Source organism: Tetrao urogallus (assembly GCF_951394365.1).
Source record: "Tetrao urogallus genome assembly, chromosome: 13".
Taxonomy (NCBI): Eukaryota; Metazoa; Chordata; class Aves; order Galliformes; family Phasianidae; genus Tetrao; species Tetrao urogallus.
The window spans coordinates 15710797-15781712 of record NC_136826.1 but is presented as its reverse complement, the minus strand read 5'-3'; the positions used below and the strand labels follow the sequence as shown (position 1 = coordinate 15781712).

Genomic DNA, 70916 nt, shown 5'->3' with positions numbered 1-70916 from the left:
TGATAGCAGCTTGTCTAATGGGGTCTATAGGAAAGAAGGGTCTGTTGTGACAGAAGAAAGGAAAGTGATTTCAAATTTAAAGAGGAGAGATATAAAGGATATAAAGGAAAAGTTTTTTACTGTCGGGGCATTGAGGCACTGGCACAGGTTGCCCAGAGAGATGGTGGTGGTGATCCATCTCTGGAGACACCAAGGTCAGGTTGGATGGGCTTTGAGCAGCTGATGGAGCTGTGGGTGTCCCTGTTCAGAGCGGGCAGTTGGACCAGATGGCCTTTAAGGGTCTTTTCCAACTCCAACAGGAAAGCTAAAAGTGCCCGAAAGTCCAACAGTCAAAATGGAGGGGGTGGGAAGCGATGGCCCCCCTCTGAGCCTCAGAGAAGTGACGTTTGCAAAAGAAATGGAAGCGTAAAATTGGAGCGTAATCCAACATACCGCTACAAGGCGACCTATGACCAAAGAGCAGGAGGATGTCACAGCAGTTGCGTGCGTTCGTTCATTCGTCGAACCGATGTCAAACTCTCTGCAGAACAGCGCAGGCGGAGCGGCGGGGCTGCCCGTGCAACTGGCACTGCCCGGGGCCGACACTGGGGGGCAGGAGTCTCCTACGAACGGGTCCGCGCTGCTCTGCTCCGTCCGTTCCCAGCGCGGCATCTCCGGGCACTTCGCACTCCCACCCCCAGGAATGCATGCCTTGCCACCCGCTGTGCAAGCCTAGCCTCCACCCCGAGCACGCCCTGGCACCTTGCACGCCTTGCAGCTGCCAAGGCTGGGTGTGCAGGTGTGCTCTCAGACGTGCTGCAGGGCACGGACTGCAGAGGGGCTGGCGCTGAGCTTTGGAGGTGAATGGAGGCTGTACATCTTTGGGGATAAAACGTTAGGGTGTGCATCTTTCCTGTCTGAGAGCAACTAACAGCTCCTCGGAGCGCAGAGACATTCTGTATGGAGATGTCGTTCCATGGCATATTTGCGAGTTCCTCGTGCTCTTTCCCCTTCTGGGCTTCACATCCCCCATCCGAACGACTCGGTGGGGTGTGAAAGGGCTTTGTCAAGGTGCAGAACACAGCCCGGCAGTGAGAGGGGGCAGGACTGGTCCCTCACAGAGTGCAGCTGCTGGGCACTGCTTATAGTGCCCAGCATTGATTTCTATTTTGATTTCTAGCATTGATTCCATTTGATTTCTATTTCAAGTGAGCAAAGTGGCTGCGTTAGCCTGGAGTTATCCAGTGTGGGCAGCACGTCTCGCGTTCCCTTCGGCAGAGAGGGCTCCTGCAGTTGCCTCTCCTGATACTTTAACAGTCTGAAAGCCTGAATTAGTAGAGGTAAAGCACACCTGGGAAACACCTTAGAGGCACAGCAGGGTGCCCAGGCCCTGTTCAAAAGTCTAAGATGACAGGGAACTATTACATTTTATTAATAAGCCACTAATGACAGTTTCTTTGGTGTTTCCTGAAAATGTAATGTGTTGGCTTTGCCTTGCCTTCTGCTCACGGAGAGCTCTGATGTCAGCAGCCAAAAATCCTGCTGAACCGGCCTAACCTGCAAATGAATGAAAGTCAGTGTAATCTGCTCTTATCTCTCCTCCGCCCCCAAATCCATCCACTTCAGGCATCACAGGAGGGCTAATTGACTGCTGAGCTTCCTTTTGGTGCAGACACCTTGGGTGACTTGGCTATTTTCTCTCAATTTTGTTTCCTAAACAAGTCAGCTTCAAAGGCAGTGCTGGTGCAGGTGGCAGTGCTTTGTGATAAGCATCTCTGACATAACTGGGGGAGAAGTCTCGCTTCATCAAGTGCTCACTGTTGGTAGTTGTGCTGCCTCTCCCAGGTAACAACAGTGAGAATTAGCACTGGGAGGGATACTGGCTGCTGCTTTTCTTCCCTATTCCTTTAGCCCTCAAAGCAGAGACAGGTAGGGACTTTTGGGTGGAAAGGACTGGTGTGGAGTGGCTTGTCAGAACATGAGACCTTTGCAGGGACGTGGCACCGTTCCTCAGAGCAGCTTTTGTAATGAGAAGGGCAGACATCTATGGGAATGGTCTCATGGTTGGGGGCTCTGATAGCCACCTTACTCATCCTCCTCCACCCTGCAGAGCATGAGGCCAGATATGCTATATTTTCCATTCCTGGGCTGAAAACACGGTGGAAGCTTAGAGGTGAGGGAGGCTGAGCTCTTTGTCTTGGCATCGGTTGGGGCAAACTGCTCCCTGCCATCCTGCAGGAGTGAGCAAATGGGCAGGCTGCACCAGGTCTGTGCCAGGGGGGGACAGGTCTCAAAAGGCAGCTCTTGGCAAAAAGGACCTACATCAAGGTCTGGGGAACCACACAGGGCACCCCTGTGCCATGACCTATGCTTCAGCACAAAGCATGGGCTGAGAGGCAAAGCTGTAGGGCTGAAGATGTTTACTGAAGGGATGTGGGAAGCAGGGCCCGGGCCATTCACCTAAATATTTGCATATGTGCATGTGAGCCTTGGTTTTTCTTTCGGTAATGCCCTAGCAGCAGTATCCAGCTATCACTAACTGCTCCAAATCATGGCTACAATGGGTGTACCAGCATGGGCACACAGGGACAGAGAGAAGTGAGATGCTAAGAGCTGAGAGAGGAGCACATTAATCAGAATGGGTTAAACTTATTTACTTACTCAGGCAGCTCTGGAACACACCTAAGGGGTATGAGTAGGAAGCAACCAGGAACAGGAATGAGGACTCCCAGCACATCTCCTTGGTGCCATTTGCTGCTGCTGGCCAAGTCCCAGCTTCCTCTGCAGCCCTACATCACAAAGGAGATTTCTACTCCCTTTGTTCATCACTGCAAGGAGAAGTGAAAGAAAAGCACTGCAGATTAAGATGTAGCCCTAGAGTTCTTCCTTCCCAGCACGCTGTTGGTTAAGTTGGTGTTTTCCAAGGGACAAGCCAGCCAGCAGCCACATGCATCCATCAGGGCAGCCATAAACCACCACACCGCAGCAGGAGGAAACGTGCTGGAGAAGACATATGGGTATGTTGGACCTACATCACCCAAGTGTGTCCTTGCAGACCTCGATGCTGTCACCAAACGGTTCACAGCTACAGTAGGGTTGTGGCCAGCAGTTGAAGCACAAACCTTCAGGCACTGGGTAAGGCTAGATATGGGACTTGTCCTTTCTGACCTTACACTGCAGATTGGTGACCTGTCTCCTCCTGGGGAGCTGGCAGGGGAGGAAATCAGCCTGCAGGGTTTCCCCTTTTGTGGCAGCAGGATGCGGAGCAGGATGTGGAGGACATGTGAGGGCACCTGCTTGCCCTGCCTGCCAGCACCCACACCCATCCCTTGTCCCCAGGCATCCCAAGCCAGAGGCACAGGAGCACACAAGATGGGCAGCCAGCAGTGTCAGAGATGACAATATTTCCAAAGGCTGGCACTGTGTTTCATCCTCCCGGCTTGTGCACAACCTTTCAGGAGACTGGCTTGTTCCTTTTATCTGTAAGCTGATGTTTAACCAAGTTAAGCATATTTAGCTTTCATCTTTCTTCATTGGCACTGTTGACTTCAAGCCTTCTTTCTTCTCCTCCCCTGAATTTCACAGTCTGTAAGCATCATGCTTGATTTGCCTTTCTGTGAACACAGGCTTGTCAATGTGATGCTGTATTTCATGTTCATTCTGTTTGGTTTGCACAAACTCCTGGATTATTTCTGGTTGTCTGTCCACACCATGGTAATGATGGTTGGACCATGGCTTGATGGTTGGGCTAGATGACCCTGGCAATCTTTCCAATCTTAGTGAACCTGTGATTCTACGAATGAACAGAAAGTGGAAAGCTCTGTAGAGAAGTTTCCTAAGCAACTCTATTCTTCATGTAATCCAGCAACTGCCATTGCAACTGCAGAATGGCATAGCTTCCTTTGAGTTCGGAGAGTAGAGGAAAGATGCAGATAAGGGAAAATGAAAAAAGAAGATGCTGTCTGGGAACAATTGGACTGGTACAATGCAAAACTATGGTGTTCCAAATTTTCTTGTTTGAAATTGCAAAACCAGAAGGGTTCTGCAAGATACAGCTCTACTGTGTTTCCTCCCCAGGGTTACAAAATCTGCTTGCAGGTCACCATGCGACAGCCAGAGCTGAAAAGGCAGAGCTGTGCCCTGGTGGACACTCTCCAGGTAGGAGAGCTCCCAGGGAGCAGGCGATAACCTTGCCAAGGGTAGGTGAGTCCATCTGTTCACTGCTTTGCTGTGCACTTTTTCCTATGTGCAATAAATACAATTCTGATACATAAAATTAGTGAGTGAAATAGGGTTAGTCACAGGACTTCCTGACAAAGCTCAAAAACAAGCTTTCCTCACTTCCTTCTTGTGAAACTTTATCTCCTCTGCTGCACTGACTTCTTTGTTTCCCTCTTCTCCCACTTATCTCCTGATTCTGATTGGTATCTGAGTCAGTCTAGTAACCATTTTGCCTTGCAGCAGCCTTTCCAAACACAGCAGGAGGATGAGGCTCTGGAGTGCTCTCTCAACACATCTCCTGGGGATCCTTTTGCACTCTGGCAGATTATTCTGCTGCTTTCCTCATTCACACATTGAGAAAGAGAGAACCAACGTCCCATGTATTCAGCAGCTCGTTAGCAATGAATGCTAATGGGGTCTGCAATGTTTCCTCTTCCCTATCTCACTCACATCCTCTGTGTACTTGAACCTTTGTAGTGGCAGTTTCCTGGACTGAACACACTGTTCATAGGAGAGGGTACTTACCTAAGTCTCACCATTATTTACATTTCATTTAGAAGCATGCCTACTTTTTTGGATGCAAGACCAGCCTGCATGGAGGATGCACCAACTGCTGTGAGATGCAGCTGTCTGTCACCCTCATGCCATTTAGTCTCCCCAGTAACCTTGCTGGCCTTGATCCACATATTTATGCCTGACTTCCTCATCAGCACAACAGGTAAATGTACGTGGTAGTTGGATCAGATTAAGCAGAGCTCCCAAAGCAGCTGGGAGAGAAGTAACTTATGATTAACCTGCTCTTGGTCAGTCCTAGTTGGAAGAAAAATGACTCCCTATGCACAGTGCTGTACTTAAAATTTCCCTTCCCTCCTTCAGTCTCTACCACTGAACCCACTTAGATCAGCTCCCAGTGTTGGTGTCTAGGCTTTATCCATTCACACAGAGAGGCCCTTGCATGGAGTTCTTTGTGTTTTACCTATGAGGCTCTGCCCATACAAGAGTGATTGCAGAACTGAGACAGAACTGTCAGTTCTTCTGTCACCTTGTTTGCTCCTCAGCCCAGTTCTGGGCTGGTTTCAGCATTGCTTGAGACTTCATTTCCTGGTAACAAGAACTGCGAAGGCAGGAAAATTTCCAGATCACCTTACTTACATGCTGAAATGGCAATGAGAAGCCAGCAAGCTTTTTTGGAAGCTCCATTTTTCCTCTCTATTCCTGTTATATTTTATGCTAAAATTAGCAAAACTCTGAACTGTCCTCACCCTCTCAGCTTCTCAGTGGCCTCTCTTTCCCCCTTACTGACCTTGATATTGTCATGAGCATCTCCTGGCTTCCTCTACATAAGCCACCACCTCTGATGTTTAGCAGCATGCCCAAAGCTGGGCACTTGCTGTTCTCATCAATTGACAGCCCAAGCGAAACATAGATGTTGAGCCTCATTTCCCACAACCCAGTGGATTCTGAACATTTTTCCAAAAGATTTGTTCCATACTCTCTTCTTGTTGAAGTCCTCCTTTGACAACCAGCTCAACTTCACATGTCTTTCATGCAAACAAGAATTTTCTTCTGAGGTTCCCAGTGAAGGCCATGTTTGTCTCTTTGTTCTCTGGGAGAAATTTGGGTAAGATGGACCAGAGACAAAAATCTCTCTGTTCCCTCTCCTAGGAAGGTGTCAGCTTCCTGCATACAATGTGCATCTCTGCTCTGGAGAGGAGCTCAGGAACCACAATATTATCAGGCTGTCTCTTCACATCAGTTCCTGGCTCAAACACATTCAATTCATTCATTAAAAAGGCTTGTTGCCATTGTTACCAAGTTCCAGCTGGAGGCTCAGGTGGGTCTGCATGAGCCAAGCTACGGTCCTGTCTCTATTAGGACATTGTCATTAATAGTAAAGGTACACAAGGCAAATACAGCACTGGGGTCTACTAGCTGTGGCAGTAATACAGTCCCAACTATTCAAGCTCACTGTTCCTTTTGGGCTCAGCTTGCAGGTGGGTAACACTTTCCACTGCTGGGAAACAGGAATGCAAAGGCAGACATGGGGAGCAGAGGGCTCTGCAATTGGTGCCCTGCTCTGGCCTTGCAGAATCTGTAGGCAGAGACAAGGGCAGGGGGTCTCTCCCATTTCTGACAGCTCATTGAGGAGTTGCGTGATTCTTTTAACTGAAAGCCACTAAATCCTTGCTGCTCCTCACACAGATGCCAGGGACAAGTGCTCTTCTACAGCCACATCCCAGTGCCTTCTCTCCCTCACTGATTTGGGGCAACAAGAAACTGGCTGTAGTTTGGGGTGATCCCAGCCCTATGCAAGAACTTACAGTGCTGCAGTCTCTTCCTATCTGCCAACATCACTGCAGGGGTAGTGAATTTCTAAGCTGTACTCCTCCAAGGAAACCATGAAGTTATTTCTAGCTTTGACCAAAGTTTTCTCTTCTGAGCATCCCCGTCTGTGCTCCCCACCAGGCTGTGGCCGCTCCGCCAGCCTGTTTTCAGCAGGTACCAATAGCTGTGATGTGCCAGGAGCACTTGGAGGGCTGCCCGTGCATTTTGCGAGCCCCGTTGCCACGATACTGAACGCAGAGCAGATGTTTATTTCAACAGAGATGGCTTTGATTCCTCTTCAACTTTTCTCTTGAGCTGCCACCGTGTGTGAATGCTTCTTCCCAGGAGCCAAGCGCTGTCGGGCCCAACAGGCAGCCCTTGTCACTTCAACCAGCGTGAAGGGAAGCGGGCTTGCAAGGCATGTGGCAGGGCAGCACCAAGCAAACCGATGGCCCTGGCAGGTTTTAAGCCTCCCAGGAGGGATGAGATGGGCTGAAAATGGGTGTGCTTAAGTGTGCATGTGTCTGTATGTGGGCACAGCTGTGTGTGTACATACAAGTGCTCGCTTGGCTCTGGCTGGATGATAACAGCTTGGCAAGGCGAGGGAAAAGCAGTCTCCTGCTCTCAGCTGGTGCTCCTAGCAAATTCATTGTTCTGGTCCTTTCTTCCCAGTTTCCTTCACCATAAAATTGCTGCCTTGCTGCAGGCCTGGACCAGTGTGCATGGGGTGCGTATCTTCTGGATAGTGAGAAGAGCCAGACATCAAAAAGATCAAAGATGCAATAAAAAGGTGAGTAGATTCCTTTTAAAACAAAACAAAACAGTAATTCCAAGTGAGAATTACTGAGACAAGCTGCTACTTCTCTCTGAAGCTGTCTTTCCTATTCTTTTTTCATTCCTCTTCCTATTCCCTTCCTATTTCTTTCCTATTCCTATTCCTTCTTAAAAAGTTCCTCTCTTTCTACTGTCTCTCCCATAACCCATCCCACCTCTCTCTCTCTCTCCACCCTTTGCTGGGTGATGGCAGAAGGCTGCTTGGGGGTATCAACCCATGTGGAGCAATTGCTTTTTCATAAAGAAATCTGGATCTACCAGATCCAGTTTCCTGTTGCTATTTCCTTACATAAAAGTGTTTTTAATTCTATAAATACCTTATGTATTTTACTTATATATATGTCTGAACCAGCTATGCAAACAAGCTGTGCTGATGGGGCTGGCATTCTGCTTGCCCACTGGCAGGGCCTCTCACTCACTTCCTTTACCCCCTCCATTGCTGTGGCCAAAGTATTTTTGGTATTCCAAGTGCGCGAGCTTTGCTGAAATTTTGGTTTCCTGCTATGGGGGGAAATTAGAGCAGAGAAGAGTTATTTAAAAGAATAAAGTATATTTGCAAGCAGGGAGGAGAGTATGTGAGAACATTCCTTCAAGAAGATCTATGTTCTGTGATGTTAAACTACTGAACTGTATATAATTACATATGTGTGTGTATAAACACACTGTTTATTTTACAAATGAAAGCATAGGTGAAGCATATATGTAATGACAGTGCAGAAACACAACATTTAGCACTATCTCACTTCTGCACAGGACTACCCTACAGAGGACTGGCTTCTTTAAGCCAAATACTACACTGAAACATGAAGTTCACTAGGACAAGGATCTTTTTATGACAGAGGTGGAAAATTTGCCCTTGAACCTATGAACAGACCATTTGAGTTGTTGTAATCTTTAGTCACATAGTGACTCACGGCTCACCACACGGGCACAACACGCATTCAGTTAGCTCAGCACCTGCGTAAAGACGACTTACTGATATTTTGATTATGTCCAGGAATAACTCCCAGGAAAAAGATGGTGAAACTGAGCTGCAGGATTATTTAGGACTGTGGATAGGGTGTCTCCCTGTTCTGGCAGAGCAAGCAGCTCTGCCTACAATGGCAGGAGAGCTCTTTCATTCCAGCTGCGTGCCGTTTGGCCAAATGTTAACCCTCCAGGTGAGACTTCAACACAGAAACGGGCAGATTATGCCAGACTGAATTCCTGTCTGCCATGGCAGCTTGTCTGACTGGAGCCAGTGGCAGCGACTTTGGGAAAGAGTGTGAGAATGGAGTTAAGCCTGGCAGTGCTTGCACACGCCTGCAGGGTTTTGCAGCTCGCATACTTCCTCAACCAGAGGTGCTGGTTTTATAAATAGTATTTCCCTATGTTTTTTTCTTTCTTCCATTACATTGTCCAGTCACTTCTGGCCTGTAGCAAAGAGTTCCCCAGTGTAACTATACCCTCTATGAAGAAGTACCTACTTGTGTTTGTTTTGAATTTGGCACCTGCTTGTTTGATTTAATGATTGTTAGTCTTTGCATGGAAGGAGATGGTGAACGAGCATCCCTCACCCACCCTTTCCATTCCAGGTGTTTATCTCAGCCTGATTATTTTCCTTAAAACTGCAGGAAGTGACAATTAAAAAAATAGTTCAGCTATTTCTAAGACTGCAGGAAGATGTGTCATTCTGCCCCTCTAAGGAGAAGAAATGTGTCCCCTTGCTTTTGAGGGAGGATGCAGAATGTGGTAAAGCAATCATTGCTGTGGATGTGCCATTGTTGTCTTCAGGATGAAGTGCACGGTTCAGATACATCATGTGAGAACTGGAATATCTAAACACTTTGCTGACACTGGCAGATGTGGATAGCTGAATTCTCTCAATAATCCATTTGTGCTATAGGAGCTCCAAGCACCTGCTGGCCAGGGAAACCCAGAATTGGAGAAGGCTTTTTGCAGCCAGTTCTTCTGGTGGCATCCTCATCTGCTGTCACTGTGCTTGGAACAAGGGGAACCTCTACTTTGTGTCCTGGCACTCACCTATATACACGTAGACAGTGGGAGGCTGGAAACAATTACACAGATCACAGAGGAAACAGAGAAGGGCGGATGCTACAGGAGCTGGAGAATGAGGGGAGGCAAGGAGTTTGGATGCAGGATGTCAACAGGGAAGGCATGGGAAGAAGTGGATGTTTCTAGACCAATGGCAAGGTTTTACAATTGTAACATATTGACTGGATGTAGAAATATCGAAATTGGGATTGATGAGATCTACATCTATCTACGTGAGAGACTACCAGCGATTCCCAGCAGCAGTACTGGAAATTCTGCAGCTGCTGAATAACTTGCCTCTAAGTCAAAGTGACTCCTAGTGCCCACGAATCAGAGACTGATTTATGTCAAGGAATGGAGAAATTATATCTTTCCAAAAACTTTTTCATTCTTCCCTTTACATCTCTGGTGACCTCATTAATAAAATAAATATGCAGCCTTTTTTTTTTTTTTTTTTTTTTTTCTCACTCAACTTTCAGCTTCCGAAGTGTCTTCAGTGGAGGTTTCCAAATATAAAGACGTGGAAGGCATTGTATTTTACCAGTTTGGGGATGCAGTTTTCTGCTTTTATGGAAGGACCCTTCAGCTATGCTGCTTTTATTGTGAGGAAGGTATGAGGAGTCCCTTGAGACCACAGCTATAAAATGAGATATTCTTCTTCTCACCAGTGTAATGGCATTCATTTAAGTTTGGAAGTGAGAGAGAAATCTCTGCTGTGTTTTATGATAGGTCTAAAGCAGCGAATGTGGTACAGGTAATCCCAAAGAGCCTTGTACTTTTACCAGCTCCCTGCAGCCTTCTGGTGAAGAAATAATTGTGCTTTCACACCAGCAACACCAACACAGCAGCTGAATTCACGATACAACAGAAGGTCTGATTTGGGTGGCACTGCTACTGTGAGGCCCCAGGAGTTGTCTTGTGTGGATTATAGACACAATTTAAGTCTTGGAAAACAGCAGCAACAGGCATTCACATGGCGGGCTGTGACGGGGCAGAAGCCTTTCATACAGCAGTATCAGCAACTGACCATCTGGCTTTCTTAATGAACGAATGAGATCTTGCTAATTACAGAGTGGCACACAGTATTACAACCCTTTTCTTAGATGTTATGGTGCCAGCCTACCTCACTCCTCTGCCTGGCTTGGTGATTCAGTCCTTACGTGCCTGTCTGATTTCTCAAGATTCCCTAGCAGACTTTCCTTCCTGGCTGTGCCCCCTGTATCATCCCATGGTTTTCTGGTGTGTGTGGCATAAACACGTTGTACCATGCATCCCAATAGTCCTGTTCTTATCCTATTAAATACATTTGTTACAGAGCCTTTGTTGTATGTGGTTTTATGCAAGTCTGAAATGCATAAAAGGCTGAAAGTCTCAGTATACGGCCCTAAAACAGAAAGCATGAATTGGCAATTCGTACTCTGATTAAAAGTAAAGAAGTGCCTTCAAGATGGAGAAGAGAATCCAGGCAAGGCTGAGATAACTGGTTAGCAGATTTTAGGAACAAAAATCAAGGTAACTAAAAGAAAAGCAGAGCTTCAGAGCCAGAAGAGGAACAGAGCGAAGCAGAATGGTGATGCATTAGCAGTTGGAACAAAACTGCTCTATTTCCTTTCCAGGATTTTTTCAGGGATCATCTTCTAAAGATCAGTACGAGGTAAGATGAGAAGTGACTTGGGTGTGTTAAAGCAGAATGAATCAGGCACGATTTGGAATTGTTAAGAGTGGATATTTATTCATTTATTTACTGAGCTGCTGTACACAATTAAGAAAGCGATTCATCACTAGAAATCCTCTTTCTGTCCCAAACATTTATTAATCAAAATATTTTAAAATTTAAGTGCACAGTACAAACTTTCTCCACTCGTTAAGCTGATCTCCTTATGGGCTCCTGATTAACCTAGATGTATAACTGTGCTTAGAAGCCTTTTACAGCTATGTATTTTTTAAATAGTGCAGAAGAGTTGAAATATTTTAATAACGGCAAAGGCTGAACAAAGTGGCAAGTCAGAAAATAAAGTAATTCCAGCATGAGCCACAAGTCTGTCCTTAGCTAACTTCACTGTGAGTTGTTTTCTGGTTCAAACCACAGGGAGTTAAGGTTGGAAAGACTGCCGAACACTGAAATTCTTGGCACTAGCATAACCTTACCTTACACAGAGGTGTTTTGTGCTCCTTGGCACGGTGCAGCATTTCTCCATGTTGTAATGGAGAGAGACCTCCTTTGATCACACTCTTTTTGAAGGGAACCACCCTCTAAATGAGGTACGGACAACAGTCCAGTATCTCACCTGACCTTTCAGTCGCATGGCTTTCAGGTCCATGGATTTGTGAATTTGAGCAAAGTCCTCAAAAGTGGTGAGGTGCTGAAACAGGCTGCCCGGGGAGTCTGTGGATACCCCATCCCTAGAGGTGTTCAAGGCCAGATTGGATGGGGCCCTAGGCAGCCTGGTCTAGTATTATGGGCAGTTGGTGGCCCTGCATGTGGCAGGGGGCTGGAGATTCATGATCCTTGAGGTCCCTTCCAACTCTGGCCATTCTGTGATTCTGTGATACTGTGATATTTGCAGTTGAATATGAATGTGACCACCTCTTGTGATTTTTGTGCTCTTGCTCAGAAGGGTGAGGGGAAGGTCATAAAAGATGTCATTTTTAGCTTGAATTACCGGCAAAATTTTAATGTATAGGAACATGAATCATGCAACATGGAGAGGTGACTCACATATGAATGAGAAAAATGTCGCCCTAAAACAATGCAATTTTCTCCTCCCCAGGCTTTGGCAGAACTTGGGGACAGTTGACCCCACAGTGGAAGGAGAAGGTAGGGAGAGGCAAAAAAGAAAAAGAAAAAGAAAAAGAAAAAGAAAAAGAAAAAGAAAAAGAAAAAGAAAAAGAAAAAGAAAAAGAAAAAAAAAGAAAAAAAAAAAAAAAAAGCAAAAAACGACCATAAAACCAAAAAATCCAGCAAATCATTTGCACAGGGGACACCGGGGTAGGGGCACTGTGGCTGTGTTTGATGTTTTTGATGGATGAAAAGCTTACTTAACATGAGCCAGCAGTGTGCTCTTGCAGCTCGAAAAGCAAATGGGATCCTGGGCTCCATCAGAAGAGGGATAGCCAGCAGGGACAGGGAGGTGATTGTCACTATCTACTCTGCTCTTGTAAGACCCCATCTGGAGTACTGTGTCCAGATCTGGAGCCCCCAGTACAACAAAGACAGACAGCTGTTGCAGAGAGTCCAGAGGAGAGCCACGAAGATGATCAGGGGACTGGAGCACCTCCCCTACGAAGTAGACAGGCTGAGGGAGCTGGGCTTGTTCAGCCTGGAGAAAAGAAGGCAGCTGGGTGACTTGACTGCACCCTCCAGTACCTAAAGGGAGCCTACAAACAGGAGGGAATTAAGTCTTACAAAAGGTAAGAGCAGGACAAGGGGAAATGGTTTGAAGTTGAGGGAGGGAAGATTTAGGTTGGATGTCGAGGGGAAGTTCTTTACAGAGAGAGTGGTGAGCTGCTGGAACAGCTGCCCAGAGAGGCTGGGGATGCCCCGTCCCTGGAGGTGTTCAAGGCCAGATTGGATGGGGCCCTGGGCAGCCTGGGCTGGTGTTAAATGTTGAGGTTGGTGGCCCTGCCTGTGGCAGGGGGTTGGAGATTCGTGATCCTTGAGGCTCCTTCCAACCCTGGCCACTCTGTGATTCTGTGTTTGTGAGCACAGCGCTGGGTAGGACAGGGCCTGCAGGGGACAGGGTCCTGCCACAACGCGCCTGGGGGGGGGCAGAGCGCCGTGACAGCTCCGCAGGGCCCCACAGCACGGCGAGCGGCCCCGCCCGTCTCACACCGCGCTCGCGGCCGCGCCGCCGCCGGGCCGCTCCTCCCCGCCCGGCCCGGAGGCGGAGGCAGTGACGCCGAAGCCCGTGCGGCGGCGGCTCCGCCCCACAGGGCCGGAGCTGAGACGGAAGAAGCCGCCGCCGCACAGCAGCCTCCTCCTCCTCCTCCTCCTGCCGCCCGGGGCCCGACATGGCGCTCTGAGCCCGGCCGCGCAGAGAGCCGCGACCCGAGGGGCACCGAACAGCCGCCGTCCCCGCTTCGGGAGCGGGAAGGGGGGGGGCATGGGCAGGGCCGCCGTGAGGAGCCCGGCGGGCATGGCAGAGCGGCGCTAGGAGAGAGCGCTCCCCGCCCGCGTCGCGCAGCTCGGCCCCGCGGCCCCAGCGAGGTGAGTCGGCGGCGGGCGGGGCCGCGCGGGGAGGGAAGGAGGGAGCGCGGCCCGCGCTGAAGCCGCTCCCCGCCGCTTTGTCCTTCCAGGCCCCGCCGCCGCCGCCCAGCAGCAGGGAGGCCGAGAGGAGGGAGCAGCGGGCGGCGCCCGGCCGCCGCAGCCCGCCATGGCCCACTCGCCCGTGGCGGTGCAAGTGCCCGGCATGCAGGTGAGCTCCAAGCGGCGCCGGTCCCAAAATGGAGGCGGCGGGTTCGGCTCCGGCTCCGGAAGCGGCGCCGCGCGGAGGCCGACGTTGGGGCGCTGGGTCCTGGGGAGCGCGGGCGGAGCGGAGCAGGGCGGCCCGGGAACGGGGAGGCCTCGCAGGGCTTGGGGCTGGGAGCGGGCCGGAGCCCCGGCGGTGCGGGAGGGGTCGGTCGGGCCCAGGGAGGAGCCGCGGTGCCTCGAACCTGCGGGTCGAGCGCCCTGCCCGCTTTGTTCGGGATGGGCCGCATCCCGGAGCGCAGAGGGGTTTCTGGTGAAAGGCAAAACGAAGCGAATCGCGGGGTGCGCTGGAAGTGGCGATATCGACCCGGGCCTGCAGAGCGGAGCCCTGCCTGCGGCGAAGGCCTGGTGCTCGGGGAAAGGTGCGAGCCGATGTTTGTGCTGCATGCCGTTGGGAGCCGTCATCTGTCAGAAAATGCCTCCTTTCCTTGGCTGGGAGGGAGGCCCGGTGCTCTTCGTGTGCATGTGGAGCTTGTTTGAACAAACAGACGTGCAATATGTGATTTTTTTCAGAGGAAGGCTCTTCATTCTTATTCTGCTGGACAGCCTCGTGTGAGTTCGGGCAGAGATCTTTATCGCACAGAAAGGAGCTGAGCTCATTTCGGTGCTGTTTTCTGCCTGTCAGAGGCTGGCAGCTCCGTCAGCGTTTTTGGCTTTCTCTCAGCTTTTAGGATAGCTGTACCTGCCCCATAGCTGAAGGATTCTGGGGTTTCCTTAGTTCCAGTAACAGAGAAGCCTTTATGATACATCTGTGTGAGATACAAGGAGTTCAGGAGGTTTCAGAACAGAAGATTAGAATTTCTCCAGGTCAGGTATCTTCCATGGTTTTTTGAGTGTAGAAATGATGCATAAAGACCACTTCTATACTGATTTGCATTGGTTGCAATGCTGAGGTTTAGTTTACCTTTTTCACTTCTAGTAACTTGAAGGCCTTCTGAAATCAGTTAAATTTTGGTCCTCCACTGACTTTCTGTTGATATAAGATGACATAAGCCACACTTTCTATCCTCTGTCTCCTGTTTTTGTATTTGGAAGACTTCTATTTCAAAATCCGAATTTATCAACTCCTTATTGTCATATCTACTTGATCTATTGCTGACCTATTTTCCATGGCTGCCTTGTCACCACCAAAGGACCTTGAGAATTATTTGAGGTCCTGTTTTCTGTTGTTAAACCACTAACATTTATGTAATAGTTTCTCTAGTGCTGTTAGCTTAACCCAAATCTCTTAACATATAGTATGTGTAAAATCCTTTTTCTCTATTTTTTTTTTAACTGTTAGATACGTGCAGCTGTATAGAATTAAGAAATAGCTCCTTTTGATGACTTTTGATGAATGCTATTACCCAAGTCCCAACAATCTTACAATGCAAAGGAGTTAGATTTGGTGAAAAATTACTCACCTTGCTCTTCCTTAAGAGGGACTGTAATATAGTATAAGAAAGCAAACAAAAAATCTTCTGGTTGAGGGTGGTAGTCTAAAGAATGAAGTTTACTTTTTTTTTTTTCTCCTCCTTTTAATACCTATTTGAACTGTTCATTCAAGATCATCCAAGTGATTACGAAAGCATCCCTGCATCTGCTCAGCGTTAAAATGAATGCGTGGTGACTGAAGAAGGAATAAACAGATTTGCCTGTGAAGGAGGAAGATCTAGTAGTTGTATTAAAACTAGCACTGTGCAAAAGTGCATGTAATGTCAAGCTCCTTGTTTGTAGTCTGTGTTGAGGGAAGTGTTTGCACTGAATGTAACAGTTGAAACAGAATTTGCCAGAGAATGTGTTACAGGTATGAATCCTTCAGTTCTACTGTAATCCTATGATTTCCATCCCAAACAAACAAATCAGACTCCAAAAAGACTTTGCCAGTTTATCAGTGAAGCATTACCAAAGCTCTTCTGATTGTTTTAAGATCTCTTAAATGCTTTATATCTGAAAATACTGGAGGCTCCATAGAGCTGTTTTGGTCAACTTGAACTCTGCCTGTGAGTAGTATGACAACAACGGAAGACCCAGAGGTAGTATTATCTGCTGCCCTTATGAATAGTTACAGAATTATGTGTTTATGCAGTGGTTGCATTCTGTTTAACCTGTCTTGTGTCCTTGACAAAACCAGATGTTATACCCAACAATTCATGCCTGTGCAAACAACTTCCTAAAGATGTTTTTTTTTCTCCTCATCGCTTACTTGGATAGGCCCAGTTTGCACCAGTTGTATGATGTGAACTTGAATGATACCCAACACTGAAACTTCTAAGCCTGTTTAGTATGGGCGAAGAACTCAGTGAATGTATAAAATGAGCCAGGTGGAAGCTCTTATTCAGTTTTTGTGGTACAGAGGATTGTGTTTGTTTAACTTATCAGGAAATGTAAAGTATGTCAGTTCAGATTGAGTCTTCTCATGGGCTCCTCATGTTATTGACAGCATCTTACACAGTACTCCAAAATTCATTAGTACAAATGAGTGACAGTTTTCCTAAGGTTGGGTGGTGAGGGAACTTTGCTGTCAGCATCCTGAAATTTCAGGCTGGTCTAGATTTCAGCAATGAAACTTCATAAATAATGAGTTCTTTATTTAAACTGGTACACTTTTCAACTTTTCCTATTCCAATTTGTTGTGCAAAATCCAAGTCTGAAATATTAATTAACTCATGTTTGTGTTGATTCTGTTCTCATTTGTCTGTATGTGTTTCTGAAACCCGGTTTGTGGCTTTGTATTTCTGTGCCTCTGCTATTTACTCATCTAAATATTCTTTAACTTTTTGTTTTTCTTATGGCTTTGTTGGTATATCCAGTAGTCTTGAGTGTAGCCACAAAGGTTAGTTAGACCTGATCTGCTCTTACTGGCATCCAGACTGTCCTGCAGTAAAAAACGTAACTTCCTCTAAAAGCAGAGCAGCCAGGGGCACGTGACCTGTCAGCCACTGTACTCTGATTCACAACTGAAGGACTGCTTGATTAAATACTAACTTGAACGTGAAGGTGAGCTTTGCTCTCAGTGAACAGAACCAGCTGTAAAGCGCTGCTCAGCGCGCAGCCTGAGCCTGGCAGTTGGAGAGCCTCTCTCTGCGGGATGCTGTGAGGGAGATCAGTTAACATCTAGTTATTAGGTGGGTGTAGGGAGATGAAAAGAGGAATCGCTTTTAGGTTTGGAAGTGATGGGCTGAGATTTAATAAATAAATAAATAAATGGGTGCCTTTGTAGAAATGCGCTCTCTGTGTGGTGCCCAAAGATAGTCTGGAGGTGTGTCAGGTTTCTAGCAAGCTTTCATCGCAGTTTTAGGAGTGTCTCTCAGTTAAGAGCAGACAGTTCATTACTGTCAGATACCTAAATGTTTAGAGGGTGTGCATTGGAGGAACTTCTTTGAGGGAAGATCTGTTCAAGGATCTGTGGATGCGCCGCTGTCCTCAGAACTGAGTTGCCTCAGTTCTGCAGTGGGTTTGTAAAGGCTTTACACTTCTATTATTTAGAAACATGACTTAACTACAGAAAAGTGGGATGTCCAGCTCTTGCAGGATGCTGTGGGACTTCCACAGTGCCTACAAAAGAGGGGTTCCTTGTGATTGAGCTAGGGCGGGCTCTAGGGATTTGGTGATTAAGTCAAGGAACTGACACTGGACGAAGGTATTTGAGCTTTGAGCCACAGTACAGTTAGGCTGCAGGAAGACAGCATTTTAAAACGTAGGGAGAGCATGCCTGTTTGCTTCTTCAAGTAGATCCCATGAAAACATTTGTGGAATTTAACGCTGCAGTTGTTTGCCTCGTTGTGCTTGCTGTACAAGCTGTATCATACCTAGTAGCAGTCTGCTAACTCAGCTCAGGCTTCATTAGCTGAGCTTGGTTCTTCTGTCTCGTGCACTTTGATAAGTTATTCTGATGACAAAGAAAAGCAGAGCTCAGTCATACTTAGATTGGCTTAATATCATCAAGGGAGGATAGAACAAGCTTTGGAAAGTGTTTGCTACGTGGAAGCTGTGCAGGTATAACCAGCTGGAATCCAGCAGACGCTTTTATCAGTCTGAGAAGAAAAAATCTACAGCAGTCCTTTACTAGTAATTTTTGGGTGCAGATTTTACAGTTTTATACACTCGTTAAATGCACTGACCTGAAATTCAGCAAATCTGCTGAAGCTGCAGGGAATACAGAAGCCAGACTCGACTCTTCTCACCTTAATTGCTTTGCTCTTGTGCACCATCTGATACTTTTGAGCAGAGAATAATTTCCCTCAAAAGGTTTAAAAAAAAAAAAAATGCCTAAAACCAGATGTTTAGTTTTAAAAAATCCACTTAATAATGAATTTATTCTGTAGAGGTCATTTTATTGAATTCAGTATTGAAAAGGTTCACCTGAAAATGAAGACCTGTGACCCATACCCCGCAGGGCTTGTGGCAGTGCCCACTGCTCTCAGAGGTCTGTGATAACTGTGGCACACCATTAAGAGTCGTGACTAAACGTGCCTCTGCAGCAGTATTTCTAGTGTGAGACCTATGAAACAGCTTAGTAAAGGTTGGCACCTTATCTTCATTTTCTTTGTTTTCAGTGTCCTGAAAATAGGGTTTTCAATCTTCCTCAAAAGTGAAAGGATGAATTTAAAACCTGTTAGTGATTGTGTCACTTGTTTGGTGATTAGTTTCAGGTTTAAGAGTGGGTCAAAAACTGGGAGAAGTGCTAAGAGGTGGTTTGTAAGGCTGAAAAACAGAGTTTAATAACTGCCAGTCACAAAAAACATGGATGTTTTTTGAGGGGTTTGAGTAGGGGATAAATGGTACCAGGTTAGCTCTGAAACTGTTCTGTAACATGATTTTCTGCATGCTGTAACTAGTGACTGTGTTGCTCTCTGCAGGAATAAACTGTTGGTGAAGTATTTATCAAGTCAGGGCCCACTGATGCAAGTCCTGCTATTTCTTTCCAACTTACAACAATCATTGGCAATCAAATTCCTTCTCACCTGTCTCACCAGGTTTCTTGATGTTCTGAAACTCTATTTAAAGAGCTGTCATTTGCGCTTTAGATTCATTAGTTCAGCAGTTCTTCTAGAAATCTGTTCTGCTGATTAGATGAGGATCGCTGAACACGATCCTTAGTTTCTGAAGGAGAAACGTAAATCTCGTGAGAAAGGTGCCCATCTGGTGGTACTAAAAACCATTCTGCCAGAGGGACTGCTACCCAAATAAATAGGACAGAAAGAACTCAATCAGTGAAGTTGTTAATAAAGGGTCTGACAAGGTAACAGTATCTTGCTGGTCTTGTTCTTCTTTTCATCTTGTGCATGTGTGTTTGCAGAGATACACTGTATATACTGAGTGTTGTTTAGGTCTGTAGCTGGGGAAAGATTTCAGCTTAGATCTTGCTTGATTACAGTTCTTCAAAGCTTCCCTTCGTAGCTGAGTATTAGAAGTGTGAAGCGAAGTTTGTCTTGCCAAAAAATGTGGATTTGAATGGTCTTGGTGGAGGCAGTGTATCTGGAAAAGCCTTGTGCAACTACGTATCTTGGGTCTGCATGAATTCTGTATGTGCTGATGAATGAGAACTGTTGGTTAACTGCGGGTTTCACACCTGAGCTGTGAGAATGTTGGGAGCCCAAGGTGACAGCTCTGGTTTCATGCACCAGGAGTCAAGAACCATCTGTTCCCTCAATGTTTGTATTTCCTCACCTTGTCTGCCTTTTGCAGGCTTTTCTTTCAACTGGGTGTATGTCCTGAATATTAGAATAATGTTGGCTTGGAGGGGATGGAGGATTATCAGAGGGTATTTACTATCTGTGCTTTGCTAGACATCGAGCTATATTTCAGTGCAGGCTTCTGCATTGGGAGCTGAATATAGAATACAGAAAAAAACCCATTCACCTTGGAATGACTAATAGTGTTGTAAAGCGCAGAGCAAAAAAGGCTGAATTTCCACTGATGCAAATCGACCTGAAAGCGTGTAGAGAAATGTGGAGGGGCAAGGTGATCCCACAGCTCCAGTGCCAGCATTGGCAGAGCTGCTGCTGGGCAGAGGCTGGGTGTGGTGGTGCAGGCTGGCAGAGATCACTGCTGTTGATCTCTCACCTAGGAAGGCGTTATCTGGCAACCACTCACAGCAAGAACACTTTTACATTCCTGCTCAGCTTTATTCCAGCCTAGTTGGCAAGAAGAATCTGATTTTCTTTTTTTAAGGTGTTTTTCTTCCTTCCCTACCCCTTCCCTCTGCATTTTATGTAACGAGTTGCTTTGCCGTGCTATGAGTGTGCTGCAGAATTGTTAAAAAGGAGTTCCCTGAAATGGCCAGGTTGGTTCTTGGTGGGGAAGGTTTCTTCCTTCCTTTGTAGCTCATTTGGGAGTTCTATTTCTGTTCTTTTCCCTGTGTGCTTCTTGTAGCTTCAGATCCACTGTGACTGATATGATCAAGGGCCTGTAATGAAGAGGAGGCCTCGAAGAGAGGGGTGGGAATGCAGGATTCTAGAAGACTGCCCTGTTTCTCCAAAGGGTTCCTTCCAGAACTGAAGGAATGGTGTCAGATCCCTTAACCGTGGGTTCCCATTTGGGGTTTATTGCAGCAGTGGATATTCCTGGAGAGCTATCCGTGTGAAATAAAGTTATTGGCTTGCTCTTTACTCCCATGCAGTGTTCTGGAGCTATCCTTTTCCAGCCAGTGTTTTTTTCTGTCACATTTTGACTTTGTTTAGCCTGAAAAGAAGCAATGATTTTAGTAGAGAGATTGAACAAGGATACTTGTCTGTGTTTAACTTAAGGTTTTGTTGCTGCTTTCTGGTCTATGAACCAGCAAGTTTAAAAAGCCGGATTTTGTTGTTTGTTTTGTCCTATCTGGATTATAGCGTGAGTTTAATCTTATTTACAGGAGGAAAATCTGCATATCATGTTCTAACTTGCACAGAATGAATGCTGAAATGGCTTCTATGATAGAACAGCGAGGAGGCCTTTGAAGTTTGGGTAGCAATTGCAATTTAGTTGCCGATGCTAAACCTCTAAGCATTATAAAAATAGTACAGATGCCCAAATTATGTAATTTATTGCTGGTAGAGCTGTGACGTAGTTGTTCTTTAAATGGGTGTGGCAAAAATGGAAAAAAAAAAAATTGTTTGTGTACTGATAAGCAGGCTGCTGGCTGCAAGGAAGGGCATACGCTGCAAGGAGGCTGCAGCCCGTAAATGGTGTTTCTTCCGTGTTCCTACTAGATGTGGCTTTTGTAATCTCTCTGCAGATTAGGTTTTTCATAGCAGTTCACAGAACAGGAAGAGTGCAAATATTCTTTTCCAGTGAGAAACTGGAGTAGTCTTCTATCTTCTAACTCTGATGTACAGGCAGTTCATTGAGGTGGCTTAATTATCCATTCAGCTGTCATTTGTCCTGCTCTGTTCAAAGGAGATTACGTTTGTTTGGAAAGAGCAGCTTGGTGAATTCCATAATAAAATACAGAATGGCATTTGAACACTTGGTGATCCAGGAATCTGTTGAATTCTGACTTGTGTCAGCATCAAAGCACACCAGACATCCTAGCTATAGAGTGTGGTCATTTGGGCCTTTTTATTGCAAATTACAGTGCAGATCTGGTCACGTAATTGGTGGCCCTCCTTCCCCTTGCCAGGCTGTGCTCCTCACTGATGGAAGCAAATGAAGGACAGGCATCGGTGTGCAGTGGTTTGAGGATTTTTGTTTTTAAATGATACTGTGTGCTTAAAAGGTGTTTGTATATAGAATGAAAGTTAATTGGGACTCCGTTAACTGTAAGTTACATGAAACTTCTCTGGCACAAAGACTTCCTTTTTATGTCTTTCCTCTATGCAGAATACGTAAACAATTGGGGTCAATTTATAATTGCCAGCATCAAAGGGCTCATCTATAGTAGATGTACTGCTCCTCTTGCTTTTTGCTTATTTACCCTGTTCCCTAAGCTGCTTCATGTTGTGCTACTGAAGTGGGAGAATAGCTAAGAATATAGGAAGTTGGGTCGTTTCCTTTTTCAGCACAATATGCAACTGACAACACGGATCTGTCACAGGTCAGAGGGAGCTGGGGAATGAAGATGATTCTTCCCTTAAAAATCTGAGACTGGGCAAGAAGGAAAGCTGGTATTTAAAACTGGTAGTCATAAGAATTGTCAAGCAGCTGGCCTTACAGCCAGTGTGATGAGAACACGGTCCTGTGGGTTTCTGTTCGTTTTGCTTTTGTTTTACACTAATGTTTTCAGGCTCCAACTGAACACAGCAGTGAGTCTTGGCCCTGAGTTAAAGGAGGTGCATCATTAAGGGCGTAACAGAGTTTAGGTCCCCTTTAAGGACAGGAGAGCTCAAGTCTGGTTTTTGTTCCCTGTAGTGTAGAAAAGTTAGGTAATGTAAAGATTTGATACTTTGACAATAAAACAACTTGATTTTAAAGTCACTTTCTACTTCAGTGCTTACCATACGGTTGTGGTAAGTGTAATGAGGTGTCTGACATCTTGATGTTGGAGTCTTGGAAAGGGCTGCAGGGAGACATCAGAGTTGAATTCCCTACAGAAGTCACCGAGAAGCCAGAGTGCATACAAGATGGAGGAAAAAATGCTTGCAGGCTCCACCCTTACAGTGAATGTCTACAGGTTTTTCTTCCTGATTCTTTGTAAGTGATAATGGATTTGCACCTGTGCTTTCATTGCCTTCAAACTATTTTAGTATTATGTATATATATACACAAGCCTGTGGCACTGTGTGCATAACTTACGTTGTAATATGCATTTAAGAGAAAATACGTGGGTGAAGAAGAGATCTAGAAATTAAAGTCTTTCTCTACCTGTTGTGGTTTTATTTTGTAAAGAAGTAAAATATTCCCGATGCAGGTGAAATATGGAAGTAAAATGTGGATAGAGAGATATATAATAGAATGTGTGTGGCCTATAATTTAGGTAATCTCTGAAGCTGCATGCAGATAATGCATGGAAAGAAATTCAGTTAAGGTGTTTTGGCACATCTGCTGAGTGAGACATTACTTCAAAATCCCATAACCTGTTGGTTTCACCAATCCTATTCCCACATATTTTCAATTTTCTTTTGCATCTAAATAGAACAGAAACTCACAGGTAACATTCCCTGAGAATAGATAATATCTGAATAAATTGGTTACCTATGACTTCCATGTGCTCTACCCAGTGTTTTGTTAGCCAGGTAGATGCTGAGAATAGGTGAAGTGACTGGAAAGTCAGTAACATGATATTAAAACTACGTGTCTCTTATTCATTGCATTCTTAAGACAATAGGGTAACGTAGAGATTTAGCAGTTAATAGTGAAGTAGCAGATATGATGCCTAGCTTATTTTATTGTCAGCTGTAATTCTGGGACTTAAGGGAAATGGTGCAGTGCACACTGGCTTCAGCAGCAAAGCTTGCACGTATTCTTCATCTGGCATGTAATGCTAATATGATTGCAGGGCTGCACAACAGATAAGACTCATTTTTTGTTTAAAGCTTTGCCCCAACAATCTTCTCCAGAAGCTTTCTCTAAGATGGCTCTTCTCCTTAAATTTCACCCTTGACTTCTAGCAGACTTAGAAAGGTCAGACTTTACTTTAGAAATTGTTCGAGGTATTTGAAATTATGCAGGTAATTCTAATGACAGTGCCAAAGATACCACTACGTGTTAGGGCCACAGTGGAGGGGATACTTGGCAAATATGGTGGTAGGCACTCTAGTCTTCTCTCTTATTGAATCTTCTGAGCTAATTACTTTATCTTTTACATGATGTACACATAACTGTGTTTGAGCAATGTTTCCCAGTCTAGTTGAGCTATTCTGTAACACTCCTACAATTTTAAGGGAACTTCTATTCCAAATAAACAGTGTGAAATGCTTCAGCATCCACATAACGTTACACATCCTCTGATTCAGGTTTTAGAAATACTTCTGAGCTCATCAGTGTGGAAACACACACTGTTACTGCTTAGAAGGAATCTAATGTGACTGCTGAATTACTTGCTCTAGGAAACCTTGAGGATCCTGGGTCTGAATTAGTGGGACTGATACTGAGCTAATGGCTTGCATCTAAGATACTTTGCAACTAATGTTTTTCATCCATTTGTAAGAAGATTCATTAATGAATTTTGTTAAGAGCTACTGAGTACAAGAAGGTTCAGTTCTGTGGATTGTAGGCCTTGAATAAGATGTTAGGTGGAGATTGTCCTTTTCTGCCTGTTGTTCATTTGTATTTCAGTGTTGTAATGCAGCTTAATTACTAAAAAACTTACCATAATTTGATGCATATCATTAGAAGCCTGTATAATCTTGGAAGTCAGATCTGCAGCATGCTTTACCTTTGTTTTAAAGGAGGAATGCAGAATTTGGAGAACAGGTATATGAAAGGGTCAGAGCGAGATAGGAAGGTGAGTCAGGCAGTCAGTCCTGTAGCTGAATCTAGCCAGGACATTGCCTTGCTGTGTTTATTAAAAAGAAAATGCTTATGTAAGCCATATTGGCAGAGTGCTTGATGGCAGCTATTGTGGGTATGCTGGCAGAAGTTGTTGGGCTGTAGAGGTTTTTATGTGGAGACCGCGAGCAGCGGGCAGGACAGTGGGGCCTCTTGAGATCCCCTCTTAGCCAAATTACAGTATGATTCTGGGACTCCATATGTACACACACTAGCTTGTGAACCCAGACAGTAAGGGCATGGAGTTGGAAAGAAGGATAGGAGAGTTTTTGGTAAGCAGCAGTGTAGGTTGTGTAGTTGTGCTGCGCTGTTAAAATGGTGGACTTCCTGAGCTGGGCAGAGGGCTTGTGTTGTCATGCTGATAGCCGTGCTGTTACTCATGCTGGCTAGATTGAAGCTGGCATGTGTATGTGCCTGAGCTTGTCATATTTGGTGCTGCTTCTGCCTGTGGGGGCAGGCTTAGGGCTGAAAGGAGCCAAGTCCTACAGATCTGTCCGCTTACAGGTGTTACCTTATCAGAGGTGATGGAGTCCATACGCTATTATACTGATACCATCTGTTGCCCAACAGACTTGACTCTCCATAGAAACCAATTAAAATAACAATGCACACAGTTACTCGTGGGCAACTTTCAAAGCTTCTAAACCTCTTTCCTGTTCAGTGAAAGCACACAGAGTAACAGTTTTGCTCTGTTAGGAGTGTTAGTAGTATTAGATTTCTAATTTTTGGCACATGAGGAGCTTAACTGAGTTATCAGTTGCAAAATCTCATTGGTATATGTTGCTGATATATGTACACACATTTTTTATTCACATAATATATATCTCCATCTTTCTCTGTACTGAGAGGGAGAGAACAGGCATTGCTACATCTTTTTGTCTTCAATTAAAAAGTAGTTTTCTGTAGTTTTTTGTTTTTATGAGACAGAGGAATACTTTAGAACAGTAGCCAGAAAGACAAGGCAATTAAGAAAGGTAAAGGTAAGTCTGTTTCACAGTGCAGCTTTGTTCTAAGCCTGTGTTTTAAGTAATGTGAGCATTCTTAGTTTGAAGCCTTTCCAAGGGAAATTACCTCAATATTAGCCATGATTGTTCAGAAATTCTTGCCTTCATCCTGGAGTGTCCTACAGATGCTTGTCAGCTTGGGTGAATAACAGAAGCTGTAAAGCTGACTTTGCTGGCAGTAAAAGGATTTGCTCAGAATAAAGACCTGCCTTTTTCCTTCAGTAATTCCACACCATTTGTTCACCTCTGGTGCGCCTTTGTTCCGCTCTCCCATGGGTGCGCATGGAGTTCTGTGTGTCAGGATATCCAGCCGCGCTTCATCTCTCCCTGTAGTGCAGCACTCCCACATGATGGCATTAGGAATCGCTGGGAGTTAAAATAGCCTTAAAAGCTCTGATTCACCTGAAGTAGCTCGGGGGTGAGAGTCAAGGCCTGCCTTGTTGTTGGCTGTTAAGTGGGTGGGTAGGGTGGAATGGCGCGTTTCTGCTGAGGAGTCCAGAGGAATTTTCTTCTTGCATTTTGCTTGGGGAGAAACCGTAAGAGCTGCTCTTTGAATTCATCCTGTGGCTCCTGTGAAGGTTGGATCAGTGACTGTGTCTGGGAGCACATTGCTTTTCTTTTATCTATGTGGAAGTGTTCAACAGCTTTTCTGTCAAATCCAGCAATAGGTACCAGGTAACTTGAATGGGAGTCACAGGCTCTGAGATGTCTCAAAATAAAGCTGGTATTTCTGCAGCTGACTGCTTTAGGGTTAATAAAAAGTTTTGCCAGTCTTCTCTTTACGCTTTCATGTCATCTTTTTCTGTAAATGAAGAACTACCCTTAATGCAATTGACACTGTAGTTCAGGAGTACATTAGTTTGCTAACTAAGTAATAGTTTTGAGGCCTACAGTTGCTTTCTTTCTCTTTATGTTTATTGTCATATAATTATCCCAGATTTCAGGTCAAAATAGTTCTCATCGTTCACTTTGATTGTGTATTTGCTTATCTTTCAAGTCCTTCAGTAGATCTAGCAATATATTGGGGGGGGGAGGGGGAGGAGGGAGGAACAATTTGATCATAGTTATTTTTCTGAAGGTGTATTCTTGTGTATTTTTTTGTTTTTTAATGCATCAGAGCTCTTTGTGGGCAAAGGAGAAATTCCTAATTCCTCTTGCTTCAGTGGCTCTTCAACCCAGGCACGTTAGCGTTTCATATATTTGCAAGATCTAAAAATTCAGTTACACAGATCAGCACAAATCTGCCATACTACTTAATATTCCCTCCTCTTTTGAGAGCACAAATGACAGCTTGGTGTGTATGAGCAGTGAATTGATTCCACTGAAAATCAACTTGACAGATGATGTGGTTAACTGTTAGCTAAATCTGCTCCCTGATTCGTCTCACCATACTGTGGAATAAGTTCTGATCCTGATAGAAGGAAGGGAGCAGTAAGGGGCTGATTAGGCCATGAGGTTGCTGCTTTACTCCAGTCAAAAAAGGAGCAATATTTTTGTTTTCCCAGTGAAGATTTTTGCACCCATTTTCAAGACGATGATGTTAAGATGTTTTGTGGAGTTCCATGTTGGTACTGGAGTATTCTGCTGTGCAGGGTAATCCATGCAGCAGATGCACAGTGGCTGCTTTTGCCAAAACTGTCGCTTCTGTCATGAAGTTCAGTTGGTCTGCTGGGTAAGCATGACGTGTAGGGATGTAGGAGAGACATCAGGCATCAGAATCAGAGGGCCTTTGGGCAGAGGTTTTTTGTTCATGGCAAGTTAACAACAGCAAAGCTGCTGCAAGTGTTAGACATCATCCTTCTCAAAATCCTGTTGTGTTTTTTTTGTAATTGGTAATGTATTTAACTTCTGCAAAGCATGGGCTGTTCTGTTAACACATCTCCTTTGCCTCTTAAATTCCGCAAATTTCCTATGCTCTAAAGCTCAGTGTTCTTAAATTATAGTTCAAGTCATCCATATCCATCAGAAATTGCTGCTGTGGCTTTTGGATACACAAGCAGCCATATGCTTTATTTTGAAAGAGAAAAGAGACTTTGCTTCCTTTTTTTTTTTTTTTCTTTTTCTCCTTCCTCTCTCTTCCCCCTCTTTGAATGAAGCTGAGAAGTGTTAAGATCTTGGTGTGGTGTCAGTGCTGATCATAGAGCAGTTAACCTTCAGAGTAAACCAGGTGTCCTCAGGAGTGCTGTACTGTCTGGTGCTGTGCTCCCCCACCCGATGCATGTCTGGGTGATGTCTGCTGGTTCTAATCAGTGCTTCAGTTTCATTTCTGCATCCATACGCCTTTGAACGTCTTTCAATCCCTTTTGCTGCCTTATGTGTGCACCATCTTAGCAGATCTCAGAAGCTCAGTGTGCTTGGGTGGAGGATTCTGCTAGTTGGCTGCAGGTGCTGCAGTCCTCTGGCAGTTCCCTCTGTGCTGCATTACCTGCAGTGCAGCTTTGTCTGCTCAAGGCTGTTGGCCTTGTAGGACAGCCCAGCCTCATTCACATGGGTAACGATGATGGTGCTTCCGTGCCAGTAATTGCATTCTGCAGACTTCTGAATTACCACACAGTAAGGATTAATATTAACAGCTCTATTCTTTCCTTTAAAAGCGGTATGTGGGAAATGAGATTTGTACCTGATGCTTTCCTTGGTGAGACTCATTTGCCTTTGACATAATTGCATAATATACGTTCTGTAACTAATAGCTGGATTAGAAGTTAGTGTATGGGAAATAAATTCATCTGATACGAGCCCTCTAATGATGATAAATCTGGATGATGTGTTTCTTGGGAAGTAATGAGGGCTAATAACTTGGAAGTAAATTAAGATAGCTCATATCTTTTTAAATTTTTTTTTTAAACTCTTTCTCTAGAATCATAGAGCAGACCCAGAAGAATTATTCACAAAACTGGAACGCATCGGGAAAGGCTCCTTTGGTGAAGTCTTTAAAGGAATTGATAATCGGACACAGCAAGTGGTTGCTATAAAAATCATAGACCTCGAGGAAGCAGAAGATGAAATAGAAGATATACAGCAAGAGATAACTGTTTTAAGTCAGTGTGACAGTCCTTATGTAACGAAATACTATGGATCATATTTAAAGGTAATGTATGGTACTGCACAAATATTGACTAGCAGTGTTTTGAATGATGCAAAGGAAAAATTCTAAAACTGAGGGGATGTTACCATATCAACTTGACTTTTAGTTTTTCCCTTTGAATGCTGTTGACTTGGTTCTGCTTCTTTTGCTGTGTGCTCCTTAAGGCTCAGATTTTCACAAAAATGGCTACAAAAGGAGCAGAGCTGACAGAAGATTCCTATTGCTTTTATAAAATTACATGGGGTTTTCTCTCCTTTCTTTCCTCGCAACTTCTAGTGCAACTTTGTGCCTTTTTGGAGAAGGAAAAATATGTTTCCATAGCTAGGCTAACAAAAAAGAGAAACCTTTCTTTGATATGGAAGGAAACCCTGTGAGCTGTGGAGATGTTTGTAATTATGCATTATAGTAGGCCTGAAACAAAGTGGAACTGACAAGAGTACAAAGTGGTTATATAACTCTGAATTGTTATCTAAGGCATAATTTAAGAAACAAGCTTAACAAAAAAGCAAACATCAACACACACAGCAATGCACAACCCCACAGAAATAAAAATTGAAAGTATATAAATGTATAGCACTGACAGAATGGCTGGATAGAACTTTCAGCTCCTGGTTAGGGTTTTCTTTAAAAATTCCTGGCAAATGCAAGAGTGTGTTAATTCTGCATTACTTTCCTTACTGCTGTTTGGGTACTTCTCATTTTTGTTGTATTCTGAAAGATTAATGCTGGTCTCCTGATTTTTTTTCTTACCTCTCCTATTTTGGGGAAAGCTGCTGTGGGTGAAGAGATGTTTGTGAAATTTAGTTTATTTTCCCTTAAGAAACTTCCCTTAAAAAATCATAGGAATGTTTTTCATCCCAGACGACCGTGGCAGTTAATTGTATTGCTTGCTCTTCCCTGCCTAATTAGTATCTTAGGCTGGATTTATCCTTGATTGCTAGGACTAGGTCTTTCAGCTTGAGGTTCCTCAGGGGGAACAGTGTATTGGCTTCGTTAGAAGTATCCAAAGAATCTTTTATGCTGGCTCTAATTTTGGTAATAACAGGCATTTTGACAGTACTGTCTGTCTGTTCTTAAAAGTAAAAACTAAGGTTGCTATAGCTTCTGACTTTTTATTAGCTATAATTCTGAGAATGGCTGTCGGCCTTAGTATTCAGCTGTTCAGTATTTCGTTCTGCATATTCTTTAGACTTCTTCTGGAAACAGTGAAGTGTGTATGGTTTTGTACAAAATGACTTTATAATTAAAGGTTAAAGAACGTTGAGGCTAGATCCTGAAAATTAAGACACATTATTTCATAGAAAGCAGAGTCCTGGGCTGATGAGGGTAATAGCAGTTCTCAGTGGATCTCACTGGTGCCAAGATTATGTCAGAAGTGATCAAATGGGCTTATGGTTTTATACATAAAGGTTATTGAAAATAGCTCCTATAAGCTGTTCAAAGATAGGGCAAAAAGGGCACCGGTGTATTTCAGTATTTAAAAGTAAGCAAGTTTATTGAACTTTGAACAGGGAGATGGTTACTGCCATCAAGTCCCAGTCAGCTTCAGCTCTTCTCCTTTGTAAGAAAGCACATTTGATAATTGAATGTTACGATGAAAACATTAAGCTGTGTTAACTGTGAGGGTTCTCTAACTGTTCAGGTTTTCAGGTGAGGTTTTTTCTCTGTGTACAGTCTGTTTTAAGTATTCTGGAGCTTTACGCTGTGCTTAGTTTCGTGCTTGTCAGGATGCAGAGCCAGCATTGTGACTAACAGGAATGGAGTGACCCAGTCCCAGGGGCCCTGTGACTTACCAGCAACATGCAGGATCTTCCCAGTGCTCCTCCTGCTAAGAAGAAACTGAGCAGGAGAAGGAAAGAGTGTCTTTATCTCAATTACTTGACTTACTAATTTGTAACCTAGTCAGCTCAACTGATGCCATATAAGATACTCTTATATTCTGCAGCCTAGCTGCTCTTTAGCTACAGCTTCATGTTTGACTTGTAAACGTGGTTTTAAAAATACAGACAGCCCCTAAATATTTTTACCTACCAGTATAGAGTTACTTGTCTGTTAGTAGATATTTTAAAAACACTACTGATGCAAGATAAGGTCTACTTCCTTACCACTGAGATAAAACTGATGTGAATTGCCCATTGTTGTGAAACAAAAAGGTGCAAAATTCCCCAATGATGAAGACATGGGATGCCTTTGTATCTTGAACTTTGGAGCTCAAGTGGGAATTTACTGTTGAATAAATCTGAAATCTTTGCTAGTCTTAATCATTTTTTCCCTTGAATTTGGATGTCTTGCAAGACCTAAGCATTGGTAGGTGATACACAAACATGTAGTTAATACATTATGAATACATTTGTGTTGGGTAGGAAAGGGTTTTGCCTTTTATGTCGCATCTTTTGCTGTTATATGTGGAGTTGTGCAAGGTTGCAGCTGTTTCAATGAGCTTTTGTAGATGCAAGATAACTTCAGTCCTTATATGGATGTTTGTAGACATTCCTGTCTGTGGTAGGTGAGCATGTAAACTTGTCATCCAGCACTGCACTTTGATTGCAGTTAACATCATACCTCACTAAATAAAACATAGATTGTGGAAAGTACCCTTCAAAATGATAGTGTGTAGCAGTGTAAGATGTGCTAAAGTGCTGGAATGCTGTCCTCGTGTCAGTCTTACTGCCTTATTGGCTTATCCAGGAGATTAAAGTTACTGAGAGTTACTCCAGTTCTGGTGTGTTCTAGTTATGCCAGTTTGTGAAGCTGTAAAATACGTGAGCTATATTTTCTGTCTGATCCCATAGAGAGTGATCATCTCTGGGTGACTAAAACATGTGGATTGTTTTCCTTATTTGTGCCATGTAGCCTTTGGGCTAGGGAATTAATTATCCATCCTGTAACCTGTAACTACTGAACACACCTGGGCTGCTTTTATTTTTCAATTCTGCTTTTAAAACAAGCCTGAAGTTGTTCTCAGCTTTTCAGATTTTAGTGTGGAAAATTCCTATAGTAACATGCAGAACTGTACAGCACTTAGTGCAGCAAAGCTTTGAGGCCATCTGAAGATATTGTTTGTTCTACATTGTCTATTTATACATGGTTGACCTAAAATAGCTAGGAAAAAGGTTGTACATGCTTGGCTAGAAAATATCCCCACCCGATTACGCTGGATAGCAGCTTTTTCTTTGAGACATTATTTCAGAAACACAGCACTTATTCATTTCCACCTTACACTGTTTTCAAGTAATGGTCAAATGCTCCAAACACGTCTGGTAACCACAATGTTTGCCTTAAGCTGGAGCTCCTTGCAGGTCTTCTCAACTGACAAAGTTGGGCTTTATAAAAACTGCTAAAATTAGCCAGCCCTTCCCTGCTGATCTCATAATATTGGAATAGACTCTCATAAATTGCATGTTTCTTAAATTTAGTATAAATCTAACAGAGTGTGCCTTGTTAGCAATAATTGGATGTGGTACTTCCAGAAACTGCACCTTTATTTGCTTGTTGTTTCCTTTAGGTTTCTATCAGTAGTCAGGAAATCGGATAGGTCAGAGTACAATGTAGAATGCAAGAGGCTTTGAAAAGGACTTCTGCTATCAGCTTGTGCTTTGCTGTAAGAAACTAGTGCTAGTAAATACTTCCTACTTAGAAAGTGTGCATGGTACTTGGGCTGCATTAGTATTTCTGATAGCTGTGTTTTTCAAATAAATGTTTTTATTCCAGTAATTTCTTAAGCATTAACCGATGGGTTACTGTTCTAGATTTGTTTCTGAAATGCGAGGGAATTTTGGTGAGCAGTTGGGAAAAGTTCCCAGTTTTGAAACACACTCTATGGTTCTCGTACCAAATCTTTCCATTTCTGTTTACGTGAATCTTCCGCTCCTTGCAGTTGCTCACGAAGAACAGAAGCAGCATCTAGAAAACCCTTGTTGGAAGAACTTGAATTCTAGTACTGTAGCTGAGATATCTCAACAAAGAAAGCACAGTAACTCCCAGGGGTAAAGATTCAAGCAGCATGGCATGAAGAACAGAAAGGAACACAGGACTTTGAAGTATTGCTTAAAATTCAAAACAGAGAAAGAAAAACCCTGTGAAGTCTAAGATAATTAGATAAAAAGTATAACTTAGGGGAACTGTGTTGTTCTTACCATTGACCTTTTAGTGGTTGGTTTGGAATGTCTGATGTAAAGACTTCAGAAACACGAGCGTTCTTGTAGGGTTTGGGTCTTGCCCAGGAGCTGTAACTTGGTGATTCGTGGGGCTCTGACTGTGTTCTCCTAACAGCTGGCAGGTTCTCCACTGAAGTACATTTTCTTTTTTTAATGGTACCCTTGGACTTCTAACATCTCCCATTTCTTCTGTAGGGCACAAAACTATGGATAATAATGGAATACTTGGGTGGAGGGTCAGCTTTGGATCTTGTAAGTATTTGCATCTAAGATTATTTGCATCTAAGTCCTAGTAAAACCTATGTGGTTGTGTGTATCTCCTTTGTCATTCCTCCTTTGTCAGCCCAGATTTCACTGTTATATCAGCACTATGTTGCAATGCTTCAAGAAGTGTTAACTTGTATAATAGTTCTGTCACATGTTGGTGCCTTGAGTTGATGCTGATTTTCTTGGCTATTTGTTGCTCCTCTTGGTTGTTTCTAAGCATGAGGAAACTTTCATTCTCAGTCAAATGCAAGGTGGTTTTCTTTCTTTGTATAGAAGTTTGCCACATGAGGAGAAGGAACTTGTGGGAGGGTGGGGGTGTTTCTGTAGGCCCCACCACCAGGTTATTCCTTACACTTGCATACAAAATATTTCTGTTAGGATAGGATCTCAGGAACGAACGTCGTATGTCACCACCGAGTGCAGTTAAAATTAACTGGTTAAAAGGTGTTTAGTTTTCCACTTTCAGAAATCCTGGTTGAAAATGAAAGTGCCTTTTATTTCAGATAGTGGAGCATTCATGAAGGATGTAGCTTAGTGCAGGAGCACAGTTCACTGTACGTGGATGTGGTTTCCCCATATTTTCAGTACAGTTCTACCTCAGCTGTAAAGCTATGAGACCCACCCTTTCCTGCAAGATAATACAACGCCTTCTTTGTGTGATCTGAAGGAGAAGTGTCATGTCTGCAGTATTACAGGATAGTGCTAATCATACGTTTGCTACCAGTGGTTCTGTCTGCAAGGGTCTGTGTATGTGCTTAGCCTCACAAGTCCATTTCAGCTTCATGAAATTACATCATATCAGCTTTATTCTAGGAATGCAAAAGCAGAGGAATTGTGAGTAGCATGTCACAGCTTGTAGCTTTGGAGTTTGGTCGTCTTGAGAAAGAAGCTGAGAAAATTTGTTCTTTAACATTTATACATAGTTTGTAGGCTCTTTTGGACTGTCAGAAAATAATGAAGTAGTGTGGGGTTTTTAGTAGTGTTCAGTGTTTTAGTGTTCTAAAGGGCAACTTAATTTTTGTTTCCTTTACTTAACTCCACTTTTCATGATTTTGTTGTTCTCCATTTCATTGCTGTGAGTTTTTTGTGTGTTTTTTTTAAATAGCAGAATCACACATCTTAATTGTCCTTCTTTATGTGCGTAGTTTTCTGATGTGCAAAGCTTTGACAGTTGTGCATTATGTTCATAATGCAAAAGCAAGCATAGAATCAAAAATATTGGAACAACTTTAAAAAAAAGTTTTATTTTGAATTAAACAGAGTTTCTTAATGCACTCGTTTTAAATGCAGTATGGGGTCTGTTGTGTTTGATAAGAATGTAAAACTTGTTGGGAAATTCTAGCTTTCCATGTGTATTGCATGCTGAGGGGAGTGTGAACTGTATGGAAAAGTAACAGAATTTGTAATGTATCATCAGCAGAGGAGATGTGAAGATGATTATTCTAATGGCATCTTTTTCTGGTGGAATTCTAAGCTACTTAATTGAATCTTCACTTTATGAAGCCCTTTAAATTAAAAATGTTTCAAGTTTGATTTATTTAAATCAATAATAAGGCAGAAATTAGATGTGGCTAACATTATTTTACTGTGTTTTCTCTAAAGCTTCGTGCTGGGCCTTTTGATGAGTTCCAGATAGCTACTATGCTAAAGGAAATCCTGAAAGGTCTTGACTACCTGCACTCAGAGAAGAAGATTCACAGGGATATAAAAGGTTCACTTAAATGCATCTTTTTAAAATCCTTAGAAGTAAGTAGAGCAGCATTCTGACTTAGATATTATTTCCTGTTGGCAGCTGCCAATGTCTTGTTATCAGAGCAAGGGGACGTTAAGCTTGCTGATTTTGGAGTTGCTGGGCAGTTGACAGACACGCAAATTAAGAGGAATACCTTTGTTGGAACCCCGTTTTGGATGGCCCCTGAAGTGATCCAGCAGTCAGCATATGATTCCAAAGTAAGTATGGGTGTAGAGCACCTCTTCTCTCTATCTGCTGACCTACCATAAATGGCTTTGTATTTTTGTCTTTCTAATTCTGTCAGTACTGGAAGGAAAGATGATAATAAGGAGGGATAGTCCTCTTTCTTTTGTGTGTATGCCCATCAGATGCTTTAGGGCATGGTAGTGAAACGGCAGTGTATTTTAGTGCTGATACCCTGTTTATGTGCATCCAGAAAGCTAAACCTCCTGGTATGTACAAAGTAACTTTTGTAGTGTTTTTCTTAGATAGTAACTCTGTAACTGTACTTGTGATGGGCCCTAATAAAAAACCTGTGGAGTATTTGAGATGTTCTAAAGATCCACAGAGATCTTTCCCAGAGTCAGATTTGAAGGAATTTGTTTACATGTGAGGGATGACAGTAAGGAATTTGTACATTCAGCTGTAATTTTCATGTGTAGGGTTTCAGCTTTACATCTGCATTACTCGTTCTGTGGCATTTTGGGAATGCATTCTACCTTGTTTTAAAAATAGGTTCTCCAGTCCAAGTTAAAATAATTCATCTCCTGGTTTTCCTGTATCAGCTGTGCCACCCCTTCATTTACATTCTGCACAACCTAATCCCCTGCTTTCCTTGTCTCCTCAGTACTGCTGTAAGACCAGTACTCTTTCCCCTTTCTTTCCAGGCCTTTGGATACAACAGATGAAGGGTTCTGGACAGGACACACTGATTTCTAGTCTACAGTTGTTTGTTTGTTACTGAAATATCATAACTATGAGCTACTTTAATTCTTCAGTATTAAATAGAGATATTTAGGTAGTTCTTCTAAATAGGAAAGGAATATGGTAGAAATGCAGCTTGTAACCCAAAGCTGCCCATATAATGAAGTATTACAACTTTGCCATGTGTAGTCAAATCATTCCTAGGCAGTTTGTAATGAGAAATGCTTATAGTGATTTTAATGGTTCTTGTAACACATCTGAAAATAGTGCAGAGAATGTGTATTTCACTTGGGAGAAGTCTCTAAACTGAAAGATTTCATAGTTTGTAAGACATTAATGAAACTTGTCTTTTAGGTACAATCAGTATCTCTTTGTGATTCTTCAGGAACTCGTGCTTCCAACTTGATGTTTCAGGTCTAACTGGAGTTGCTGGTAGTTTCCTAGCTAAATTCATAAGGCTGTTATGGAAGAAAGCAGCAGTGCAAGAATATTATGTTGTATTCATTAGTCAAAGTTATTAAAGCCTGATTAAATTGCTTATGTCTTCAGGAATAATAGCCTCAGGGTATAAAAAACAATCCTTGTGCATTATCTAATGAGACTAAAATTAATTCTACTATATAGATGCAGATTTCAGTTAGTCAATACGTTGCTATGATGGCATTCAACTTTGTACTGAAAGTTATTTTTCCATTTCACAGGCTGACATCTGGTCATTGGGAATCACTGCTATTGAATTAGCCAAAGGGGAGCCACCCAACTCTGATATGCATCCAATGAGAGTTCTGTTTCTCATTCCAAAAAACAATCCTCCAACTTTATTAGGAGAATTCAGTAAACCTTTTAAAGAATTCATCGATGCGTGTCTGAATAAGGATCCAACATTTGTGAGTAGATAAGTGTGTGTGTATGTTTGTAATGCGTGTAGAGATGCTCATGTCTCTTTTTTTAATGCATTCTTGTCAAGTATTTTGCTGATGTAGTGCATCAGAGTTGACTAAAATAGTTCAAGAGACTAATTTTGACTGCAGATAGCAACAGTGCTTTTTAGTAGTTCTCTCCACCCCAGCCTCTTCTGTTTAAAGTAATGGAGGGAGGAGGAATGGCAAAGGAAGTGATGGCAGAGGCAGCTTCCCAAGATGCATACAAAGCTAAGATAATGTCAGAAGAGAACCTAAGAGGAATCCTAGATCTCTTCCCTGTAGAACTTTTGTTTTCTGTCTGAATTCTGCTTACAAGGAAATGCATTGGAGAAACTTGATTAGTCATTTTCCTGGGTGTGTACTTTCTAGCATAGGAGGGTAAGCAATATAGTCTGTGTGACTTGATCATATTTTTAGAGTGCTTGTAAATGTGGATTACTGGCTTTTTTGACTTCCTGTTTCTACTAATTTCCTGATGCTGTATGTGTTAGAACGGGGAGTCTGTTGTTGTACCAAATCTTCCCTGCTAGCATTTAAAGTCATAAAATGCTAGCATAGCATTAAATATTCCAGTGTTCTGGTTTTTTCACAGCGCCCTACAGCAAAAGAACTCCTGAAGCACAAATTCATTATGAAAAATGCCAAGAAGACTTCATATCTGACAGAGCTAATTGATAGGTTTAAGAGATGGAAAGCAGAGGGACATAGTAGTGATGAAAGTGATTCCGATGGTTCTGATTCGTAAGTTAATTTTCACCATTTAGTCTGTCTAGCTTTGTTCTCTGTGTTTTGCATTGGCTTCTTTAAGGAAAACTGTTTGAATCTAAGGGCTAATGCTTAAGTCAAGCTATGTGCTTGTTCTCTAAACTTTTTTTAACCTCTGAACTCATTTTCAGTTCTGCTTAAGCGCTGTGTGTTTCCTACTCTGAGGCTAGCGGTTATACAGAAAGTACTGCGTCAAAACTGGAGATGTTTGCACAGTGTGGGTAGAACAACGTACCTTCTGCAAGTCTTTGGTTTTTCTGGATATCAGATAACTGTTTTAGGTGGGATGCCATTGGAGAAGGGAGGTCCTAGAGGTAGACAGCATCTTTTGTTTGCTTTGATGGTATTTCAGCTTGGTCTCTGAGATAGCGTTTCCTAAGTTTTAAATACATGCTTTTTTTCTTATTTTAAGACATAGAAATAATCCTTATAGATGTGTTCTAGTCTGGTCTAGTATTAAATGAGGAGGTTGGTGGCCCTGCATGTGGCAGGGGGGTTGGAGATTCATGATCTTGAGGTCCCTTCCAACCCTGGCCATTCTGTGATTCTGTGTTATGTATTTGGGTTACCTATGGCTGCTTAGCATTATGTTGTGACTGGCGTTGTGTACATCGTATCCTTTTCCTTCAGGGAGTCAAGTAACAAGGAGAACAACTCTCATCCTGAGTGGAGCTTTACTACAGTTAGGAAGAAACCAGATGCAAAGAAGCTGCAGAACGGGACGGTATGTAGTCTGAGTTCTGCTAAGGAATGGCCTTGTAGCCATTGTAAGGAAGGTAGTGTTAAAACTTTGTAACTGTACAGTTTTTCATAAGAATTGACAGCCTTTTTGCACCTCAACAGATAATGCTTGTTACTGATGTATCCTTTAACTTTGTCAGCCTTAGGTCCAAGAGATATCACATACTAATAGATCTGTATCTATTCATGGAGATATGATTCCTTTGAACTCTGATATAATATTAGAGAAAGCACATTGAGCTGTCACGATGTATTGCGTGCCATCAGGCTTCTCACGTAGTGCTTGATGTCCTGCAGCCTGTTTTGAGATGTACTGTAAGGGCTGTGTTGAATTCATAGGAAGTTCTAAAATCACGGTGTGTTAAATGCAGCTTATAGACTGCATGGGAACGTACTGATATCCTTCTTTGTTAATTCCAGGATCAAGACCTTGTTAAAACCTTGAGTTGTTTAACTATGATAATCACTCCTGTCTTTGCTGAGGTAAGTTTTCCTTTCAGATTAGCTTTTGAATTAATTGTCTGAGTGTTTGTGAATTCTGTAAGCTTTATCTCATTTGTTCTGCTACTCAGCTCAAACAGCAGGACACAAATAATGCTAGCAGAAAGAAAGCAATTGAGGAACTTGAAAAAAGCATCAACATGGCAGAAGCAACATGTCCAGGGATCACAGATAAGATGGTGAAGAAACTTATGGAGAAATTTCAGAAGTAAGTTAGCATTGCATGCGTTGTGTGCTGGGGGGAAGCATTTCCATTTGGGAAAAGCTGTGTGATTTTGAGCACTTTTGTGTGTTAGGGAGATTTGAGTACAGTTCTTTGATAAGTGGAAGATCTGCTACATATAGGGCTCAGCTTTTAGCTTCCTTGTTCATACAGAACACTTCTGGTTATTGAAACAAAAGCTAATAAGAAACGGTGACTTTTTCTGCTGTTAGCACTGCAGTTTTATTGGAGCTGTTACACTTTGTTCCCTTCAGTTTAGCCTGCAGTTATATCTTAAGCACATTCATAGCAAGTAAGTCAAGGAGTCTCCTTTTCCATTATCTTTCTAGGGAATGTTTTCTGGATGTGTATTCTGGTGTGTATTTTCTTGTTTGTTTTCCTCTGAGCTGTTAGGATGAGGTGAAGGCACTTCCCAGTTTAAGGATGCACAGGTAGTTACTTGCTGTTTGCCACACCAAAATGTAGTAATTAACACTCTTCCTTGCATTTTCATACCTGTAGATTTTCTGTTAATGACTCATCCTAAGAAACTTCACATAATTGACTGCTGTTTCGTATGGACCCAGTGAAACCCACCAAAACTACTTCAAGCTTGGCAGTGCTTAGCTCATGAGCTCCTTGTGCCTTTTGGATCTTTGCAACATATTGATGGTGATTTGAGGATTTGAAAGAACCTACTCAACTATTTTGTGGCAGTGCACATGGTTTTATATTTTCAGGAAATTATTTTGTAAAGAACAACTTTTAATATTGTAGTTTCACCTGTTTAATCTGATAAAAGTTGAGGTGCAGTTTTGCTTTTAGAAATAACCATTACTTTAGTTAATAGGAAGTGCGAGTACAGTATGTTTTGATGCTGTTTTGTTCCTGTGCACAGGGATGTACAGGTCTTTTGTATTCATGAGTTAAACTTTTGTAAATCACTAACAAGCTTCAGAGAAAATAGCTTTTTCACGAGCGTGTTCAAAACGTAGTGGCAAGGTTATTGCTGTAGCACCTGCTTCAACCAGCATATAGTTATCGTGCCCTGGGAAATAAACCTGCAACAGTATCTACAACGATTCTAAATTGGTACAGTATTTTAGGCAGCTCTATGATTAAATATATTTGAGAGCAATATGTCAATAGGTGCAGGTGATATGTAGCAACAGGACTGTCCTGATGTACAGTATGTGTATTACCTTTAGAACAAGTAGGAACTCGATCTTACATCGTCATGGAAGGAAAATTAAAGCAATACAGTTGAGGGGGTGGGGCTTTTGGCAATAATGGACGGAACCTGAAGTCCAATTTAATTTAATGTTTCTCCTCTGACTACAAGTACCTGGGTGGAAGGGAGCCAGAGAAGCCGAGCGTCGCATGACCGTACCTCACGAGCAGGTATAAGCGTAACACCAGCGTTCTTTGTGGTGGTGTTGTTTCTCCTGTAAGATATTTATACACGTTTTTGTTCTTAAATACATTAAATACATCGACATAATTTGTTTATAATTTTCTGGAAGTGTATTTTAAATATGTATTTACCAGTTAATATGCAAAGAGCTGAGTTATAGATATTCTTTCACACACAGGTAGTACTGTGCAGTACGGAGTGATTTTTTTCATAAAAAGTAGGTAAGACTATAAAGTTGCTTTCAGTTATATATTTATGGTACTGCTAGATGGGTAATCTCTTCTGTTTTGTTTTGGTTTTGTTCTTTTTTTTCCTTCTTTTTCAACCCAGTATGTATATTATGCTGAAGTTTTGAACTGGGATTGTTTTTCAGTACTTAGCTGTGCAACTGTTGGTGTAAATTTATTTTTTGATAAAGGCTGGGTGTGTTTATTTTATGGTTCAGACCTGCACATTTTGTTTTTGCACAAAAGTCATTTTAAAGAATCTGAAATATATCTGCCAAATATTGAAAAAGTAATGGTGTGCAAGTAAATACTGCATTTTTAGTCAAATGTTGCCATTACATCGTTTTTATATAAAGGACACTTGTGAGAGATGGTGGTTAGATATGCCAAGGACAATTATTTTCAATGGTGCCTACACTGTATAAAAAAAAAAAAAAAAAAAGAAATTACTTTTAATTCCTTGTTTTAATTTTAAGAAAGTGTTTCTGTTTAAAACTTTCATCTGCTATATAACTGAAATTCGATTAGAATTTATATCTGAGAAACAAAGTCTGGAAATAGTTTTTGAAAACAATGTTATGGATTAAATAAATATTTTTATAAATGTAAAAGCAGCAGAAGTTGTAAATACAGTTGATCTGAAGCTTTACAGAATAACTGCATCACAGAAACAAATTGTAGTGCTCCTCTAGCTTCTGTAGTTGGTAGTCTTGTAAATCTGTTTATAGATGAAGCTTATTTCAATGTTTTGGGGGGTTTTAAATGGTTTAAAAATAAATATTTAAGTTCTGTAAACTTTCACAAGCTTCTTCTGTCGTGCGTTTTGTTCTGGGTTTCTAATGGACGTGCGGAGGTGTGGAATCCCCCTGAAGGCTGGCGCTGGTTTTCGGCAGAGGCACGCAGAGCTGCGTGGGCATCCTCATCAAAAAGGCTTGGGGTCCCCCCACCCCCATGCTGTTCTTATCCTAGCAGCTGCTGTGCAGCACGGAGTGCAGCTCCAGTGATCAGCTTGGTTTCAGTCCCACAGAGGCATCTTCAGGGCCAGACAAGCGTTGGTGCTCCGACAGCCGCCTGCAGGTGTGGGAATGCGGCTGGGTGCCGTGGAGCAGAGTGCAGAAAGGCCTCAGCTTCTGTCTGCTGCACCTGTCTGCTAAATCTCATTTTAAGCACCTGCATACTAATTTCTCAGAAGTAAAAGCACGTTTTTATTCCGTGCCACCTCCTCTTAAGGTGCTTTTTTTTATGAGGCCAAGTGGAGGGGTGATGGGAGTTCTGTTGAACGTTTTAAGTGGTGGCTCTGGCCTGTGGACTCAGGGTCTTTTAATCTATGCAACTCTGTCACCAATCCTGGGTAGCTGGGAATAGTGAATTAAGGGGAGAAAGGAACATGTAGTCATACCACAAATAGGACAAGTTGCTGAACGTTGGTGCACCCTATGAAGTGGGTGGATGTATACCTACCTGTTAGGACAATGTGGAGGGGAAATAATCCATGTTGTCGTTTTCTTACAGCATCAGTCCCTTTAAAACTTCATTTTACTGCACGTGTCATTTTTGCAGTTAAGATCTCTGCTTCATAGGACAGTAACTCTTCAAGAATGGATGTCTGTGCTACTGGTTTTTAGAGGACAGCTGACTTTTTCCCCATTTTGTATTAGTTGTTGAACTGTGTAACTTAACACTGTTCTGCTGCTAGCAGATGACCAATGGGAAAAGTTACCAAAATACTCAGGCAAGAGCCATCTTGGTTGGTTTGTTAGTTGTCCAACTGTACATTGAGAAGAATTGGTATTGAAGTATAAATCTATCTTGATGAAACCCCAGCTGATTTCTCTGATACTCTTCTGTGTGGTAAGCATGTGGTATAGTGAAAGCTTGTTCTTGCACTCAGTTGGGTGCCTGTAGTTGGGTAGGAGAGTATATAAATTCTTAATGTTTGCACAAAGCTTAGTATTTGTTAAAAGCCTTGTTTTTATCACACTGTTTCATGACTTAACGCTGGAATAAAATTATTTTCTTTGCAAAGTTGTGTTGGTATTTATGCTGGCTGGCCTTATTTCACACTGTTCCAAGGAACAAAGTTACACTTAACACAGAAATGACTTAGATAGGCTGAAACCTTAGTGCTCCTCCAGAGTGATGTTCTTCCTGTGCTGTGTATGTTCTGATGTTTTATACCCTAATACACACACAGGTAGCACTGCTTGCTTGCTTAATGAGTACCTTTGCCTTTTCCTGTGTACTGATATCTTCCACCATCAGCCATTCAAATCCTTCTGTCATCCCTCCATACCCTGGTTTTCTTTTACTAGTAAAAGTGTGCTCAGTTGATATCCTTTCCTTTTTTTGGTGAATGGGGCTAAGAGACAGCATCCCATACTGTCCCATACACCCCATATTAATCCCATGGTTAAGGATTTTCTTGGTTATCCCTTTGCATTTGTGCTTACTGTGATCGTTTCTTTATCTTACCTGATTCCAGGAAAGCTGTTCATGTGATGAATTTAGTGTAAGATGTGAATTTCTATCACTTTCTCCTTTGTTCCTCCGCTGTGTTTGCTGGTCGTCATGTATGATGTGCTGAGTTTCAGTGTGCATGCTGTGTCCCAGAGCTCTGTGCTCAATGGAAAAATCCAAAAATAGCCTCCAAGTCCTTGTTTCTCCATCTCAATGTAGTTTTCCCAGCATAGTCTTGCATGCCAGAGCTGACAGTTCCTGAAGGTTTGTGCACTGTAGTTGGATGAGGATGATGTCTTTTGGTGGGACTCTGGGCAGCACCCAAGGCAAGGCTCATCTTGGCCTGCCTTTGCACAGCTCCACATGCTCAGGACCTAGCAGTGACTGCAGATTTCCCTGTGTTCTTAAGGTATGACAAATATTTAAGGGGTATTCTTTAGGGACCGTGTATAAACTTTGTAGTAGCTTACTTTTTCCCTACCCTATTATGCATGTGAACTGCATAACACCTAAATGCTGTTTCTGACGTACAGTGTGGGAAAGGGAAGAAACAACTCTTCAAGTTTTCTCTTTCTTTAGTAGAGCAATCCCAAAGCAGCATGGAGGGTGAAGGTAGTTCACAGCTCCAGCATGGAAGAATCTAGAGCAAAAGTAAACTCTGCTCTGCTATTGATCTAGCATGTTTCTTTGGGCAGCTGACCAAGAATGTGGCTGTTTTCAGCAGCACACATTGAGCCTTAGTGGTTGCTGAGACAATGAAGGCACAGAGGGAACTGAGACCAGCAGCCCTGTGGAGCACTGAGGGCTACCAGGGAGCTCTGAGGTGCAGGGGAAGGTGGGTCACAATCAGATAAGGCAAAAAGGAAACCAAATTTCAGCTGTGAACAACTGCTTTTTATTGTCCAGCTTCTAAAACAAAAGACAATGACGCTCAGTGTGAGACAGTAACCATAAACCTAGTTCTTTGTACTTCTTAATCTATTTGGTCCTTGCTTCAGCTCCTGTGTTCCTGAAATCCATTCCAGTACCTCACAGATACACTGTCCCTATTGTAGTCATGTCCTACAGCCTCATGGAGTTATTAAAAATCAAACAAAAAGTAGAAACATCTTCCTCTAACATTGTACCTCTGTAGCACCATTCTCCTGTTGGCAGATGGCCTGTAGTTGTAGGGTAATGGTCTTTTTATTACACAGGAAAAAAGAAAAAGAAAAAAAATGTGTGCAGCTGCTCTCAAGGGCTGGGAGCATGACTGCAAGGTGAGGTAGCAGGCAAGCTCTATGCTGGGACAGGGGCAGCTCTGTGCCCATGCTGCTCCCTTCTGAGGGGGATGCGTGTACTTCCCTGGGGCTGGGAAAGCAAGATGTTTATGAACTTTGATGGGGTACAGCTGCCTTTTCCTTTCCACCCAGTGCACTGATAATGACAGCAGGGGCTGAGCTCTGAGCCAGCCTTGCGAGGACTGGAGATGGTGGCTGTGGGGCTTTGGGAGAGCCCTAGCCCTTCTGCATGGTGTTGGATCCCCAGCATGGGAACAACCTGGTGACAGCAATGCGCCATCTTCCTTGTGTGCCACAGGAGATGGGTACTTCTGGACGCCCTCAGCTATCTGTTAACACATCCTCTACAACTAGCATCACTCACACAATACAAGCCAACCACCTTGTTTCACAAACAACAAGCAGGACCGCGATCCTTCAGCAGCCTTGGCTCTGCCCGGCCTCTCCTTTTGGCAGGCAAGAGGCACCTACGTGAAATACCTGGAGGCCCCCCTGCAAGTCCTCTCTTCAGCAGCACCGGTGGCCAAGGACACCTCTTCATCTTCCTCCTCCTCCAGCTGCAGGCTGCCCGAGGACAGCCGCACACGGGCCCTGGGTGCCCGCAGCACTCTGCCATACAGGGAGCAGTAGTCAGCAGCCAGGAGGTCGCAGTCGGAGTCGCTGGACTCGGTGCTGCTGCCCACATAGCGCTCAGCAGCACGCCGCAGCCCTGGCACTGCACGCTGCTGGGCCAGCACGTGCTGCAGCATGCCGGCCTGCCGGCTGCTCAGGGCTGGGCACGGACCCAGGGGCCTGAACTCAGAGCTGTAGGGGAAGCGGATGGCTTTCATGTCCGACTGACTCCAGGAGCGCTTGGGAGGCTGCTCCTGAAGGCTGTAATCGAAGGAGCGAGCCGGCTGCCTTCTCTCCCTGGCTGGGCCCACGCCGGCGCCCACAGCCCTGTGCGAGGCTTCGTGCTGCAGTTCCCCCATCCAGGTGCTGCCGGGACCCCAGTTGGCCATTTTTGTGGCCACGGGGATGCACCCACCGGCCGCTCCCTCTGCCTCCTCGCTGGGCGCATGGCACGGGGGCGGCGGTGGCCTGTCTACATAGAAGAGGAGCTGGGAGGCCGGGGCGGGTGGCAGCGGAGGGCACGGCACGTCCATGTACACCAGCGGCCTGACGCTGACCTCCCGCATGTTGCCCACTGAGGGGCTTCTGCTGCTCCCAGCAAATTTGGGGTGGGGGCGGAAGGACGTCAGGGGGTTCCTGCTGCTGAAGGGGTCGGTGGGCTCCCATGCCCGCTCCAGCTCCAGCTGGGTGTAAAGCAGGGGGAAGGCAGAGCTGCTCTTGGAGTGGGGCAGGAAGGCTGGGATCACTTCGGGCCTGGAGCGCTCCAGCTCGGCAGCAAACATCATTGCTGTGGCAGATCCGCTGTGGCGGCTGTCCAGCGTGGGCTCCGAGGTGTGCACCCCACTGGTGGTGCGGAAGGAGCCGCAGCTGCCATAGGCCAAGCGCAGCTCCTCCACCTGTGGGATGAGAGGTGGGTGGGAGCCCAGGGGCAAAGCAGGACCAGCGGTAGGAAGAAGAGCCAGGTGTTGGCTCGGCCTCCAGCTGCTCCCCACTGCCCCCCATAGGATCATACCTGCTTGGACACATCCGTCAGGAGGTCCGGGGAGGAGCGGCACTGCCTCTCATCGTAGTGGGACGCATAGTGCTTCCTGCAAGGCCGAATGCATGGATGGGTGCATGGCTCCCACCTTGGCCCTGCCACCCCATCCCCCCCCCACCTCCCAGTACCTCTCAAAGGGTAAGCTTTTCATCTTCGCCTTCTTCCCGTGCTCCAGCAGCTGCCTCTGCGTCCTCCCACTACAGCAGTGAGGATGGAAAGGTGTGAGCAGTGCACTCAGCCAGGCCCTGGGCAGCCTCACACCAAGGTTTTCCCCTGGGCCCTTACCTGTAGCGGAAACTCGAGCCCTTGCTGCACAGAAGGGCTTTGGGCTTTGACTTGGGCTCCTCGGACAGCCGGAAGAAGGCATGGTACTCCACGCATGTCTTCCAGAAAGCCTTGCAGGCATCCCTGCTCGCCATAGTGAACTCCAACGTGTCCTTGCACAGAGTCTGCATGGCAGGGGACAAGCACACGGGGCTCAGGGTGCAGGGCTCTGTTTGGCTGCTTACCCATCCAAGCCCCAGCACAGCACTTACAGCAATGTTTGCATGGAGCTTGATGAGAAAATGCTTCCTCTTGAAGCTCAGTTTGCGAATTTTGGACCAGTTGAACGTGTTAATCTTCGTATTGCCCTGCAAGGAAGGACAGAGCGTTACTGTGGGACAGGACGAGCAGAGAATACAGAAATACAACTGGGCCAGAGCTCAGCTAGCAGGTTCTGCACAAGCTGCTGCTGCAGCTCTCAGTGCTCCTCCCTGGCTCTAGGCAAAGGGCTCCAGGGGTCTGGTGTTCGGTTCTGATTTATCAGTTGGTTCCAAGAGTGGGAATTGATGTTCAGGACTGAATGCTGCCTCCTAAAGCTGAAACTGCAACAGTCCAAGAGAAAACTCACAGAAGTCACAGCAGCACCCCATCTTTTCCAGCCCACGGGGCAGGTGAGCTAATGCAGAATCTGCTCTTGAAAGAAGTGCTCAGCTCACTTCCATGCCCTTAATGCCAGCTTGGACAGACTGCAAGCACACCTCACCTTTCTTATCATTACACATTGATTTGGACACAGCCACACAGTGGGAGCAGATGGAATTGGTGCCACGCTGTACTACAGCACTGATTCTCCTCTTGGCTTTCTGGGAGAGCCCAGGCTGCCATGAGCTCACAGATGCTCCAATCATGCCTGCACACAGGGGGTGTTTACGGCTCTCAATAAATCATGGGGTCTGGCAGCACTAATTGCCAACTGCAGACCCACAGTTAGGATTTTTTCTGTGCTGGCAAGATGTTCCCAGGTTGAAGTTAGTTGGTGTGGGAGGCGAGTGCTGTTTCACACCGGCTGCGAGGAAGTCTGTATTTACTCTGCTGCTACACTGTGATTACAGCATTATGTAATTGCACAGACAGTAGATGGCTATTTTTGCTGGAAGATTACACGGTGAGCGTGCGTGACGCAGCCCTGTAACCTTTGGTGCTTACACAGACGTGCATGCAATGACAAGGGCTCTGCATGGGCACGCACTGCAGCGTGCAGCCCGAGCTGGCAAAGCACAGAGGCTGAGCCTGGGGCGGTGCCCAGAGCAGCTCCAAGGTCTCAAGCTGTGTGGGACTGGGAAGGACATGGAGCTGGCAGGGGGAGAGGGGAAGATAGGAGGATAGGAGGTGGTGCTCACCCGCAGCACCAGCACCCCCATGTGTGTCACCGCCAGGTTGATCTGCGTTCCCTCGCCGTCGCTGGCAGGGTGTGGGCGAATCCCATACATCTCCAGCTTCCTGGCCACATCCAGCAGCTGGGCATCTGACTCAGCCGGCGTCTTCCCCCTGGAATCCCAAATACACCAGGAAATGGAAGGAATTAATAAAAGGTTTTAGGATGCAGGCATGCCAGGGTACTGAGAAGCTGTAGCACTGATGGAGAGGCAGAGCAGCCCTCACCTGTGCCGCCGGTGGTAGTGCATGATCTTGTTGTCCAGGTACTCCTGGTTGGGCAGGTACCTGTGCGTGGCCAGGTGCTGCTGGTCTGTCTCCTCGTGGAAGTCACCCAGCTCGGCTGTAGGGGGGACAGAAGGAGAGCAGGGTTGGGGGCACCCTGTGCTGCGTGGCTGAGGCAAAGCCCTGCAGCCCCGCTGCCCTTACATTGCAGCAGGTGGGAGACGAGCAGCGCTGCACTCTTGTCACTGCAGGGCAGCCTCGCCAGTGCCAGGTCCTTCTTGATCTGCAGGGTGAAGAGGTACCTGCAGGGGGGACAGGAACTGCCCTGAGCATGGATATTTCTATGGGACACAGAGCCAGGTGCACCTGTGCCCCTATCCAAAGGATGGAGGGCTGGAAGGGGGAGCATGGGAGGAGCATGCAGGCCCCCCAAGGAGGATCCATCTGGGGACACCTTGAGCAGTGTGCCCCTGCTGCTCATATGGCCATTAGTAGGTTTCAGAGCTAACACTCCTTTATGCTTCGGAGGGCATCTGTGTCTCTCGGGGCTAATGTTCCGCAGAAGCACTGCATTGGTTTTATCCTTAGTTCCTGTTTGCAGTGTTTTCTGTGAAACTTAAGAGCTCGCCCTGTCCATTTCAAAAATAAAATGGAGGTTCTTCTTTCAGAACACAGCTTGAGGCAAGAGCCAGACGACTGAGAGCCCAACTGCTCAGATTGGCAGCGAGCACATTGCATTGCCATCGAGTGGATTTTGTATAAGAACAGAGCATCGAGAAAAGATACGCATTGGCGTCTTGTTTTGTACAGCACGGGGCTCTGTCAATATTTGGGATTACCACAGCAAACAGACAGGTTGGGTTGGATGATGGTAAGGAAATAAACACATGCGTAGTGACTGCAGAAACAAGGTGACAGGGCAGTGAGGGAGCACAGAACAAACACGGTACCTCGTCAGCTCCTCTCGCAGGTGTCCGGGGTCCACTGGGAAAAATTTCACCATAAATTTGAAAAGAACCTCCTTAGGATCTTAAAACACAACACCTTCATAAGTTTTCTTTCACGTGGCTCTGGAGAACATTCACAACTCTCTTCACACACACCTCTCCTTATGTTACTCTGCCCCTTACAGGTCTGGAGCAGAAGCTCTGAGCGCTAGGGCCGCCATCCTGCCCAGACCCCACCACCATGGATGGAAATAAACAAGGAGGTGAACTCCTCAATAGCATTACAGAAAACATTACTTGTAATTGTTAAGGGTCGGGAAGGGGATTTCTGCATCAGGAAGGGGTTCCTATGGGAGCAATGCTCTGGGTGTTGCCCTGGAGCGGTGCAGCTGCCATCGGGGCTGCATGTTAAACCCTCAGCAAAATCCATGGGGTTTCCCTGGCCCTTTGAGCCCTTGGGATGCACCAGCTTCAGGGGATTCCAACTGGGCAGAGCTGTTCTGTGAGACAAGCAAGAGCAAGCAGCCAAACCCAAGGCAAAGCATATGGAGGTATGAAGCCAACTCTGTGGGCACCAAGAGAGCCACTGCAGGACAGCTCCAGGACTCCCAATAGAAACACAGGGTCACGGCCCTATGCTTTTGACCACCTCCTAACCATCGTGTATTTGTAGCAAATATCATTTGGTTCATTGCAGGGGCAGGAACAGGCTGAAGGAGGGGCTGTGTTAGCACTGCTCATGCATTCAGGTCAGGCTGCGCAGCATCACCGTGCAGCAGTGGGGCCTTGGGTATGGGAGGGAGCGGGGTCACCGCGTGCTGAATGCCTTACAGCTGGGCACCTGGGCTGCAAAGAGCTGCAGATGGGAAAGGAGGGCATTCAGAAAACGATCCCCACTGCTCTGCCAGCACAGCAATGCACACACACAGCCACCCCAGCTGTTGGGATATGAACAGCTCAAGCCTAAAACATGCAGCTAGCACTTTGCAGAAACATTCCTGCAAGGGTTCATGTGTCTTTGCAAACAACCCTGCCCAGCCTCAACCCATTAAGGGAGGGCAAGTAAACGCCAGAAGGCAGAGCTCCCATCCCCAAGCACAAAGGACAGCAGAGTGCAGTGCTGTCTGGCTCCACAACGACTGAGAAGAACCTAATTCTGGCAATACTTACTTTTAATCTGCTTTGTTATGGGCTTTAGAGGCTCCAACCAGACCTGAAACAAGACAACAAAGAGTTAAGTCAGCAAACAGCACGAGGCCAGCAGAAATGAAAGCAGCAGCACCATGGTGGGATGCCAGAAAGGAGCGCTGGCCAGTGTGGGGCTATCCTGCACTGCCACAGGTGGCTATGGGTAAACCCCATGAGCAAGCTGTGGTTGTCCCCAGGGCTTTGTCAGCCTGGTTCTGACCTGCAGCTCCCATTTTCAAGGTGTTCCCATCTCCATTTTCCACCTGGTGCCCCGATGCAGGATGCTGCTGCCACGCTGTGGGCACAGCGCACACACTCACGTGGTTCCCAGCCTGGGTGCAGAACTCCAGCCCGAAGTATTCCTTCTCCACCAGGTTGAGGTGGCTGCAGGTGAGGTTGAACAGCCCCTTCCCGCAGGACTTTTGCTGGTGAGCAAATACATGGAGAAGCAACAGGTTAGCAGTGCTGACAGCATGGGGGAGGGGGATTCAGGGAGGTTGGGAAGTTGTTCATCCCCTTCCCTTCCGCTGAGGTGGGCTGTGGGTTGCTTTGTTACTGTGCCACAGCAAAACCTTACTCAGTAAATGTCTTTGTTAGATGGAACGGGACAATTGCAGCTTTATGCCACTTAGCTTGGCTCGTGGAGGTCAGATTTCTCCCCATCACTTCTCACCTTTCTTTAGGAGCTTGATAAACCGGGAGAGATCTTTCAGTCTCAGGACACCCGTTGCAGTCACCGCTGTTGGGATTGGAGCTGCAGACAGACACCTACCTGGCTGCCCCACAGCTAGGCACGATAAGCTGCAATTAGTGGTAATTAACAACACCAGAGCCTGCAGAGATCCTGCACCCTGGGTCAGCAAAGTGCTAATGAAGGAGCACCACGCTGTGACACGGGAGGCCAGAAAGCACCAAAACTAAACAGGGCAGAGAGAAAAACCAGCAAAAACTCAATTCCTAAGTTACCAACTTGGGCAGAGACACCAGGAACACAGACAGGTCGGCACAGGGGCAGCTCAGGGTTCAGGGGGGGGTGCTGTGGGTGGCTCAGGGCTCAGTAATGAGCACCTGTCACAGCCGCTGCCAGCTCTGCACTGTCAGCCTGCTGCACAGTGATAGCCTAATAACAGCATTTGCTCTGCAGCACACCCGGTTCTCCTTGAAATTACAAGATCGCAAGGCTAATTAAAAACAATTATAATGGTTGATTTCTAAGCTAGAATTTTGCAGCATGAAAGGCCTTGGCCTTTGTCAGGCGTGCGGGGAAGGCGGGCACGTCCCAGCGGGTTGCTCCCCACCCGTGTGTGGGCAGCGAGCTGCCGGCTGGGCTGCGTGCATTGCACACAGCTGCTGCACAGGGCTGGGCTGCAGCCCACGTCCCCTAAATGTGCCCTCGGTGCTGCCTGTGGGGCTGCTGCAGGGCACAGCGGTGGGGATGGTGGGAAGGAGAGGCTGTGCTCGCCGTCCCTCACCCCGTTGCAAGCAGCAGAGCAGCCCTGTGCCCACCCAGAGCCAGGCACCCACTCACTGATACCTTCCCCTGCCCCGGAGCGCTGTGTTACGCTGATCTGTAACCAGCCCTGCCATGTTTTTTCTCTGCTGTCCTTCTCCTCCCATTATACTGAAGTGCTCTCCATTGAAAAAAGCTTTCCAAACTCAGGAAGGGCTTAGGATGAGTGTCTCGAAATGCGTGCTCAAGACTTAGCCCAAAGCGGTCCCTTTCTAATGGAGAAGTCTCTAATCCAGTTCTCATTCATCTGAACCACACAGCATGAAACACACAAAGGGCCCCAAAGGGATTTCCAGGACCCTACCACGCTAAAAAAGGAAATGGCTCCGAGTCCCTCTAATGGAACCTATTTGTTGCACTATAGTGAGCAGAGGCACAGGACTGTTTTGAGCAAAGAAGAGAGCAGAGATGGATAAAATGCAGCAATATTGTAACAGCAGCATCTTTCCAATGGTCTCTCACGGTGCCCTGATCTAATCAATACGAACCCCTGGCAAACATCTGTAAGTGACCACTCTCATTTTTAAGAAAAACTCAGGTCTAAAATGCATCAAAGAAAACAAATCAGATGACCTCCGTGTCATCCCAAATAATGGAATTACTTTGCAACCCTCTTTGTGCAGAATCGCTGTCACAAAGCAACCGAACAGCGCATCCAGACTGAGCAGTGGTCTATAAAGAGAACACAAGTGCCTAAGAACTGCAACAGAACATTAAAAAATGACTTTCATATTAAACACAGCAGTCCCATAATGGATGCAGGTAAAGGTTAGAACAGATTCACTCGGATTACCTCATTCAATCAGCTGCTGTGATTAACAAAGCCCAACCAACAGCTCAGTCCCACTTCCAGCACACAGACAGGGCATCGATCACCTTCAGTTTCAGTCATCCATGTACACACACACCCCAATCCAACACCTCTGAGATCAATGTCTGACATATAAAAAGTATTTCAGATGTTCAGAGCTGATACTCATTACCCGCGAATTATCAGTGACAGCGTGCCTTGGGACACTGCCATGTAAAAACAAGATACAGTCAGCTTGTTCCTTAGCTATTCCCAAAACCACATACTTGTCTTTTTCATCCCGATGCCTAAGGAGAGATGCACGCAGACATTTCTCACCACAGGTTGTGTGGTTCAAGCTGCAATTTTCATGCTGTTCTCAGACTTATTTTTGCTTGTTGGATGCTAACACAGCAGCCAGAGAAACGAGAGCACCCCACCCCCGCCCAGAGCATCACCTCACCTTCCCCAGCATCCAAAGGATAACACCAGAGAAGCAAAAGCCATTCCTCTTTCTCTATAAGACTCTATAAGACACACTTACGTCCACTACAAAGATCTTCTGAGAGTCATCCAGGAACTGGACCTTCAGATGCAGCATCCTGGAGCCAGGCGGTCGCAGAGCCCTATTGCTGCGAGCGGCGTGCAGGGCAGAGAGCCCCCTCTGCTCGCTCACACTGCATCCTCCCCACAGCTGGGTGCAGGGCTGCATGCACAGATGGGCAGGGGAGGCTGCAGCAAGGGCACGGAATGCCTGAGAGAGGGCTGAACGGCATCGCTGTGCTGGAGGATTCTTCCCCCTGTGAACTGTGCGTCTCTTGCTATGGGAGAAGGCTGAGCGCCGACGCTGCGTGCTGATGGAGCTGGCACAGAGGCCGATAACACAGAGTTTTACAGATACTGGTGAGAAATGGGAAGGCGAAGCGAGGGCAGGAATCACACAGCTGGGTCAGGAGAAAGGGCAAAGCGGTTTTGCTGCAAAAGTGGCTGAGCAGCACTGTGCTTTGCTCTGCCTCACTGCAAGCAACCAGCCGGCCAGCAGCACTGGGGGAGCTCACCTGAGCCCCCAAAATGCTTCGTGCTGAGCCAAACCCTGTGGAACCCTTCTTGGGGATGCAGAGCAGAGCTTGGGCCTTATCCCTGATACCATCTGAAAGCTCTGAGTTGTGTCCCAGGCACAGGAGCCATGACCCTGTAACTGCAAGACAGAGAAATACTGGGACAGGAGGTCCAGGCAAACCCCCTCCTGCTGCTGTGCTGACTGTGTGCGAGCACGGCCACCTCCTGCCAGCAAGGACCTTCCCAGCTCCAGGGAACGATTCCTGGACTGCCAGTTCCTGGATTGCTGCTGGTGACAGCTGGGGACCCACGTGGGCAGGGGAAGAAAGAGGAAGCAAAAGGAAAGGCTTTCCTCCAGGCTAACTCAGCAGGCGGCTGCCAGTGAGTGCTGTTATACACAAACACCTCATCAATTTGTTGTTGGGAGAAGAGTACAGTTGTCTGAGAGGGCTGAAAAGCACCAACAACTGGCCCTAAGAGAAGCTCCTTAACTCTTTAACAAGGACAATTCTTTCTCACTGATGCCACAAGTCATTTTGGTTTGAGCACATCTCAATCGACTCAGCCAAAAGATCTGCCCTTCCTGAAACTTCTGACCCAGAACCACCCTATGGATTGAGCACAATAATGATGTGTTTGCATTTCCATCAAACTTCGCTAGCTCAGCATCAGCAAATTAGTTTGATGTTATTCTCAGAAGTCATTGCTGGGAAATAGAAGTGGTCGCACTGTGCTTTAGGTGCAGGATCATCAGCTATGAGCCACCTGCGCTTTGCCACCAGAAGGTGACACTGCAGCAACACTTCTCGCTCCAGTTTGCCCCAGTTCTCCCCAGAAGGTGCCGTGCTGAGCGTAAGGGAGAGCTGAGCAGCGTCACCCCGGGCGGTGCCAGCACAGCAATGACACCGTGACACAGTGACAGTCACCTGGAGGAGCGACAACCCCTGATCTCCCACAGAAAGTCTCCCAGTGTCACCTGCACTCCCAGATGGCTGATAGAGAAATTACCTGCAAACACAAAACTTCCTGGGAACGCTTCGTAAGACGCACTGCGACCACGCTGAAATACCAGCGTCTCTCCGTTTATCTTTTGTTCTCTATCCCTACAGAGCTGTGCTTGCAGCCAGGCTCCCTCTCGTGGCTGTGGCTGACAACAAGATGGTGCAGGTAGCAATAAGGCTTAAATCAAAATCGATGGAGTTGGAAGGGACCTTAAAGGCCATCTGGTCCAACTCCCAGCACTGAGCAGGGGCATCCGGAGCTCCACCAGGCGCTCAGAGCCCCATTCCCAAACTTGGTGCCTGCAGGGCTGAACACTCGAGCACAGCAGTACCACCACCCACCGTGCACTGAAGCACTGCCAGCTCTTTGTTGGTTTTTTCCCTCCAGATTTCACGTGTCCCAGAAGAAGGATGGTTGGACTAGATGATCTTGCAGGTCCTTTCCAACCTTGCGATTCTATGATTCTATGAAGTACTATCAGGAAGCAAAGCAGAATTTGCTTTAAGCAAATGCAGATGGTATATAAGAATCCTAAATAGCCCTACTCAGCTGTTATTCAGAATACGACAGTATCTCATTTTTAATAGGACAGTTGTGCTCGGTGAGGTTTAATTTTGATAGATCACTTCCAAGACACAAGAAAGCAATTTATACAAAAAAAAAAAAACAAAGCCTCTCAAGCAAGAGGAACACAGATGCTTCTATAGACTCGGGCACTGTTACTCAGGCATTGTTTGGCATTCAGTCATTTCTATAGGGGGATGCAGCTCCCTACATCTTTTGTAGCAGCAGAAAAACCCCAGGACTTGGCTTGGCTGTCCTCAGTTTGCACCAAGCCCGAACTCTTCCAGGCCCACCCAACACAGCCCCACCCCAAGGCAAAGCAGCGCAGGTTTACCTGCAGTCAGTACTGCCGTGAGGTCACGGTGCCCAGGCTCTGTCCTCCTCAGTGCTGTCAGATGAAGCCATCAACCCCTTCTGTACGGCTCTCTGAGTCACGTGCAGAGCTTCCCACCTTATGCTCCAAGGCAGAAAGCATCAGATGCCAGCTAGGAACTCATATTGGTTTCACCATGCAGGTGCTACACTGCAGAAACCTGAATGACAGCTGGGCAGCGCCTGCTCTCTGCTCACATAGCTCTGGCAATAGAGTTATGAAATCGTAAGCAGCAGCAACTGCTCAGCAGGGAATTAAAGGCCAGGATGGTGGAAGCCACTGCTGAGCATCGTCAAGAATGATCCTATGGCCAAAGGCTGATGCTGAGGAAGCCATCAAATTGACTCTCCAACAGTTGAAGAAGAGAATGAGTGCTAGAAGAAAATACGGACTTCTAAGGAACTATACTGCTTACTTTCATGACAGATGTGGTTTCCCTCTTGGCTTGAGACAACCATCTCTAGTTGAGTAAGCCTTGATTACATCTAGGCAAAGAAACACACGTTGACAAGGAGCCTCCAGGCTAAGGGATCAGACCCACCTCCACCACACAGACATCGACCTTGCGTCTTGGTAATGTTTTCCCCCCTGGTAGCTTCTCATCTACAGCTCCCTTCCTTTAAAGACCTCTACTAGCTTTATCAAGGCCCACCAAATTCCAAGCATACAGCTCAATTCAGAGCTGCAGTTGAGTGGAAGTCATTCTTTACAGCAGGAAGGAGAAGACAGCAGAGCAGCATCCACCTGAAGCTGGGAGCTTGCTGCTTTTGTAGCGATCCAAAGCAACCTCTATCCCACGGTTCCTCTTCCAGGGCCTTCCAGCAGAGCGTGCTAGCTGCAAGGCAGACACGATTTAAAGAACAGGAAACATTCACACACCATGACTGGCAAAAGGTTCCAACGGGATGTTCATAAAACCTTTCTAAGTTTGTCTTTTTGGCTTCATAAAAACAATTCAGTGTTCTGATGGGTGAGAAACAGCTGACGTAGTTAAAACACTTGTTTGGAGAGGTAACTAACAGACATTTCCCCAAAAGGAGCCACTCAAAGGTGGACTGCAATACACTTCCAAACAGCCTGACCACAGGGAAAAGCCCTGAAGCTAAAATCTTTATTCAAACCTATTTTAAAGCTACATTTGCATTTCTGAGCTTAAACACAGTGCATTTGGCTTGTCCGTGCTAATTCCATCCAATGGAAACCAGTGCCAGGATCAGTATGGTGACTGGGGTCGTAGGGACACAGGGCCTCAGGGGACTTGGAGAGACCCTGCACAGCAACCCAGCACAGCCAGGCAGGGCTGGGCGCACCACACATGCTCCTTCATCCAGCCAATGCTCATCCACTGTTATCTTCAAAAATGCCCCATCACCTCCAAACGCACATCACCCCCGCACTTCAGCCATCCTGACACCTTTCTCTCACTTCCAACAGTTTCACCGAAAATTCAGTTTATTTCTTCTTGCTTTTCCGCAGTGACCACAGCCATTGCTAATTTGCATTTAAGAATAAATGTCTAAGGTCTCTTACAGTGGCAGGATGAATCCCAGGCTGACAACGATCCTGCCTGGCAGTTCCCAAAAGGACAGGTAGCCCTTAAGGAACGCCACAAACACCAAGCAGCACAGGCATATCACAAAACAAACATTAAAAGCACACATGTCCCTTCAGTGAGGATTAGTTCAGGTTCCTGCATCACAAGAGACCCCCACCAATTACTGCAGATAGCTCCAGATTTTTGCAGAGCTCGAAGAGAACCACAGCTTTGAGAGAGGACCAGAGGCAAATTTCAAGTGTTGATTCCATACTAAATGGACACGTTCTGAGAAGAGCAATGCACTTCACTCTCTACAATCCCGTAATTAAACTGCATCATCGCTGCCAGCAAAGCTATTATAAGCTCAAGGCTGCCCTCAACAGAGCCAACAAATAACTACAGCGGGATTTAACCTTCGAATCCAGCGCTGCTGTTGCTGATACACAGCTGAGAGTTCACCTCCTCTGCTCCTTGCAGCTCTACGGACCGGGCAGAGCCAAAAACGGCTGCTTGTAAAATAAAAGCCAATGATTTCACTTTCGCACCGCGTGGAGCACAGGGGGGCAACCCTGTTTGCCCATGGCCTCCTCAGCTGCCACCCCAATGCACGGCCGAAATGCCCACCTCTGCACCGCAGGACTGCTGACTGGCCAGCAGGGAGAACTCAAACCGATGAAAGCACATTGTTTTAGAAGCCGTATCTCATTTTAATGAAGACCAGACACTCGCACCTCGCTCACAGCTGTAATTACAGCAGAGCTGACGGCAGATAACAGCTCACACCCGCCAGGAGGTGCGGCGGCCGCATCGCACCCCACCCACGCCGCTATCTGCGGCACTTCCTCCCTTCACACGGAGCTGCAAGGCCAGCTCTGCCCTCGTTAGCAATTCATTGACGTGTCACAGGGCTGTGCAGGACGGCGAAGAATTGTCTTCCAGGTTTGGGTGAGTGCCGTTCACACACAGCGGGGGTCAAACCTGTGCGAGAAGCAGCCCGGGGAGCTTTCTGCACGGCGCTTTGGTAGCAGGAACTGTGAAAACCAAGGCGAAGCTGCCTGGGAAGCCCCACCTGCGTGCCCTCTAACCCAGCTTACAGCAGCACAAAGCTGTCACGCCTATTTTGCCAAATACACTTTGTGCAGCAGCAGCAGCTGAGCTGAATCTCAGCACCGAGACCTTAGAAATGTAACGGCCCTGCACACAAATCTTACCTGGTTCCTTAAAGCCCCCAACCCTGACGACTGCACGAACTGGAGGTGAGGGCACCGGGACCTCCTGGCTGCACTCACACACAGCTCCAGGTCTGAGCAGGAACGCAGCAGCTCAGTGCCACACAGAGCAGGAACATTACTGTTCAATGATTGTTTTTTAACTGCAAGAGAAATCAGACAGACGAGAAGCAGCCAAGTACATCTCAAAGCACAGCGGTCTCTGTCAGCAGATGCACCCGCTGACACATCGTTGCCGGTCACAACAGCCCGGAGAAAGCACTCATTTACTGCAGGCTGACTGAGGATGGGAGCCTGCCCTTCCTCCCTGCCATCCTCCTTTGAGATGGAAATGATTTCCCCATCTCAGAGAGGAAGTGGAAGCGTACCAACAAGATAAGGCTCACGCTGTTCTACAGGAGGAGGGGCATTAAGTCTGGGAGGTGACAGCCTGCCTACCCAACCAGAAGCGCTGCTAAAACAGCAAGGCTGTTTTTGAAAGTTCCAAACACATCTCACATTAGCAGACATCTTTAGTTACAAAAGCAATACAGAAGGTCAAGCACCAAGCCGTAAGCTCTGAGGAAGAAGCAGTTCTTGTTACAGGGCCCAGATGACTCAATCACGTAGCAAACGTAAGGCTTTCACCGAGCATTTAAGATAACAGCCAGCAAACAGCTGAAAGGTTTCCTAGAGAAATCTTCTGCCTCTCTGAAGCAGGGCCCACATGCGCTCATCTGGAGGAGGTGGAGAGCCCAGCACAGGGTTACCAGGAGACACAGCAAGATGACAGCAGCAGGACCTGCCCCCACTGCCACCTGCACACACAGAAATGGCTGCGTGGAAAAATAAGGCCATTACAGATTTGGACAAGGCAAACATAAATGCTCAAACCAGAAAAAATAATTCTATGCATATATATATATATATTTATATGTATATAAATATATTTATATGTATATATATATATGTATATTAAGTATATACATATACTTAAGTAAGAGACTTGCTTGTTTGGCCCACTGCAGAAGAAATGGAACACAGACCAGCTGAGGCCAGTTTGGTAATACAGGTATCTATTTTATTAAAAAAAGTTACAAACAGGTGGGCTGTAGGGTTGTCTTACAAAATGACAAGTATGATTTCTACTGGAAAAAACTCTTTTACAAAGCATTATAGGTAATTGTTCCGTTTTTTTGCACTTGTTATTCCAGATTTCACCTATCACTGATAAAGATACAGTACATTAGATACATGATGTTAGGTTACATTTGTATTTGTAGAGCCCTACTGCAGTGATTTGAACAACTCCTAAACAGATGCCATAGTAAAGACGATACATATCTCATTTATTAGCCTCTTAATCTAATAAGCAACTTCACATGCAATCTATTGAGGAAGCCTAAAATAACTTTTGGTCCCTTTTTCCCCCCAAAGTGTGCTGAAGCAACCATGTCTCGTTCTCCCAGTCCTGTCACTCTAAGCTAGTTCAAGTTTAAAGTTTCTCTTTTTTTTTTTTTCCTTTTTTTTTTTTTTTCTTTTTTTTTTGGCTGAGGACCATGAAAATGAACACTGCTTTGATAACTACCCATAGGAATGAACCACTGATTAATACCAACCAACTTTTTCCACCCTCAGACAAAGGAAAACTAAGATCTTCAGGAATTACTTTTATTTCCTATTACTTCCTTACAACCTACAAAAAAGATCAACAACCACCACTTAAAAAAAAAAAAACCCTACTCTGAGTACAAGGTTTGGTTTAATTTTGATATTAAAGTGCAAACCTAAATATTAGCCTCAGCCTGTTGATAAAGTTTGTACAAACAGGGGAAAAAAAAAACAAACAGACAACATTTCAAGTAACCCCACAAGAAAATATCAGGTGTTTTGATACCCAAGCAGGAAACCTGCTCTTCTCTTCTCATCAGGATTCAAACTCAGTGCTGAAGGTAGACTCAGAATCTGTATTTCTGCTACATGCTGAAGTCAGCTTGTTATTACCAATGAAACACATTAATGTTGAGATACTGGTGTCCTTTATTGTTTCAAATGCCATCATCCACAATACATTTCGTGAGTTCGAAACTGCTTAACCTCACATATCCATCACTGCTTTCACTGGAGCTTTTCTCCAAGGTATTTAGCTATTACAGGGCAAGAATGTACATTTCTAGAAGCATGTTCAAATGACTAAAGCTGGGCTCCTAAAAACCTAGAACTTTGGTGCAGTAGGTGAGCTGCAGTTATTAAACTTCTGCAAAGAAAAAAAATCACACATTTTAAACCACTGCTAAAAAAAAAAGCTCTCATGGATGCAACGTGTGACTAAAACTGAACAAAACGATTTCATCTGTCCTTTGTACATTTTCATTCTGCTCTTTATACCTGTGTTATTGTTAAGATTTTCAAGTATTCAGAGAAAATGTTGATCAGGTAAACAATATGGAAGGCAATGGCTGTTTAAAGCACGCTTGCAGTTAGTATCACTGAAACCTGGTGCTTTTCCCCTTGTTACACCAACTTGTCTCTAAAATTGAAACTTGTTTATTGGGAAAAAAAAACAAACAAACAAACCTAAAAAGCAATTTGTGACAGTGCAAGAAAAACTTTTAACAAATATTGCTTTAAAATATTATTCAGAAAGACAAATATTAGGAACTACAAAATGTAAAGTGATCTTATTTGCATTAGATTTACATGTGCAGAGGTCTACCAGATGTCGCTTGCTGTGCCAGGCAAAGCTGAGCTGCCCCGACCAGGCACACAGCCCATTCTGAAGGATACATTATCCCTTTCCAGAGGCATTGAGAAGCTGCATGTAAACAAGCAAGTCGAGAAACTCAGTAGACAGAACAGAACGCTGCCATTTTTCAATGCTACAATGGTTGTTTTCTGATTAAGGGAGTTTAAGAAACCCACGATTGCCCAAAAAACATCAGCTGGAGACTTCACGCCCCGTGCTAACAGATCCCTGCTGCCCAATCAGACCAGTTACAAGCAGCATCACAGCTGCACTTGCCAAGAAAAGGGATACTGCATCCATACAACAGAGGTGCCTTCAGTATCTCTCCATGACACTGTCACACGTAAACAGAAAGTCTCAAAGAACGACCGGCTGCATCGGAGGAGGAAACTTTGCCAAGAGAAAGAAGCACTGATGCGAGGTAATATACAGAAGTAACCATTCGTTTAAGGCTCAATTTATTCTCCATTAAAACTCTCTTTTAAAAGGCATTGAGTAGGTAATACTGAGTTTAAGTATTTAATAAATACAAGTTCAGAAATTGATTAAAGAAATCAATTAAAATATTAAAAATGAACTCTTGCATATTAGCCATTATATGAACTTAGAAAGCTATAAAAGGACTGATAGATAAAGAACAGATTTTAAACTTATGGTAAACATGCTAAGCATTCTGATTAAGGTGTGTGGATCCTGGAGGCCACCAACCTTATGCACTTAGATGTATGGCAATGTGCTGTAATAGAGACAGGTTTACCAAGGCTCAGCTCTGCAACCTGGGCTGAAAGTTCTCCAAAGCAGCATCTGTGCAAGTTTCCTCTGAGTTTTATCTGAAATGTAAACAAAATAAGCAATGAAAATCACATGCAGTACATATTCAAAGCAAACTCAGCTGCTTCCACAGTGTGGAACTAAGCTCCAAAGCAGGACTTTACACAGTGGCACACTTGAAGCTCTTTTCCTCTAATCCTGGTACTGTAAGAGGCAAATAGGTAACAACCATTCACCTCCTAACAGCTGCCCCTAAGGGACACTCAACTGTTTCTGAGGATGTCCGACAGCTGAGGGAACTTCAGTGCTCCTCTGGAGTGATGATGGGCTTCACATTGGTGGCACGGAGGCCCTTCACCACTGAGCAAAGCAAAGGCACAGAACACAAGCCCTGGGAACAGGCAGGAGAGCCAACCAAGGTGCTTTGACATCTGAGTTCTCAGCACTCTGATCCCCTACGTTACCACCAAAAAAGCCCTTAATGTTTCTCAGCTTCACAGCAGGGCAGCATCGTGTGCTGCTGTTCTTCATCATGCACAAAAACGTAACCTTTATCAGCACTGCCCAGGACATTTCTGTATCTCTGATGTTCATGGGTTACGGATGTGAAGGGTCCCTGCACTGTTGGAAAAGAATTCAAACCAAAACAAAGCCAACAGCACTTAGCTTTCAGTAGTGATGCATTAGACCTACTTAACACACCTTCCATCTTTGCTTGGAGCACAGGAGGCAAACCATTTACAGGGCAGCTCTTCATCCTACCAGATTTGATCCATCCCAAAACTTCACCTAAACGCAGCACCCAGAGCTGTGGCCAGCACAGAGTCACATGGCACAGTAATCACAGAAGCAACAGCTTCCTCAAAATGCTCTTTCAGCATCCATGTGTTTGCATATCAGGGAACACCCAGTGTAGATTTCTGATCTTGCCATTTGACTTTATTTACTACAGTGAGCACCACCAGGCCGGCCTTCCTCACCCAGGACATTCCTACCCTCCTGTAAGCAGGCTGAAGGGGGATGTTAGAAAAGCTGGTAAGACAAATTTGTCTGTGTCACAGTCACACACAGAAGACAGCATACGTTCAGGTTTAATCCCTAAGGAGCACTTTTCCTTCAGCACTTGCTGATGTCAGTTAGCCATGAATGGAGGGAGCAGAAATCACCAACCAAGGCCAGCCAAAAGTGTTCTCAACCTGTTCAGTGCCTCTAAAGAAGACCTTCAACAACAGGCACTGCATTTCAAAGATGTAAAAGATGAAACACTGCCACACTGAAAATACAAGAGAAAGGCTGGACTGAGCAATGGGGAGCAGCTACTGGGAATCTCACATCTCTGAATGCAAGAATGAGCTGACAGAAGACCACTGCAGAAGCAGGACAGGGAGGGAAACATTTTAAAAGAAAGTGTGGGTTATTCTGATTATGCACATGTTCCAGCCTTCATCTCACCAAAGGCTGCCTGGAACAGTAACTCAAAGTCATATTACTCCAGAAATATTGTTAAAGAACCTACACAGTGTCCTGTGGATACCTCAGCAGATAGGTTGAGCTATCAACCAGAAAGACGTAAGCGATAACCGCTACTTAAAACTGATTCTGAAACAGCCTTAGATGTGACCAGGAGCAACACACACACTCTCAGCCCTCCCTTAAGCTTCTCAAAAATGTAGAAGCACCACCAGTCTCTGTGCACTTCACCCCGAGCTGACTAACTGGTCCACACCAAAGGCAGCTCCCAGACACAGACAGCTCACACACTGCAGAGGTGATGACAGGACGGAGCTACAGCTCAACTCCATTTCACACACGCATGGTTTGTTGTTTTTTTAAGACAGCAGTTTTAACTGCCCTGGTTTCACTTTACTGAGGAGGGGCCACTGCTCAAGCAGATGTTTGAGAAGCAGTACTTGTCCCTTGGATCACAGATAAGAACATTTTCCCCTAGAGAGCAGATTACAGCTATCAGAAAACCCCATCAGCAGCTCTCCTCCACCAGAGCACACGAGACCTTTATTACCAGGCAGCAGAGCTAACGAGGTCCTACCCCTAATTCAATCAAAGGGAAGGGATAGAATGGGAGCCAGGAATAAGAAAACATCCAAAAAGTGTGAGGCTGAAGTGAGAGATATTGGACAGGAGCAGCATCTCCCAGAAGCAAGGAACTATTTTGATGCTCAAGGTTTTACGTGACTCCTTGAGCATGGCAGAATGCAGAAGAAAGCCATACCACTGAAACTCAGAATCTTGTGTTTCAAGAGACCACAAAGACATAAGAACCCAGATGTTTCTTCTGAAGCAAGAGCATGCTCTGCTTAGAAAACTCATCCTGATTCGGCATAACTTAGAAGGATTCAAAGGGATCACACACGGCTCTGTTCCCTCCCACCTTAAAGCCTAAATTTCATATCTGAAGTCATGTTCCAAACTGGCTGGATTACTCAGAGGCTTCTCTTAGAAGTAACCAACTCTGGCAGTACAAATTTCATGGATGACAGGCCTTGTTCTGTCAGGGCTGAAGACAGCAATCTGCACAAGGTGAACCACTGGTAACTCAACAGATTGCTGTAACTTCTGGCCCAGTATCATAAGAGATGCTTTTATTTGTGAAACTGTCCTAGAACCTGCTGAAACTGCATTACTACGAGTGGTCCAAGATATTAACCCTGCAGCATTCATTTCTATTCTTCTCTGCTCCAGTACAGTTTGCTCACCTTTCAGCCAAGCAAACCTTGAACCTGAACACGTCTTATATGGTGACAGCAGCCCTTCCTTACTCCACAGCACTGGAGATAAAATACCATGCTATCTTTAGTATGACAGTACCAGGGCCACGAGTACCTAAAATTTTACATCCACAAAGCACTTGATAACAATCTCAAAGACAAGCTTTGAGACTTCACTCTCTGACCTTACGCTCAAGATTAAAGAGGATACATAGTCCAAAGCCTCCAGTAATAACCTGTTTTCACTCTTGTCACTCAGACATAAGAAGCTCCTTTGACTCGAGTTACTAACACAGCAGTCAGAATTTAAGCTTTAATCAGTGTAGCTGTCAAGTGAGGCAGTTCTTTCCCCTGCGTTTTCAAGTCCTCCTTCATCTCTGCACTTGCCCTTACAGATTACATCAAGTCTGTCACATCTGACTCTGCAAACAACAACTGTGGGTCTGTCACAGACCAGCTGGCTGCACAGAGAGGGCCTCTTCCAAAGCAGGGGTTTGAGCTGGTACTGAAACCACACCCACAGCAGCAACGAGGAAAACAGAGGAGGGGGTCACAAGAAGCACCTTGTGCAGGAATGACAGCGCTGCTGCTTGCATGGGAGGTGCAGAGCCTCTTACACAGCTGGGTGAAAGGCAAGGTGTGGTACGGAAAGATGGCCTTGGGGGCAAAGGGCCTTGCAGAAGACTGGAAGCAATACCCAAGACCAGTGAAGCTTGACTTCAGGGTCCCTTCTGAACACTGTACTCTTGCCACACCTCTTATGAGTCACTGGGAAAGCAGAGTCAGGCCTTGGGAGGCCATTTTATCAACAGTATTCTCTGCTCAGGAGTCTTTAGATGAAGAACACTTTGTACATGTCCTTGACAAGTACATGTGGGCTTCTAGCCACTCCTCACAGCTCAGGGTAGCTCTCTTAAACTTATTCCTCTGATAAGACAGAAACGTCCTCTAAGTACATTCAGTTTCTGTACAGCTTTTTTTTTTTAAAAGCAAGCTCCAAGTCTTCTCGGTACAATTAGTGGGAAGCTTGGCAAATATAATGCTATTCAAGTCCAAGGTAACTCACATTAACTTGAAAATAATTCCAATACCAAACAGTGAAACATCACAAAAACATCATTAAGGATACAGTAATGTCCAATACAGTGCTGACAGTCAAAGCAGGTGGAGGTGAGATGATGAACTTTGCTGCACTACAAAATTGCTACAAGCAAAGGCAGCGTTCCCTGAGCCACCAATAGTGCAGTAAGGCAAGAAGTCTGTGTGACTCAAGTAATTACGTGCAACGGAACCCACGAACCTCCAGCTCTTCCAGAGGAAAACTACCTCCAAAGCTACACTACTTGGTTTCAGACTCCTTGGCACATTTAATCACGTTTAAACAGTATGCTTCTAGGCTTCAGTTAGTTACAGCTGTTCAACCAACCTGCTCTGTATGGCCATGACTGAGGTTTTCCTTAACTTCTCTCACTGGACGATGCAAGTTGTACAACACTGATCTTGTTTTTCAGGCAGGGAGGCATAGTTCATTTGCCTGACGATCTCAGCAAACAGTTCATCCACCATTGTTTTGCTCTTGGCTGACGTCTCCATGAAGGGACAGCCCCACTCCTGAGCCAGAGCTCTGCCTTCTGCAGACAAGACCTCTCTCTCCGACTCCAGATCCACTTTATTCCCCACTAGGATCAGAGGGACTTTCTCGTATCTCTTCACCCGGACAATCTGGTCCCTCATCGGCTTGATGTCCTGATCAAACAATCCAAGCAGTTAGTGCGTGCAAGCAATCACATGAAATCACTGTATAACCACTACAGGAGCACATTTAACCAACATCACATGCTACTGAACGCTGAAAACGTTTCAAAGCTTTATTACACTCATAACCACGTGGAACTAGAACTCGCAACAAGTTCTACGCCCACCTTTAATAATGTTTGTTTTTTTTCTAATTTTATACACCAGCTATTCTTACATTTTATCAAACATAACCATACAAACATAAATCTCAGACAGCCTTTCAGTTCAGCTGGAGGAAGACACAGTGCAGCTGCTTTGGAAAGGTTGATTTCAGTTTTCTAAAACAAATGGTCTCAGGTCTGATGACAGCAAACCTGTAACACGAGCAATATCACACCACCACACAACCCATGAGGCTGTTTGTGTTCAGTCTGCAGCTCGAGAAAGCCAATAATTTAAATTCTCACTTGTGGAAGGCTTAAAATAATTCATTGTGAACACGTTTAATCACTTGTAAGTAACCAAATTAGATGCTGCAAGACGATTGCATTACCTAGAGACGCATTTATTCAAGCCTGAGCTAACATCAGGAGTTTACACTTTCAAGTCTGAGTCAGCCTCCCCTGTCCCCTGACTGTTTTAAGTCACAATCAGTGCCAGCCACTAAGTTCTGCAAATTCTTGCATAGTTCTGAGACAAAGCAATTAAGTGTCTGAAGTCAGTACTGTGTAAAAGACCTGCAGAGTGGTTTACACCTACAGGCTTTGCAGTAAACATGCTGTAAACAGATAAGAATAACTAATTATTAACAGGGTGGATTGCTAACTCTATGGCCATTGCTTGGATAATGGGGAGTCAGCAGTCCCCAAAATATGTGAAAATAAAGGGAGAAGCATCCCAACGCCCTTGTTTTCCAAAGGGAGCACATCTGCAGCTTGTATTCAGCTACACGGAACCCTCTGCTAAGGTAAAACTGAGCCCTCAGTAGAAGCAGACGTTCTGCTTCAGTGGGGGTGTGCGAGGTTTCTCCAAGCAGCTGGAAAACGCCCAGTTCCAAACCCAAAGCCAACACAGCAGATGCAAATCCCTGCATTGTATGCAGGGCTGCTAAACGCATGTTTCCCTTCAAATAAAGCCTCGATACTCCAGGCAGCTTAGCCCAGGTGCTGGCTGAGACGCTTCCATTTCTAGAGAGTTTTAACAGTAGGAAAGAGATCCAGAGCCACACAGTATCCCATACGGCTTCTCTTCAGCACAGCACCCAGTGTTCCAGAGCACCGAGCTCATGCTGGACAGGAATGTGATTCTGGGGGGAGGGGGCGGAAAACAGCAGCCGATTTAGCAAGTCTTAACCGAAGAGCAATAATTTTCTCTTCAAAAGCAACCGAAAAAAAAACTCCTTTTAAGAAGAGGGGAAAAAAAAAAAAAGAAAAAGAGGAAGCGTTGGTTTTAATATCGAGTGATTTTCTCGCAAATGGGGATTGCCAACACGTTTCTAACAGGGAAGTGAGAGCGGGTCATTGTTCTCCAGCGCTGCGTGGGCCTCCACAACGCAGGCACCCCGACCGGCACCCGCACAGCGCGGGGCCCCGGCCGTGCTCACTTCGGCCCTCAGAGGAAGGCCGAGCCCACGCTTCCTGCAGAGCCCCGGCCCGCTTACCTGGAAGGACTGCTGATTGACCAGGCTGTAGACGAGGATGAAGCCCTGCCCGTTTTTGATATAGAGGTCGCGCATGGAGGCGAACTGCTCGGTGCCCGCCGTGTCCAGGATCTCCAGCACCGAGGGGGACGAGTCCACCTCGATCTCTTTGCGGTAGAAGTCCTCGATGGTTGGGTCGTACTTCTCGATGAAGGTCCCGGTGACGAACTGCACCGTCAGGGCGGACTTCCCCACCCCCCCGCTGCCCAGCACCACCACCTTGTACTCCCGCATCGGGCCCCGCTCGCCGCTCCCCCGCCGGGCCCGGGCCTAGGGCAGGCGGCAGCGCGGCCCTCGCATAGCCCCGGCCCGCCTGAGGAGAAGGGCGAGGCCCCGTCGCTCCCGCGCCGGCCCGAGGAGGAGAGACGGCCGTTAGGGCCCGGTGCTGCGCGCTGCGGCCAGGGCCCGCCGCTTACCGCCGCGCCTCACTCCATCGCGCCGCGGGAACCGCCCGGCAGCGGCCAGCCCCGCCCGGAAGGGTTACGCTGCGGCACCGGAAGCGCGCCCCTCCCCGCCGCTCTGCGCGGGTCACTTCCGGCCGCGCGCGTACCGCCCTTCTGCGTCTGACGTCGCCGCGCCGAAGGGGACGGGTTTGGGTGCGGCACCGAGGCGCCTCGCTCTCCGCCCGGGGGACCGCTTCGCGTGCGGCACCGCGGCACCGCCCCAAGATGGCGGCGGGGCGCTCGGGGCCGGGCTTCGCCTCGTGGGCGGGGCCGCCCGGGGCCGCGCGCGCGGTCGCTGTGGCGCCGCGCCGCCCCTCGGCCGCAGCGCGGAGCTTTTCGGCCTGAGGCGCTGCGTTCTGTACCCGGCTGCGGCTCCCGCTGGGCTGCGGGCGCCGGGGGTCAGCGGGGGAGCTTCGCGCCCAGCCCGGGAGGCAGCCCGACCGTGTGCATAAATAGCGTTATTTGTTCACCGGCTGAAAGCTGCCGGCCGGTTCTAATCGGCGACAAATGGGGGAGGGAGAAAAGAGGAAAGGGAGGATGAGGGTTACAATAACGAGATTACACGGCCGCTTTGGTTCCTTGTGCGCGCGGCTTTGTGGCGCTGCCGGGCCTTTGTGCGATGGGTGGAGGAATGAGCAGGAAGCGGGGCTGGGGGCAAAGAGCGCAGCTGGGCGGCACAAAGCGACAGCCGGCACGGCTTGGGTTCTTCCTCCAGGTCCTGTTAATGGAGATCAGTTTGGGGTCTGTCAGATTTCCTTCCCAGCTCCCAGCACTTGTGTGCTTTATGGTGTCTGTACAGGAGGTGGAGGTCACAGGGCAGTCGTTCCCTGCATCAGCACACGGCTGTCTCACTGGGCTGTGTGCTGCCATGGTCTGCAGCCACAGAAATTGCTGCTGATGCTCCAGATGAGAACGGCTGCTGCTTCTGTCAATGGCCAAGCCCCGTGCCACGCGCTCACCTCCAGCCAACAACACCTTTCTGCTGCCCCCATGCTGTCCTCACCTCGCTGTACCTCTGAGGTGTAGCACGCCCTGGGTCTGTGACCTGGTTTCATCTCCACTGCTGTTTTTTAGCCATCTCTCGCCAAGGAGAACGATGCAGTGCTCATCCCACGGGAGGGTTTGTGCTCCCTCGGCAAAACAAACCTCCTAAATGAGCATCTGGGCAGCGTTTGATTCCTGGTCTGTGCTGTTGATGTACTCAGCTGCTCCGTGCCGTGCCCGCGGCCAGCAACAATAAAGCAGGCAGTTATTAAATTAACCTGCTAAGACACAGATCCTGCAGGGATGTTCGGGGAGCAGAGAGATGGCACGAGCAAAGGGCCAGGACTAATTGCAATCCCCATCTCACGAAGGTGAGAGGCGGCTCCTGTGCAGTGCTGAAGAGCCCTGCCCTGTCCTGAAGCCCAGAGAGGAGCAGCCCAGGCTCTGGAGGGAGGGAGCAGCTCTGATGGTAGGGGTACAGCTACTTCCTCACCAGACAAAGCGTGAGCAGTGCACCGACTGCTGCTGCTGCCTCTGCAGGCTGCAGTTACCGAGCAGAGGTGGCTGTGACTCATTGCCTCTGCCCAAGCTCTGCAGCAGGCCATTGCCAGCCAGTCTGCAGCAGGTGACTGAGTGGAGGCTGCTCCAGCAGGGATAGCCAGGATTTCACCTAAGTTACACACTAGCCAAGTACATAGCACGTGTGGATATAGACAAGCTTAAGACTGTGTGTTATTTCTTCACCAACCCCGTAATCATAAAAACAGCTTTCTGTTTCAGCTCCTTCAGAGTGCAGTGAGGTCTGTCTTGGGGGCTGGAGGTGTTCACCTGGCTGAGCCTCTTAATTCTGGGCCTTTGCAGCAGCTCTACCTGCAGAGACACTTTTGTTCTTTGCCAGTTTCTCCTGCCAACATGGAGATGACTCAGAGGCAAGTTCTGAGGACTTTTCTCTGAAATTTCTTGTTTCTGCTGGGGTGCTCAAGCCTATTACTTTGCTTGCACCTAAAAAGATTCCTCCGAAGCAGTTACTGATTCTGGGGATGCACTGAGTTACAGCTGGTACAAGAAGGTAACTGGAATTTCTGGGGAGGACAATCCCAGTGCTGCTCACCTCCCCAGAACCTCGCATATCTTGTGATACCAGCACAGCTCGCTCTCACTGACACCAGCTTCCACCAACGTCCCCAAACCTGACGGGATGGAAATGGCCTCAAACTTTCCCATGGCAAATCACCAACGCATGTGACAGCCTCTCTCTTTCTGCATGCATAGAGGCTTCCAGCCAGTGCTGTCATGGAGTAAAGCTGAAAATATGCCTCTCTAAGGCTTAAAAGCCTGAAGGTAACAACGAACAAATAAACCAAACCTGTTGTTTTAAACCCTAACTGAAAAGAAAGGTGGAGGAAGGTAAACATGCTGTCAAGATATACTGAAGACTTGTGAAAATAAGGCAATTTAAAACTGGCACCTAAGAGAAGAGTTCTTTCAAAATTCCACGGGTTTCCCTTTTTAATCGTATTCCCTCAGCAATTACAATTCAAATGCTGCAGCAGTGTGCAAACTTGTGCATGAAATGCAATAGCAGAATGAAGCAGCTAACAATCAATTAGAGTGATACTCTCCAGTTTATTCCCATTTCAGGGGGAGAATAAAACCTAAAATTCAACCCAAATGGGGATCTGTGAAAGCACTGCGTGCCATGCCCCATCCCTGTGCACTCTTCTTCACACTCACCACTTTTTGCAGCCACAGCTGAGGATGTGCACGTGCAACAAAGTGAGCAGAGAGTTCTTGTGCGTGTCTCTGGGTCAGCACACTGCATGTGGCTCTCTGGAGGGAGGAGGCTGGGATGTAAGCTCTTCTTTCCCATCCTCCCGTCCTCGTGAAGAAGCAGCATTTCTTCTTCATGCAATCCCAAGGGAGGGAGGAGGTTCAGGTTGGATATTCTTTGGTGAGAGGATGGTCAGGCGTGGAACAGGCTCCCAAAGGAAGTGGTCGTGGCACTGAGTTGCTGGAATTTGAGAAGTGTTTGCACAATGCTCTCAGATGTGGGGCTTGAATTTTGGGTGGCCTTTGTGGGGCCAGACATGGGGCTAGATAATCCTTGTGGGTCCCTTCCAACTCAG

General features: G+C 45.8%; 3 protein-coding genes across 5 annotated transcripts; 1 reads left to right on the top strand and 2 right to left on the bottom strand.

Annotated features, from left to right (window-relative positions):
* Window positions 1-13766: 13766 nt before the first annotated feature.
* On the top strand, window positions 13767-38564 carry STK26 (serine/threonine kinase 26; the record flags this gene model as incomplete). Of its 3 annotated transcripts, XM_079541913.1 has the most annotated exons (10): window positions 13767-13808; window positions 28115-28345; window positions 32695-32751; window positions 34369-34477; window positions 34559-34716; window positions 36124-36309; window positions 36938-37086; window positions 37741-37834; window positions 38272-38334; window positions 38424-38564. In XM_079541913.1, 10 exons carry the CDS (start codon window positions 13767-13769, stop codon window positions 38562-38564), a joined length of 1230 nt encoding a protein of 409 aa, XP_079398039.1. The 3 variants fall into 3 exon arrangements, with proteins under 3 accessions (XP_079398039.1, XP_079398041.1, XP_079398040.1); XM_079541915.1 differs by lacking the exon at window positions 28115-28345; XM_079541914.1 differs by lacking the exon at window positions 36124-36309.
* Window positions 38565-44399: 5835 nt separating this feature from the next.
* Window positions 44400-52542, bottom strand: FRMD7 (FERM domain containing 7; the record flags this gene model as incomplete). Its single annotated transcript, XM_079541717.1, has 12 exons — window positions 44400-45440; window positions 45557-45632; window positions 45712-45780; window positions 45869-46032; window positions 46120-46215; window positions 47248-47395; window positions 47510-47624; window positions 47711-47808; window positions 48457-48535; window positions 49624-49666; window positions 49962-50066; window positions 52486-52542. The coding sequence occupies 12 exons, from the start codon at window positions 52540-52542 to the stop codon at window positions 44400-44402; spliced, it is 2091 nt and encodes a 696-aa protein (XP_079397843.1).
* Window positions 52543-65394: 12852 nt separating this feature from the next.
* RAP2C (RAP2C, member of RAS oncogene family) lies at window positions 65395-67597 on the bottom strand (the record flags this gene model as incomplete). The annotated part of the gene is made up of 2 exons (XM_079541978.1): window positions 65395-65673; window positions 67325-67597. The coding sequence occupies 2 exons, from the start codon at window positions 67595-67597 to the stop codon at window positions 65395-65397; spliced, it is 552 nt and encodes a 183-aa protein (XP_079398104.1).
* Window positions 67598-70916: the final 3319 nt, after the last annotated feature.